Genomic DNA, 72,089 nt, shown 5'->3' with positions numbered 1-72,089 from the left:
CCAGCTCACACACAGTCAGAAATGGTGTTCCATGGGTCATCGTCTCTTTCTGAATCCTGCCACAGATATAGAAAGGACCGAGATAGATTTGATGGAAAGATAGAGGATAGAGGTCCACCTGTCAAACTCTCTGGTGGAGACATTGCGAGACAACTACAGGACGTGCATGTCCACCTTGGCAAGGTGCAATCAGTTGCTGGGAAAAGGACACGCGGACAGCAAACCATCGTACAAGACGAGTCCCCTTGGAAGAAGAGGAGTATATTCTTTGAGCTACCATACTGGAAAAATAATGGACTGCGTCACAATCTTGATGTAATGCACATAGAGAAGAATGTGTACGACAACATAGTTTTCACCATAATGAATGAGAAAGGTAAATCTAAAGACCACCTTAAGGCAAGAAAAGACCTCCAATTGATGGGAATCAAGCATGATCTGTGGCCACAGGAAGATGAAAAGTACCCATCCGCCATCTTTACTATGACCAATCCACAAAAGGATGTCTTTTTAAGGACTATCAAGAATGTGGTCTTTCCAAATGGGTACTCTAGCAACATTTCCCGCTGTGTTGACCTAAGACAGCGTAAGATGTTGGGCTTGAAAAGCCACGACTGCCACATTCTGATGGAGCATCTACTAGCAATTGCGTTAAGGAATGCTTTGCCTGCCCTACTGTCCTCTGTCTTGGCGAATTTATCATCCTTTTTTCGCAAAATATGCAGTAAATCCATTGACCCTCAACAACTTCCCCTCCTTCAGGATCATGTTTATATTATGTGTTACATGGAGATGATTTTCCATCCTTCTTTCTTCACCGTCATAGTTTACTTGACCGTACATTTGGTCGAGGAAGTGCAACTTGGTGGCCCAGTTCAATATCAGTGGATGTACCCAATTGAAAGGTACCTATATTGTCTCAAGCAGTACGTGCGTAATAGATCACACCCGGAGGGCTCAATCGTAGAGGGATACTTATCGGAGGAGATTCTCATATTCTGTTCAAGATACTTCGATAATGTCGAGATTAGGATCAATCGACCAATGTGTTGACGATCGACCGTGTGAACCTAGTGAGTGTGAAAGTGCAGCCATGGGTAAGAAAGGCGGTGGGGGCTGCTTCGTTTTACGCTCTCACACCAACTGAGAAATTTCAAGCTCATCGTCACGTCTTGGTCAATTCTCCGACTATGGAAAAGTTCATAGAGTAAGTAAAGTTGATATTATGGATTACGAAAAATGACATAATCTTGATGGAGATTCTGACATAAAACTGCTATGATCTATCCAGTGATTTCAGAGCCATCACAAAGAGGCAGCTGCGAAGCAGGACAAAGTCTAAGTCTCACATAGACAGCGTTGTGCACAGAGAATTTCCCGAGTTGTTCAAGTGTGAGGTGAAACCTGTTATGATCAATCTTGTTATCTACGGTATCCTATTTGTTCTATCCCAAATTGATGAAACATATGATTGTTACCTACCAGGTTCCCTTGGGAAGCATCAGGCATTCGAGCGAACTACAGTGGCTTGCATGTGGCCCCAATGTTCAAGCTAGCCGCTTTACAACTTACAACGTAAATGGATTTATGTTTAGGACCCTGTCAATAGAAGAAGGGCTGAAAACTCAGAATAGCGGGGTTCACGTCACTTTCGACACTAGAATTTATGCAAGCAAGCGCGACAGTAATGTTGCAGTTGGTGGTGTCTCGTATTATGGGAAACTAGTGGACATCATTGAGTTGAATTACAGTGGTCAATTCATAGTCGTTTTGTTTAGATATATCTGGGCAAACACCACATCTGGTAGAGGCATAAAATAAGATGTTATGGGCCACACACTTGTCAATTTCTCTAATCCAATACATGTTGGTGATCGAGAGGATGATGAACTGTACATTCTTGCATCAGAGGCTCACCTTGTATACTATGTAGAAGATGAGGTTGATAAGGAATGGAGTATAGTAGTCCTTGTGAAGCCAAGAGATTTATTCGACATGGGTGATATACATGAACACTGTGAGGTGGAACTTTCCCCCCAACCAAGTTTATCTGAGTTGGCTGAGTGTGACGTGGAAGGTTTGTCACTGATAAGGGAGGGCTATTTAGAAGAACACACCAATGATGTCTTCGATACTCACGAAGAGGCTGTTGATTCTTAGATGTGTTTGGCAATGAAGAAGACTAGAAATTGATTTGACTAAGTGTTATTGAGATTATGCGAATTATATATGACTCTAGAATTTGCTGGTTTATAATGATTCTGGTGTAGAACATTTGTTTATTATTATTATTATTATTATTATTATTATTATTATTATTATTATTATTATTAGCAGCTTTATTCTTTGAGTTTCTTTGCTAAGTGTGGTATTCCGATATTAGGTTTAATTGATATTTATACACTAGTACTGGTACATATCTTGCAATTGTAGGTAGATGGTGCACTTGTACACTATTCTACTAGAATTTGTTGTTGTACTAGCAGTGAATGTCACAATTCCATTTTTTAATAATGGTTTTAAGTTGCTCACTTGTTTCATGATGGGACTTATCAGGGAAATTGGAAGAGAGGGACTTATTTCTTTGCGGCACTAGCATCTGGTTTTCCAAGGCAATGGTTCAGGCATCTCCGTTCTCCTCACTAGAACACGCAACATCATTTGCAAGGGACTTATGGTTCAACAAGTCACCTACTCAATCATGGCTGAATGTGTTCTCTGTACATCCGCACATAGATCAGGCAGCTAAGTTTGTGCCTGGGCCCATTATGTTGGTACGCTCTGATAAGTCAGAAAATTGCTTGGTCCTTTTACTTTTTCAAACTACAACACTAATTTGAGTGATGTTATTATCCTATAAACAAAGGACACTACCAAAGTTCTTTATTTGTTTGAGTCTCTTAACACTGCAGGAATTGGAGCAATTCAAAAGAAAGTACCGCAGGAAATTCGGCTTTGTGTTCATAACAAGTACAAACAAGAAGCTGTCGCACCAAATACTGGAGGAGGTGAGGTAAGATAAACTATTTTCTACACATGCCTCAATTACATTAGTGTCTAATCTTATTGTTCATCAAAAAGCCCAACATCATACTTTATCGATATAGTTTAATATGGACTAGTTCTTTGTAGCTGGCCAGCTGGTCCTACCTAGCTAGTGATATATAGCTCTGTTATTTGCTTTTGTTATATAACTTACAATAGCATCAGTACCCATCATGCATCTTTTTATTAACAAAAAAATTATAAAGGTAAAAATATTACAATAGGACCATAATCCTAATTTTCATGCAACGGATTTATATCACTCCTCTTGAAGCAGGTTCTGACTTCTGAGTGTTTTTTTTAGCAAGTCACTACAGATATTTTGGGGATGAGTAATAATTCAGAGTCTTAATTTAACTTTTTTTTTAATTTTTAGATGGGTAAAAATTTAAATATATAAATTTATTCAGATGCATTAAAAGAATAAAATATTTTGATCATATTTGAAACTTTAGATTTTGTATCAAATACTCACTACTAGAAATCGGGCTTTTTCGGACAAAAATTTTAAACGAAATTTATTCCGTCCGAATGACTTTTTCATTTCGGACAAATTTGAGACAAATGTTGAACAATTTTTAGTGGAGATATTGAAATAATATATTCTGTCCTAAATTTGTCTAAATTTTGTCCCAAATTTTGGCGCCAAATTTTTTTTAGATGGCGCCAAAAATTTCATACAGATTAGCAACACATTTTGGACAAAAACTATAATTCGTCCGTATTCCATCTGAATATGCGCAATAACTTCAGACGGATTTGGGACGCATTTTGAAAAATGTTAATTCTATCCCAAATTTGTCTATAATTAGTCTTAAATGCTTTTACTATAACTAACCCTTCGAAGTAGACAAAATTTTTTCCCACAAATTTGAGACAAAAATAGCATCATTTGTAAATTCCGTTTGAAAGTTCATCAATTTTCAAATAGATTTCAAATATTTATTAAAAACTTTTAAAATTTAGTATAAAAATATTATTTATATTTTAAATTAGTCTATGATTTGTCCCAAATATTTTTACTATTCTAAAATAAAGTTTTTTTTCCTAAAATAACCTTAATTATATATAACTTATAAAAAGGTACCGTTTTTGTTTGCACCTTTCAACTCCAAAACCTCTTGTTCAAAATATGCAATAATCATCATACCAATTAACATCTTATTTATTATTATACATATTTTTTAAAATTGGATTAATAGGTACGTTAGCGCTTATTTATGCAGGCTTTTTTTATATAAATAAGTAAATAAAAAAATTAATTCTCATAATACGCATGCAGAGAAAGCTTTACAAAAATGCGCAGGCCATTGTTCGCAAAGCACCCGCGAAATGGATTTAGTGTCATCATCTCAGGAGAGGCGCACACGAATTGGAACTTCTGGTGGGGGAAGTCATTTTGTGCTGGCGCCAACGAATGGGTACTTTTGGTGGGGTTACCATGAAATTTAATTGGTTTATTTTTAAAATATATTTTTAAATATTTTAAAAAATAAAAAAATCATTTAATTTTTTATTAAGTTAATAATTTATTTTTATATAATATCAAATATGAAGTAAATTACAATCTTAAAATAATTAATTGAATCATTATAGATCAACCATTAAAATATAAGACTAGTAAATTATTATTCACCGTAACTCTTTTAATTCAGGTAGTACGTACTCAGTACTAAATAAAAAAATTTTAACAAATATATTTATTCAATCCTAAATTTTAGAACTAAATTGACTATATTAGTTTTCTTTTTCTATCATTGTATATTATGTTTGACTTTTTTATATACTCTATATTCTTTTTTTTTATTCTTTTATTTTTATTATACTTAATATTAAATTTCTGATACAAATTTTTATAAACCATCTTATATTTAATTTTGATTTTTTTAGTTACCTCATATTATTTTTAATTTATTCTTTTAATTATTTACGTTATAATAATTCAAATTTTAATTTTTTAACAAATTTAAGATAAAGTGTATCAAAGAATTACATATATAAAAATTTTAAAAATAAATTAGAAGAGTGCTAGGGGTCAGCAGATTTTGTGATTTGTAACCATCAATTAGTCATCAGTAGTGTTTTTAATGGTGTAAGATTACATCTAATGGTGGATAATCACTCATTTTTCCTTTAATGATTAAATGCTGGCCAAATTTTAATAAAAGTGCTAGTTCCTAGACTTTCTCAATAAATTATATCCAATCTTCTAAAAAAAATAGTAAAAATAAAATATAATAAAAAAATCACGTAAAATAAAAAAGTCATATACTTTTTCATAAGATTGTAGTATATTAAAAATTTAAAAAAATACAAATAAATACATTTCTTAGTGGACTTTTTCATACTATTCATTTTGATCTTCATCCTCATTGTTCTCGTCGTCGTCCTCGTCTTTGTTCTCATCCTCATCCATATCTTCGTCTTCATCCCCAAGTGGCTCATCATCATCATCATCATCATCATCATCATCATCTTCTTCTTCTTCTTCTTCTTCTTCTTCATATCTTGTACTATTGGTATCCAGTAAATCAACAGTAATGTCAATATCATTTGAGATATGATTGTTAGATTGATTTGTGCCATCTTCTTGATATGCAAAATCCTCCGTTGTTTCAATCTCAATCTCACCTCTTGCTTTAGTCTTGAATACAAACCACCATTCTGCTTTTTCCTTGGTGTTGCTCATTGGATGAGGTGCAAAATATACTTGAATTGCTTTATGTGCAATGATAAACGGATCATATTTACCATATCGTCGATTCTTTCGAATCTGTATGATTCCATACTCTTTGTTTACCTTTGTTCCTTTGCCAATTGTGGGATCAAACCATTCACATTTAAATAGTACAACTCTCTTTAGTGGTAGCCCAGTATACTCAACTTGAATAATTTCATTAAGCTGGCCATAGAAATCATTTTCATATTCACCATAACCTGTGCCTTTGACACATATTCCATAATTCTGAGTTGACTTTCCACTTGAGTGAGATCTTGTGTGAAACTTGAAGCCATTGACTTTGTAGATAGGCCAACATTTAACAATTCTTAAAGGACCCTATGCCAAGGAATGAATATTCGAATCTGTCACATTATTTAAAGGATCATGAACCTGTATTAAATAAGAACCAATAAGTTAGAATATAATATGTCATCTACCAAAAATTGTGTGTACAATAAGACTATCATATCATGTTGACTTACATAATTTTTAAACCATTTTGCAAACTCCGCTTCAATAAATTGATCAACTTGTTCATCACTTAAAGTTATATGATCTTGGCGTATGAAATCCACTATAGTACATAAATTTCAAATAAATTAAAATTATTAATATAAGAAAATATTATTAATAGTAAGAATATATATATAGAAAGATAAATACTCACCCAATATATGGCTTAATTTCATCACAGTTTATTAGTATATGATTCATGGCTGCACTGAATTCTTTGTCATCTAAATAACGAGTTTTGCATTCACCAGCAAAACAACCAGGCAAATTAAAAATAGACAAATTTTGCTCAACTGAATCATCACCTTCATCATTTTGCTTTGCGTCGATGCTAGTTTGGTTAAAATAGTACTCACAAAAGTAAGAAATCTCCTCAATTAGGTATGATTCAACGATAGATCCTTCAACATGTGCTTTGTTCTTGACCTTTTTCTTAAGATGATGGAGAAACCTATCATGAAAAAATTCATAACAAAAATCAAATAACAAATAGTTGACCTAATAAAACAGTAAAAAGAAATTTGAGAGTAAATATAGAGGTGTAAATAAGGTACCTCTCAAAAGGATACATCCATCTATATTGCACAGGACCACCAAGCAATGCTTCAAATGGCAAATGAATAGGTAGATGTTCCATTGAGTCAAAAAATCCAGGAGGAAAAATACGTTCTAGCTTGCATAGCACAATTGGAATATTTTCTTCTAGCTTATTTAGAACATCTTCTCGTAACGATGTTGAGCACAAATCTCGAAAGAATTGACTTAACTCTGTTATTGGCTTCCATATCTGCTCTGGCAATGAACTAAAAGCAATTGGCAGTAAACGTTCCATAAATATATGACAATCATGACTTTTCATTCCATATAACTTGCCCTCCTTCATGTCAACACATCTCCCTAAATTTGAAACATACCCATCAGGCATCCTTAACTCTTTCACCCATTCACATATTGCCCTCTTTTGCTGGAGGGTAAATGTGTAGTTTGCTTTGGGTTTTATAATTTTACCTCCACTTTGTTCTGGCAGTTCTAAATTTTTTCGCTTGCAGTATAATGACAGATCCATTCTAGCCTTTACATTATCTTTAGTCTTCTCTTTGATGTCCATGACAGTATTGAATATATTATCAAATACGTTCTTCTCAATATGCATTACATCAAGGTTATGACGGATTAAATTATGACGCCAATAAGGCAAATCCCAAAATATGCTTCTTTTGGTCCAATTATGCGTACTTCCATATCCTTCTATCTCAAGTTGCTCAACATCACTTATCTTATCATAATTCTGAACTATATACCATATTTGATCTCCAGTCAATCTTGGAGGAGGTTCTGATCTCTCAATTCTATTCTTATAGAATGCATCCTTGTTTCTTCTAAACATGTGATTATTTGGCAAGAATTGTCTGTGGCAGTCAAACCATGATGGATTTCCCCCATTTTTTAATTGGAATGCCTTGGTTCGTTCCATACAGTATGGGCATGCTAGCCTGCCTGCTGTCATCCATCCAGACAACATTCCATATGCAGGAAAATCATTAATAGTCCACAACAATGCAGCTCGCATTACAAAATTTGACTTGGAATGAATATCATAAGTTAAAACGCCATCTTTCCATAGTAGTTTTAGCTCATCAATCAAGGGCTGCAGGTATACATCAATCCTGGTTTTGGGATTACGAGGACCAGGGATAATCATGGATAAAAACATGTAAGGAGTTTTCATGCACATAGAAGGAGGCAAGTTATACGGAGTGACAATTATTGGCCAACATGAATATTGTTTACCGGATTGACCAAAAGGGGTGAATCCATCAGCACATAATCCTAGTTTGACATTGCGTGGTTCTTGAGAAAATTGTGGATGTTTTCTATCAAAATACTTCCATGCTTTTGAATTCGATGGATGCTCAAGAACTCCTTTAAACTCGTGATCAAAATGCCATCGCATGTGAGATGTTGTGTTCATTGAAGCATAAAGTCTTCTTAAACGAGGTATAAGTGGTAAATAGTGCATTCGTTTCAAAGGAACTTGTTTACCCTTTTTACCTATCTTGTACCTTGGAGAATGACAAAATTTACATTCCTTTCGTAGTATATCATCCTCCTTGTAATACAGCATACAACCATTAATGCAACAATCAATTTTATTGCTTTCCATGCCAAGTTTTGATACTAGCTTCTTTGCTTCATAAAAATTGGAGACAAGTAAGTTATCCTTCGGCATCACTTCTTTCATAGCTTTCACGAAATCATCAAAGATTTGTTGAGATACATTCCCTTTAGCTTTTATACTCAACATTTTAACTGCCATTGATAATTCTGAATGATCAATACATCCCTCAAATAATGGGCGCTGAGCAGACTATAATAAATCATAAAATTTTTTAGCTTCTGCATTCGGAGGCTCCTCCATGTTTTCTTCAAATTGACTCATAAATTCTGGTCCAGCAGCATCAACCACCATAGATTCATACGAATTTCTTATTGGCACATTAGCATGCGGAGAAGAACATGTACCTTCTTGATTATTATCTTGATCTAAATTCAAATGCAAAGGACTCTCTCCATGTGAATCCCAACACCAGTATCTTGGCATGAAACCATATTTATATAAATCTAATGAAACCTCATCCGGAGTTAAGAAAATCTTATTTTTATGTTTGTTGCAAGGACATCTAAGTACACTGCCTTCAAGTACAAATTGAGGTTGTTTTGTAACTGTATCAATAAAATTTCGAACGCCATTGACAAATTCCTGTCGTAATCCTCCTCGATTTGGCAAATTTCTATTGTACATCCACTTTCGATGTTCTGAAATTTCCATATCTACATATAAAGTATATTAAAAATTAGATTAATTAAATTATATTTTTATGAGATAACCAACTATGAGTATAATTAATTTAATGTTACAAAATTATAATATTATATTTTGATAAATAATAAATCATCTAAAAAATATGTACCACACTTCACCGATAATTCATATTACTATTAAAAAATTAGTATATCATACTATTAAAATGAACTATTTCACTATAATTTTTTAGGAAAAAAACTTAAATGTATGTGTTGAAATTTATAATATGAAAAAATGATAATAATAAATAAAATATATACTAATTTTAAAAACACAAGATAAAAATTACACAAAGTCAAATAAAATAATAATATTATTCTATAAAAAAATATATATCGATAATAATGATAAAAAAATTTATATCAACAATGAATAATAAAAATTCATGTAAAAAATTATAAAAATATACTTCAGTGAACATAAAAAAATTTTAAAAATTTTAAAAATTTTAAAAAATAAAAAAATATAAAAATAATCTTGCAAAGATCTTATCCATTTTTATTAAAATTGAATCAGATCGACCGCTTCGACAAAAAAATCAGTCAAATCCAAAAAAACCGGTCAAATTCGATAAAGTCGGTCTGACCGCACCGTATGAAGTTTAAAATTTCTCAAAATGTGTGAATTGGGGTTCGAACCCTTGTCATTTACAATAAAAATATCTTTTTATGCCACTAAGCTGATTTAACTCTCATTAATGTATATGCAAATTATAATATATATATATATATATATATATATATATCAGATAGTTTACTTCTACTTAATTTATTTTAATTTTAATTATAAACTCATTCATTCTTAAATTAATTATGTTTTTATTTAATAATAATTATAAACTCACTTATTTTTTTTAATAATGATATAATATCTATTAATATCATTTTTGAGACAATTACTTGTAGTATATAATAGATATAAACTAATAAATAAATTATTAAAATTTAAAAATAATAGTTATTTTAATATAAAAATAAAATACAAATATTTATAATAGAATAAAATTAACAAAATATTTATTATTTCTGTTCTATATTGTTTTAAATTAGCTAAATATTTTTAAAATATTAGTAAAAATATGTATTTTAAAAAAAAATTTTTTATTACATTACTTTTTCAAATTGTTCAATCATAAAATTTCAAAGAGATCTACTGGAACCTTACTAAATCATACGGTATTATAAATCTCATCGTTTTGAATATGACTGTTCATTGTTTCAAGTTTTTAACGTTATCTAATTTAAAACTTAAAAAGTATTCCATTCTTATGGCTGTGTTTGTTTATAGAGACAGGACATGATATGATACTGAGACAGAGACAATAGGATGGAGATACTAAAAATTATTCTTTGTGTATTATATTTGGATACGATGTACAAGACACTAATGTAATGTCCAGTATTATGTTTGGATACACATGGACAAGACTAAAATATTATAGTGAATGACTAAAATAGCCATGTAATTCCAAATTTTCTACATCAAATACAAACTAATTTAATAGAGAATGAGAGGACATAGGAGTACAGACAGAACTTGAAAAAAATGTTTGAAGAAGCCAAAAATTTTAATAAAAAAATATATAATAATATTTATATTAAAATAAAATTTATAAATATAATTATTTTATTTTTAAATTTAATATTTATATGTAGCAATACATATGGTTAAGATTAACAAAAAAATAAATCTGAGTTTGATTAATAAAAAAATTTGTTTAGGTTAATAAGCCAAACTAATTTTAAATAAAAAATCAGTATTAAAAAAGAATTCGTTTTTACATGAAAAAAAAATAGTTTTTACACATAAAAATCTATTAAATATTTAGAAAACCAATTTTTTTTTATCTAAAAACTGATTTTTCTTTAAATTATATAAAATCAATTATAACTTATAAATTATTTTTTAGCATTTTAAAAGATCAATTTTACCTTTGATAATATTTTCAAAAGTTTTAAGATTAATTATTTTTGTCATTATTTTTATTACAAATCAAATAATATAATACAAAGTTAAAATGGTATTGAAGTAAGAACGATAAGAAGGAAGGAATTATGAAGTCCAATAAAAAATTCTACAAAAAGGAGAGAATACCTGAAAGAAAGAGAAAGAAAGAACGCAGAGATAAAGAAAGACCAGGAAGAAGATATTACCTCTCTGAACATAACGCAATAAGAAAAATAAGAAGGGGTAATAGTGGAATAATAAAAAATATCTATAGACACAAAGGAAAACAAAATTTATAAAAAAGTCTATGCCTATCCTTCTAAATCCTGTGTCCATCACTGTCCTTCGTAGAAGAATGGACACAAAAGTATAAAAAACTGTCTCGGATAGATATTAAAAAAATTTTTATTCTTTATTCTTTTTTTTATAAAAAGACACAAATAACTTTTTATCTTAAAAATTATTAATTCAACTAAACAAGATAAAGTAAATAAAGAACTAATCGGTAAATAATAAATTATTAATAATAAAAAATTATAATAATAAACATTAAATCACATAATGATAGATATTAAAAAAAATTTTACCTATGTACGGATTGTTAGATGGATCAAAAATTTGCGATTTAAGACAATTTGTCTTATTGGAACGATGGGGTGAGTACTTATAAAGATACTCCAACACAGAATATATTTAAAAAGTATATGTGTGTGGAATGAGTAATATAATTGAGGAGTCTTTAACACCTCTTTATATAATTTGAGACAATTATCTTATCTTATTTTATCTTATCTATCTTATCCATTAATATAAAATTTATATTTAATTAATATGATCTTCTAAATATTTAGTTTTTAAGATTATTATGTAACAAAAATTTAAAAACATAATTTAATTCAAATACTTTAAAATTAATATTAGATATAATTTTTTAAAATATCTATCTTTTAAAAATCAATATTCCATAACTTATTTTTGGATATTTTCGTTATAATCTTTTTTTTAATTTAAAAATAAAAATTAGATATAATATTAATTTTAAATATTTTCGTTATAATCTTATCTTTTTTAAAATTGATAGTAAAAAGTAGATATAATATTAATTTTAAAATTTATTATATGTAGTTATTTTAAAGCCACTTATTTACCTGCGCCAAAAATCCAAAATTTTTAATCAAGACCGCCATTTGGTTTCCAGGGATTTCAGATTTAGAGTGCCTTCTCCCTTCTCATATCACAGCTAGGGTCACTTTCTTCTGCGTACTCTGCCTCCTACTTGTGGCCGCCGGTGATCTTCCGGGACGAACGCTAGGCAAGCCTCGGACCTCACACCTCAGGCAACCTCCACGCTCGTGCGTCGCGCTCAAGGCTACAACCCCAGTCGCTCACACTGCTTTGCTCATACCGTTCTGCCTCCTGCATGTGGCCACCTCTTCCAGTCTCAGCGCGCCAGTAAGGGAAGGCTTCCGTGCAGGTAGTTAAAGCCTGGGATCTGGATAGCGAAGAGAAGAGTTTTGCCCGGCAAGCGAATCATAGAAAAAGCACTTCCCTAATTCTTGACGTGAGAAAGGAATAGAATCTGGTAAGTAGAGGTGAGTGGGGTGTCTTCCATAGAGGAGGAATGCTCCACCGATCTATACATGCTTTTATTTTATTTTATTTTGTTTCGTATCTTATGGTGAATGAATGTGTTTTTTTGAAGTTTTGCTTTCAAAAATTGTAAATGTCTATTTTATTTTATTTATGATTTGTTATTAATTTATTATGATACTTCAATGAAACTATAATTGCTATGACCAGACTGAATCATAAGTTTTGTATTTCCGAAGCTTCAAATTGATGGTTTTATTAAGAGCTTTTGTCACAAATGGCTTTCCTGCTATCAATGTATCCTGTTTTGAATGAATGTGTTTTTTTGAAGTTTTGCTTTCAGTAAAGAGAAACCAGCTCCCTGGATTCTTTTGAAGTTTTGCTTTCAAAAATTGTAAATGTCTATTTTATTTTATTTATGATTTGTTATTAATTTATTATGATACTTCAATGAAACTATAATTGCTATGACCAGATTGAATCATAAGTTTTGTATTTCCGAAGCTTCAAATTGATGGTTTTATTAAGAGCTTTTGTCACAAATGGCTTTCCTGCTATCAATGTATCCTGTTTTGAATGAATGTGTTTTTTTGAAGTTTTGCTTTCAGTAAAGAGAAACCAGCTCCCTGGATTCTTTTGAAGTTTTGCTTTCAAAAATTGTAAATGTCTATTTTATTTTATTTATGATTTGTTATTAATTTATTATGATACTTCAATGAAACTATAATTGCTATGACCAGACTGAATCATAAGTTTTGTATTTCCGAAGCTTCAAATTGATGGTTTTATTAAGAGCTTTTGTCACAAATGGCTTTCCTGCTATCAATGTATCCTGTTTTCAACTGTGTTAACTGCTTTTATGATACTTATGTAGATAAACCTGTAAGAAAAATGTAGTACCTTACATATGAATTCTTCATTCTTTTGCACGCTTATCTATTGTCAACTGTTGATTTTCTGTGGTATGAGTCCTAAAAATATAATTGTCCCTCAATAATTGTTACATATGAATTCTTCATTCTTTTGCACGCTTATCTTCTTTTTTTAGTCTGATACTGTAAGTGTAAAAATTTTTGAACTTGAATTGAAATTGGCAAGTGGCACAAATAATTTTATTTATGCCAAAAGGTCTTGAAATGTATTGAAATGGAGAGCAAGTTAGAGATAATTTATGCCAAAAATATTATATGCCAAAAAGAATGTTTAAGAATCCATTGAGATGAAGTTTGAAATGGAGAGAGTGGCAGAGTACAAATGATAAATATTTTCTGTAAAAGTTTAGGAAGAATTTATCTTTTTAGTTGTGTTTATCTTTTTCTTTTATAAGAAAAAACAACATATTAGGAACACATAGAAGAACTATAAATTATTAAGTTGTTGAATAAAAAATATTCTTTAAATTTATTAATAATAAAAAGAGTTTTGTTATTAAATCATATTAAATTCACAAATTATGAGTTGTTCGTACAATAATTTTATACTTTATTCATCCGGTTTTGAATCTATAGTCTTTTATAAATATGAGACTTTCTTTTCTTGATTGCATTCATCATATTATTCTTAGTTTATCTATGTATATAAGTAATAAATATTGATAAGAATTATCTAATATAGTTGTGAGCAATAATAGTTCCTTATTGCATTATTTCATATTATTCTTTGGCTTCAATATGGAATTTGCACTTGTACAATGGAGTAGTTATGAGCAGTAGTGGAATATAAGTATAATATATATATAGAAAAAAAGGACCTTAATTTTAACAATATTTAAACCTATATAAAGTCAATTAGTTGCATTTTATTCAAATTGTTTCTTCTAGGCGCTTCTCAAAAGTTGTGAATCTTTCGTGAATTGTTTAAGTTTGTTAACTTTTTTATTGTGTCTTTTGTATGGCTTCTTTTAAGAAAGTGGGAGTCAGTAACAAGCTACACGCACACATATTTTAGTGAAGACTACGGCATAATCATGCATTCTTATGAAGAAAGGAGTAAAAAGGTATTTATGACTGGAAGTTTGATGTTAAAACACCCAGTGTTGTATTATGTGATTATTTGACGTAATTGACTTTAGTTTTTGACTATGAATTATAATTGTCATTGATATTATTGTGATTATAGTTTATTGGTTGGATTTAGTTTGATTATGTCTGTGTTGCAATTATGACTATGAACTTGTTAAAATACTCATGTGTACATATATATTAGTAGTTTAGTACTAAAGCATAGTAGCACTTTATTTTACATCCTCATTGATTATTTTGGCAGCTAAGTATTATTTTACATTGTTATTTTTTTAATTATTTCGATGATGTACATGTTACTGAAATTTAAATGCAATGTCTTAGTAATTTTATAAATCTTTGTTGTTTTAGATGTCAGGTTCTAAAAAAAATAAAAAACACTTGTCAATTAAAGTACAAAAGTCTGGTAATAAGGAGGTGATTAGTGCACACAAAACTAAGCTTTCACACCCTAAACCTACAAAATCACGAGCTCCAGTTCCTTCACATGTATCTAAAAAGCCTTCAGCATTACCACCCTCTTCTTCGCAGCCACCACAAAAATTCAAGAGAAATTTACTATCTTCCCATGCCGATCATACACCATCACCATCACAATCACCAGCTGAATCACCATATTGTTCACCTATCCAACCTCAGTCATTTGATAATGCTCCTAATAATGAACGAAATTTACATCATGCTCACTCATCGGATGAAAATCATCAAGATGAATCTCTTGCTCAAGAAGGTGAACTTGTCACTCAAGAAGGGCTCTTGAAAATAGAGCCTTTTGGCAATGAGTAAGTACAACAATCAGTTTTCTATTTTAATGTTCTCTCTATATTGTTTTTATTATGAATACATGTGTAATTACTCATTATTTGAACTTCTTATAGGTTTAATCCATGTACTGCTGTTCGTCATGTAACAAATGCCATTAAAAGCAAATTTTCAGAATTCTGCCCTTCTTGGAGACATGCTAGTGAGCAAATGCGAGATTTGTGGTTTATTGAATTTAAGGTAAGTATTCATTATCATTTTTTTTGTTATTTTGATATTATACATAGTGGGTAATTCAATGTATATGTTTTCTTTTCTAGAAAAATTGTATGTGGGAACCTCAACACAATGCAAGAATTCGTCAAATTTTTGAGATTAAAGGGAGTGATCGATTAAGATCATTGATGAATCAGGAGAGACGCAATTATTCAAAAGACCCTAACCATGTACCAAAATATATTCCTGAACCCGTTTGGCGTCAACTATTACATTATTTTGCTACAGATTCAAAATTTAAGAACTGGTCAGCAGCAAATACTGTGAATCGAGCATCAAATGCTGGAAGTTCTATGCATACTGGTGGTTCCATATCTATGGGTGAACATGCACGCAGAATGGTAAGATAAAAATAGTTTATTTATAGTCTTATTCTTATTATTTTTGCAATGTTCTCTTATTCTTTTTTTTTTTCTATCGATTAAAACTGTTATATTATAGGAGAAAGCTACGGGAGTAAAACCTTCTCTAGAAGAAGTTTATACTAAATGCCACACCAAAAAAGACAAAAGTTGGATTGATGAAAGATCTGAGAAAGTCATTGTATGTGATGCTAATTTGTTCTTCTTTTTGTTTTTTTCAACTGCTAATTTTCACTATATGTTAGTATTTGTTCATGGCATATTTAGTTGCGATTAACATGAATTGATTTTGTAGGGTGAATTCAAAAAGCGAAAGACAGAACTTTCTCAAGTAGCTTTATCCTTGGATAATGAGGGAGATGTTGAGGCATCTAAGGAAGGCCTAGATATACCAGATGATTATACTGTTTGGAACGAAGTTGTGACAAAGGGAAAAAAGAAAGCTGCTTTTGGTTTAGGTTCTTTTGGTTTAGATCTCTCTTCAAAGTTGGATTCCAGAAATTGTTCAGAGACATCCAAAGATAATCTAAATATTGAGCAAGAACTTCACATGTGGAAAGAAAAAGCAAAGGAGCAAGAAATGATCAATGAAGAGCAAAAGGTTAAGTTGAAAGATGCTGAGCACAAGTTAAAAGATCAAGGACGTCAACTAAAAGTTCAACAGAAAAGAATTGGTTCTACTGAAAAGACAATTCATGCTTTGTATAAAAAGTTGAATCTCCCACTTCCTTCAACCTTGTCTGATCCTACGGAAGATGAGCTTGGGACAGGCTCTAGTGATGATAACATGAGTGATTGATATTTGGAGTATATGTTTCTTCTGATTTAGATTAAGGAATTTTAGGTGAATTAGTTAGTACATTTTATTTTATTCATGATATTTGACCTTTTTAAAGGCTTTCTTTGTTTTAGTTTAAGTATTTTTTTTCTTATTTTAGTTTGATTACATTTATGGACAAAAGTATTTTAATAATAAATATTTTTTTAACTCTTTTATGGTAATTAACTTTTTCATGATTTTATTATGTGTTTATAATTTGGATGATGTAATATGAAAAAAATAATTATGATGGTCTTAATATAGAAAGCAAATCGAATACAATTTATTTTCTAAAATATTTATCTATTAAATAGCAAATTATTTTGTATGAAAATTATTTGAAATATTATATTAAATTTGTAGAAAATTTGTGCGAAAATAATTAGTTGTTTTGTATGAAATTTGTTTCAAATACTTAAATTCTTTTAAATTAAATTTGTCTGAAATTTAATTGAAAAGAAATATTTGATTTGTCTAAAATTTGTTCGAAAAAAATTTGCTATATTTGACTAAATTCGTTAGAAATTTGTCTGAAATAAAGTATATTTTTTGTTTGAAATTTGTCTGAAATACGTTGTTTTTATGTTAGCTAATCTGTCTGAAATTCGTCTAAAATACATCATAATAGTTAGAAATCTAGCAGATAAATGCCTATTCGAAATCTGTCACAAAATCGTCTGAAAAAATTTCGGACGAAATTTCAGACAAAATTTAAATTAGCAACAAGGCTTTTTGGGACAAAAAAAATCCGTCCCAATTTTGTTTGAAAGAAAAAATTTGTCTATAATTTGTTCGAAATTTATTTCAATTTCGTCTCAAAATTCGTCCGAAAAAGCCCTATTTCTAGTAGTGACTTAGAACAATTGTTAACCCTTTTCAACTTATTGTAATAAATATCATGAATTCTGAACCATTATTGTTAGTTAGACAATAGCTCAATACTGCTTATGTATGTATTGTTGGACATTGCACAGACACGCTATGAGAATCCTCTTTCTGTTGAACTTGATATTACGTCTCGGGAGGAATTCATTATTATAGAGAGAAAGCTTGCACGACTTTTGGAATGTAAGCCAAACAATAAACTGACAGTGTTGCTTAAGCATGGTTTTTTTTTTTTTAGTATTGGTAACACATTGGATTTACTTGCCTTTGATGTAACTTTCAGGTTTATCTCAAGAGAATGTTCGAGAGACTCCAGAAGAAACAGGGGAGGTAGTTCAAGACTCGATGCAGGAGGACGACGTTGCGAAAGACGATAGTTCCGAGGAGGTTGTTTCTACTGTAAACAATGCTCCAAAGCTTACTTTTGACCTCAATAAAACACCAGCAGAGAATGGGGTCTTTTGAGTCTTGTTGTATGTACTTGTTAGTTTGATCTTGTTAGATACATCTGATTTTTTACAGTCTATGAGTTGATTTGGTTATTGAAAAATTGGCATGTAATTGGTATACTCGACTTGGATGATTTGTCTTTTTAATTGGTGTGAGCTTAATGAGGTAGCAAGGAACACGTTCGAGATTAAAATTATGTTGACTTCATATATCCTACTTAATCTTTTATGACTTGAAATTGTTTTGAGACAAGATTCAATTGACAGCCAAGATTATTCTTTCATTAATTTTTTACTAGATAGTGCAGCTGAATGCATATTGCTGACTACTAGGCTTATGTCATTTTAGCAAAGTAATGAGCACATATATTTATCGTTGACTATAATTTTGTTCAAAACAGGGCTTATACTTTGTTTTTGGTTTTGTCATGTCTTAAAATTTTGAAAATAAAAGTTATTTCATCATTTTATTTTATTAACGTGCCTGTTCAGCCACTTTTTTTTATTGCTTTTAAGAAATTAATTTTATTTTTTAAATTGATTTGATAAGTATTTTTTTAGTTTAATATTAATGTGATTTTATTTATATATGAAGTCATTTTTATGTTTTTATAGTACATTCATTATATCATAAATTTAATAATTAATGTAAATTTTAAAAAATTGAATAAATTTATATTTATTTTGATTACATTCAAGAGTGAATTATATGTATTCCTATAACCAAGAAATAGACTTAACTTCTTCTATAATAAGTAAATTTTTCAATAATTTAATGTATAAAAAAGGTCTCATCTTTTTATTTATCCTAAAAATTAAAAATTGAAATTAGTATTCATAGTTTTGATTAATAGAATTAAAATAAATTATAAAAATAAATCTTGAATAAAAAAAAATCACCTTGTTTAAAACTATTTTGCAAATGGAGTCATTTTTATAATCTTACGATTGAGGGTGAGCAATTTTTTTAAATTTCTTTGAGTACGTGACTGAGTATGTAGTTTTAAATTATAAAAATAGGGGTAAAATATGAAAAAAAAGAATTGGATACTGATGAGCGGATAATTTATACGCTTTTTGACATTGTTTTTAGTATGTTTTTAGTAGGATCTAGTTACTTTTAGGGATGTTTTCATTAGTTTTTATGTTAAATTCACATTTCTGGACTTTACTATGAGTTTGTCTGTTTTTCTGTGATTTCAGGTATTTTCTGGCTAAAATTGAGGGACTTGAGCAGAAATCAGATTTAGAGGTTGAAGAAGGACTGCTGATGCTGTTGGATTCTGACCTCCCTGCACTCAAAGTGGATTTTCTGGCGCTACAGAACTCGAAATGGCGCGCTTCCAATTGCGTTGGAAAGTAGACATCCAGAGCTTTCCAGCAATATATAATAGTCCATACTTTGGCCAAGAATAGACGACGCAAATTGGCGTTCAACGCCAGCTCTCTGCCCAAATCTGGCGTCCAGCGCCAGAAAAGGAGCCAAAACCAGAGTTGAACGCCCAAACTGGCACAAAAGCTGGCGTTCAACTACAGAAAGGACCTCTACACATGCAACACTCAAGCTCAGACCAAGCACACACCAAGTGGGCCCCGGAAGTGGATTTATGCATCAATTACTTACTTCTGTAAACCCTAGTAGCTAGTTTATTATAAATAGGACATTTTACTAGTCTTTTTGACCATCTTTGGATTATATTTTGATCTATTGATCACGTATGGGAGGCTGGCCACTCGGCCATGCCTACCCTCTATTCACTTATGTACTTTCATACGGTAGAGTTTCTGCACTCCATAGATTAAGGTGTGGAGCTCTGCTGTTCCTCAAAGATTAATGCAAAGTACTACTGTTTTCTATTCAATTCATCTTACTTCGCTTCTAAGATATTCATTCGCACTTCAACCTGAATGTGATGAACGTGACAATCATCATCATTCCCTATGAACGCGTGCCTGACAACCACTTCCGTTCTACCTTAGACTGAATGAGTATCTCTTAGATCTCCTAACCAGAATCTTCGTGGCGTAAGCTAGAATCATGGCGGCATTCAAGAGAATCTGGAAGGTCTAAACCTTGTCTGTGGTATTCCGAGTAGGATTCAATGAATGAATGACTGTGATGAGCTCCAAACTCGCGATTGCGGGGCGTTAGTGACAGACGCAAAAGGATAGTAAATCCTATTCCAGCATGATCGAGAACCGACAGATGAATAGCCGTGCCGTGACAGGGTGCGTTGACCATTTTCACTGAGAGGATAAGATGAAGCCATTGACAAGGGTGATGCCTCCAGACGATTAGCCGTGCCGTGACAGGGCATTGGATCATTTTCCTGAGAGATGACCGAAAGTAGCCATTGACAGTGGTGATGTATCACATAAAGCCAGCCATGGAAAGGAGTAAGACTGATTGGATGAAGATAGCAGGAAAGCAGAGGTCCAGAGGAACGAAAGCATCTCCATTCGCTTATCTGAAATTCTCACCAATGAATTACATAAGTATTTCTATCCTTACTTTATGTTTTATTTACATAATATATTGTAGCCCATATAAGTCAACTTAACTAAGATTTGCAAGGTGACAATAGCTTGCTTCATACCAACAATCTCCGTGGGATTCGACCCTTACTCACGTAAGGTATTACTTGGACGACCCAGTGCACTTGCTGGTTAGTTACACGGAGTTGTGAACCATGGTCTTGGCATCATGTTTTTGGTGCCATTTCCAGGGAAAGAAAGAGCAATGAATTTTATATAATTAAAGTGTAATCACGATTCCGCGTACCAAGTTTTTGGCGCCGTTGCCGGGGATTGTTCGAGTATGGACAACTGACGGTTCATCCTGTTGCTCAGATTAGGTAATTTTCTTTTTGTTTTATTTTCAAAAAATTTTCAAAAATATTTCAAAATTTTCTCATCTGTTTTCGAAAAAAAAATGTTTTCAAAAATTTTATTCAAAATTTTTAAGAATGAATTCTAGTGTTTCATGAAGCATGTGAAGCCTGGCTGGCTGTAAAGCCATGTCTAAATTTATTTGGACTGAGGCAGCAATTTGTTATCAAGAGCAAGCTAGTTGTTGCTAATCCACCTGCTGCTGTTCCTGATTCACCTGCTGAAGCTTGGTTGGCCATTGGCCATGTCTAGTGTTTTGGACCGGAGCTTTCATTGAAAGCTTGGCTGGCTAGTGAGCCATGTCTAATTCCTGGACTGAAGCTTTAGACTAAGAATGCAAGATTACTGGAATTCATGTTAAAAATTTTGGAATCCTTATTTTTTCTTTTTCATATAATTTTTGAAAAAATCCAAAAAAATTAGAAAATCATAAAAATCAAAAACATTTTTTGTGTTTCTTGTTTGAGTCATGAGTCATGTCATAAGTTTGGTGTCATTTGCATGTGCATCTTGCATTTTTCGAAAATTTCATGCATTCATGGTGTTCTTCATGATCTTCAAGTTGTTCTTGGTAAGTCTTCTTGTTTGATCTTGATGATTTTTTGTTTTGTGTCTTTTATTGTTTTTCATATGCATTCTTGAATTCTTAGTGCCTAAGCATTAAAGAATTCTAAGTTTGGTGTCTTGCATGTTTTCTTTGCATTAAAAAAAAATTTTCAAAAATGTGTTCTTGATATTCATCATGATCTTCATAGTGTTCTTGGTGTTCATCTTGACATTCATAGCATTCTTGCATTCATCACATGTTTTAATCTAAAAATTTCATGCATTGCATATTTTTAGTGTTTTTCTCTCTCATCATAAAAATTCAAAAATAAAAAAAATATCTTTCCCTCTTTCTCTCTCATAAATTCGAAAATTAGATTTGACTTTTTTCAAAAATTTTTAAAATCAAGTTGTTTTTATGAGTCAAATCAAATTTTCATTTTAAAAATCTTATCTTTTTCAAAATCTTTTTCAAAAATCAAATCTTTTTCAAATTTCTTAGTTATTTTCGAAAATTCCAAAAAAATATTTTTCAAAAATCTTTTTCTTATTTTTATCAAATAATTTTCGAAAATAACAATAACAATTAATGTTTTGATTCAAAAATTTCAAGTTTGTTACTTGCTTGTTAAGAAAGATTCAAACTTTGAGTTTAGAATCATATCTTGTGATTTCTTGTGAATCAAGTCATTAATTGTGATTTTAAAAAATCAAATCTTTTTCAAAACTAATTTCAATCATATCTTTTCAAAATATCTTCTTATCTTATCTTTTTCAAAAATTTGATTTCAAAATATCTTTTCTAACTTCCTAACTTCTTATCTTTTCAAAATTTGTTTCATCTAACTAACTAACTTTTTGTTTGTTTCTTAACTTTTTCAAAACTACCTAACTAACTCTCTCTCTCTCTAATTTTCGAAAATATCTTCCCTCTTTTTCAAAAATTTCTTTTTTTATTAACTAATTATTTTTTATTTTTGATTTTAAAATTTTTCAAAAAAAAATATTAACCTTTTTCAAAAACTATTTTCGAAAATCACTAACTCTTTTTCAAAAATTATTTTTGAAAATTCTCCCTCTCCCATCTTATTCTATTTATTTATTCATCTACTAACATCTCATCTCACATCTCTATCCTCCTCACAGTTGTGTTTCTTCCATTACATTACATTCTTTGTCTCCCTCTTTTCTCCCACTCACAAAGGGATCCCTATACTGTGGTATAAAGGATCTCTATTATTATTATTTTTCTGTGCCTTCTTCTTTGTCATATGAGCAGGAGCAAGGACAAGAACATTCTTGCTGAAGCAGATCTAGAACCTGAAAGGACTCTGAAGAGAAAATTAAGAAAAGCTAAATTACAACAATCCAGAGATAACCTGTCAGAAATTTTCGAACAGGAAGAGGAAATGGCAGCCGAAAATAATAATAATGCAAGGAGGATGCTTGGTGACTTTACTGCACATAATTCCAATTTACATGGAAGAAGCATCTCCATTCCTGCCATTGGAGCAAACAACTTTGAGCTGAAACCTCAATTAGTTTCTCTGATGCAGCAGAACTGCAAGTTTCATGGACTTCCATCTGAAGATCCTTTTCAGTTCTTAACTGAATTCTTGCAGATATGTAATACTGTTAAGACTAATGGAGTAGATCCTGAAGTCTACAGGCTCATGCTTTTCCCTTTTGCTGTAAGAGACAGAGCTAGAATATGGTTGGACTCTCAACCTAAAGATAGCCTGAACTCTTGGGATAAGCTGGTCACGGCTTTCTTAGCCAAGTTCTTTCCTCCTCAAAAGCTGAGCAAGCTTAGAGTGGATGTTCAGACTTTCAAACAGAAAGAAGGTGAATCCCTCTATGAAGCTTGGGAAAGATACAAACAGTTGACCAAAAAGTGTCCTTCTGACATGCTTTCAGAATGGACCATCCTGGATATATTCTATGATGGTTTATCTGAGTTATCAAAGATGTCATTGGATACTTCTGCAGGTGGATCCATTCACCTAAAGAAAACGCCTGCAGAAGCTCAAGAACTCATTGACATGGTTGCTAATAACCAGTTCATGTACACTTCTGAGAGGAATCCTGTGAGTAATGGGACGCCTCTGAAGAAGGGAGTTCTTGAAGTTGATACTCTGAATGCCATATTGGCTCAGAATAAAATATTGACTCAGCAAGTCAATATGATCTCTCAGAGTCTGAATGGAATGCAAGCTGCATCCAACAGTACTAAAGAGGATTCTTATGAAGAAGAAGCTTATGATCCTGAGAACCCTGCAATAGCAGAGGTGAATTACTTAGGTGAACCTTATGGAAACACCTATAACTCATCATGGAGAAACCATCCAAATTTCTCATGGAAGGATCAAAAGCCTTAACAAGGCTTTAATAATGGTGGAAGAAGCAGGTTTAACAATAATAAACCTTTTCCATTATCCACTCAGCAACAGACAGAGAACTCTGAACAAAATACTTCTAATTTGGCAAACTTAGTCTCTGATCTGTCCAAGGCCACTGTGAGTTTCATGAATGAAACAAGGTCCTCCATTAGAAATTTGGAAGCACAAGTGGGCCAGCTGAGTAAGAGGATCACTGAAATCCCTCCTAGTACTCTCCCAAGCAATACAGAAGAGAACCCAAAAGGAGAGTGCAAGGCCATTGACATAAGTACCATGGCCGAACCCAAAGAGGGAGAGGAGGACGTGAATCCCAAGGAGGAAGACCTCCTGGGACGTCCAGTGATCAATAAGGAGCTTCCCTCTGAGGACCAAAGGACTCTGAGACTCATCTAGAGACCATAGAGATTCCATTGAACCTCCTTATGCCCTTCATGAGCTCTGATGAGTATTCCTCTTCTGAAGAGAATGAGGATGTTACTGAAGAGCAAACTGCCAAGTTTCTTGGTGCAATCATGAAACTGAATGCCAAATTATTTGGTATTGAAACTTGGGAAGATGAACCTCTCTTGTTCACCAATGAACTAAGTGATCTGGATCAACTGACATTGCCTCAGAAGAGACAGGATCCTGGAAAGTTCATAATACCTTGTACCATAGGCACCATGATCTTTAAGGCTCTGTGTGACCTTGGTTCAGGAATAAACCTCATGCCCCTCTCTGTAATAGAGAAACTGGGAATCTATGGGGTGCAAGCTGCTAAAATCTCATTAGAGATGGCAGACAATTCAAGAAAACAGGCTTATGGACAAGTAGAGGACGTGTTAGTAAAGGTTGAAGGCCTTTACATCCCTGCTGATTTCATAGTCCTGGATACTGGAAAGGAAGAGGATGAATCCATCATCCTAGGAAGACCTTTCCTGGCCACAGCAAGAGCTGTGATTGATGTTGACGGAGGTGAAATAGTCCTTCAATGGAATGAGGACTCCCTTGTGTTCAAAACTCAAGGATCTCCCTCCTCAACCATGGAGAGGAAGCAGAAAAAGCTTCTCTCAAAGCAGAGTCAACCAGAGCCCTCACAGTCAAACTCTAAGTTTGGTGTTGGGAGGCCACAACCAAACTCTAAGTTTGGTGTTGAACTCCCATATCCAAACTCTAAGTTTGGTGTTGGAGAGTCTCAACAAAACTCTGCATATCTGTGAGGCTCCATGAGAGCCCACTGTCAAGCTATTGACATTAAAGAAGCGCTTGTTGGGAGACAACCCAATTTTTATTTATCTAACTATATTTTTCTTAGTTATATGTCTTTATAGGTTCATGATCATGTGGAGTCACAAAATAAACAAAAAAATCAAAAACGGAATCAAAAACAGCAGAAGAAAAATCACACCCTAGAGGAGCATCTGTCTGGCGTTCAGCGCCAGAACAGAGCATGGTTCTGGCGCTGAACGCCCAAAATGGGTAGCTTCTGGGCGCTGAACGCCAAAACAGGCATGGTTCTGGCGTTCAACGCCAGAAATGGCACACAAATGGGCGTTGAACGCCCAAAATGGCCACCAACCTGGCGCTGAACGCCCAGAGTTGTGTGCAAAGGCATTTTTACATGCCTAATGGGTGCAGGGATGTAAATCCTTGAACACTCAGGATATGTGGACCCCATAGGATCCACTCAGGATCTGTGGACCCCACAGGATCCCCACCTACCTCCATTCACTTCTTCTCACCACTCTCTTTCACACAACCCCATAAACACTCTTCCCCAAAAACCCTTCACCAATCACCTCAAACTCTCTTCCCCATCACCTCTTCACCACTCACATCCATCCACTCTTCCCCATAAACCTACCTCATAAACTCCACCTACCTTCAAAAATTCAAAACCAATTTCCCACCCCTCTACACCCTTCTTGGCCGAAACACTTCCCACTCTCCCTCTCATCCATTTCTTCATCTTCTTCATCTATTCTTTCTTTTATTGCTCGAGGGCGAGCAAAATTCTAAGTTTGGTGTGGTAAAAGCATAAGCTTTTTGTTTTTCCATTACCATTGATGGCACCTAAGACCGGAGAATCCTCTAGAAAGGGGAAAGGGAAGATAAAAGCTTCCACCTCCGAGTCATGGGAGATGGAAAGGTTCATCTCCAAAGCCCATCAAGACCACTTCTATGATGATGTGGCCAAGAAGAAGGTGATCCCTGAGGTCCCTTTCAAACTAAAAAGAAATGAGTATCCGGAGATCCGACATGAAATTCAAAGAAGAGGTTGGAAAGTTCTAACAAATCCCATCCAACAAGTCGGCATCCTAATGGTTCAAGAGTTCTATGCCAATGCATGGATCACCAAGAACCATGATCAAAGTAAGAACCCGGATCCAAAGAACTATGTTACAATGGTTCGGGGGAAATACTTAGATTTTAGTCCGGAGAATGTGAGGTTGGCGTTTAACTTGCCCATGATGCAAGGAGATGAACGCCCCTACACTAGAAGGGTCAACTTTAATCAAAGGTTGGACCAAGTCCTTATGGACATATGTGTAGAAGGAGCTCAATGGAAGGTTGACTCCAAAGGCAAGCCGGTTCCGATTGGACCTCAAGCCTGTAGCTAGAGGATGGTTGGAGTTTATTCAATGCTCAATCATTCCCACTAGCAACCGGTCTGAAGTTACTATAGACCAGGCCATCATGATCCATAGCATCATGATTGGATAAGAGGTGGAAGTTCATGAGATTATACCTCAAGAACTCTACAAGGTGGCTGACAAGTCCTCCACTATGGCAAGGTTAGCCTTTCTTCACCTCATCTGCCACCTATGCAATTCGGCTGGGATTAACATAGAGGGAGATATCCTCATTAAAGAGGACAAGCTCATCACTAAGAAGAAGATGGAGCAAGCAAGAGAGCCCATTCATGGAGCTCAAGAGGCGTATGAAGCTCATCACCATGAGATCCCGGAAATGCCTCAAATGCACTTTCCTCCACAAAACTATTGGGAGCAAATCAACACCTCCCTAGGAGAATTGAGTTCCAATATGGGACAACTAAGGGTGGAACATTAAGAGCACTCCATCATGCTTCATGAAATAAGAGAAGATCAAAAAGCAATGAGGGAGGAGCAACAAAGACAAGGAAGAGACATAGAAGAGCTCAAGGACATCATTGGTTCCTCAAGAAGGAAACGCCACCATCACTAAGGTGGATTCATTCCTTGTTCTTATTTCTTCTGTTTTTCGTTTTCCATGTTATGTTCTTATCTATGTTTGTGTCTTCATTACATGATCATTAGTAGTTAGTAACTTTGTCTTAAAGTTATGAATGTCCTATGAATCCATCACCTCTCTTAAATGAAAAATGTTTTAATTCAAAAGAACAAGAAGTACATGAGTTTCGAATTTATCCTTGAACTTAGCTTAATTATATTGATGTGGTGACAATGCTTCCTGTTTTCTGAATGTATGCTTGAACAGTGCATATGTCTTTTGAAGTTGTTGTTTAAGAATGTTAAATATGTTGGCTCTTGAAAGAATGATGACTAGGAGACATGTTATTTGATAATCTGAAAAATCATAAAAATGATTCTTGAAGCAAGAAAAAGCAGCAAAGAGCAAAGCTTGCAGAAAAAAAAAAGAAAAAAATAGGCAAAAAAAAATAAAGAAAAAGAAAAAGCAAGCAGAAAAAGCCAAGGCTCTTAAAACCAAGAGGCAAGAGCAAAAAGCCAATAACCCTTAAAACCAAAAGGCAAGGGCAAATAAAAAGGATCCCAAGGCTTTGAGCATCAGTGGATAGGAGGGCCTAAAGGAATAAAATCCTGGTCTAAGCGGCTAAACCAAGCTGTCCCTAACCATGTGCTTGTGGCGTGTAGGTGTCAAGTGAAAACTTGAGACTGAACGGTTAAAGTCAAGGTCCAAAGCAAAAAAAGAGTGTGCTTAAGAACCCTGGACACCTCTAATTGGGGACTTTAGCAAAGCTGAGTCACAATCTGAAAAGGTTCACCCAATTATGTGTCTGTGGCATTTATGTATCCGATGGTAATACTGGAAAACAAAGTGCTTAGGGCCACGGCCAAGACTCATAAAGAAGCTGTGTTCAAGAATCATCATACTGAACTAGGAGAATCAATAACACTATTCGAAATCTGAAGTTCCTATAGATGCCAATCACTCTGAACTTCAATGGATAAAGTAAGATGCCAAAACTATTCAAGAGGCAAAAAGCTATAAGTCCCGCTCATTTGATTAAAGCTATGTTTCATTGATAGTTTGGAATTTATAGTATATTCTCTTCTTTTTATCCTAATTGATTTTCAGTTGCTTGGGGACAAGCAACAATTTAAGTTTGGTGTTGTGATGAGCGGATAATTTATACGCTTTTTGACATTATTTTTAGTATGTTTTTAGTAGGATCTAGTTACTTTTAGGGATGTTTTCATTAGTTTTTATGTTAAATTCACATTTCTGGACTTTACTATGAGTTTGTGTGTTTTTCTGTAATTTCAGGTATTTTCTGGCTGAAATTGAGGGACTTGAGCAGAAATCAGATTTAGAGGTTGAAGAAGGACTGCTGATGCTGTTGGATTCTGACCTCCCTGCACTCAAAGTGGATTTTCTGGAGCTACAGAACTCAAAATGGCGCGCTTCCAATTGAGTTGGAAAGTAGACATCCAGAGCTTTCCAGAAATATATAATAGTCCATACTTTGGCCAAGAATAGACGACGCAAACTGGAGTTCAATGCTAGCTCTCTGCCCAAATCTGGCGTCCAGCGCCAGAAAAGGAGCCAAAACCAGAGTTGAACGCCCAAACTGGCACAAAAGCTGGCGTTCAACTCCAGAAAGGACCTCTACACGTGCAACACTCAAGCTAGTTTATTATAAATAGGACATTTTACTAGTCTTTTTGACCATCTTTGGATTATATTTTGATCTATTGATCACGTATGGGAGGCTGGCCACTCGGCCATGCCTACCCTCTATTCACTTATGTACTTTCATACGGTAGAGTTTCTGCACTCCATAGATTAAGGTGTGGAGCTCTGCTGTTCCTCAAAGATTAATGCAAAGTACTACTGTTTTCTATTCAATTCATCTTACTTCGCTTCTAAGATATTCATTCGCACTTCAACCTGAATGTGATGAACGTGACAATCATCATCATTCCCTATGAACGCGTGCCTGACAACCACTTCCGTTCTACCTTAGACTGAATGAGTATCTCTTAGATCTCCTAACCAGAATCTTCGTGGCGTAAGCTAGAATCATGGCGGCATTCAAGAGAATCTGGAAGGTCTAAACCTTGTCTGTGGTATTCCGAGTAGGATTCAATGAATGAATGACTGTGACGAGCTCCAAACTCGCGATTGCGGGGCGTTAGTGACAGACGCAAAAGGATAGTAAATCCTATTCCAGCATGATCGAGAATCGACAGATGAATAGCCGTGCCGTGACAGGGTGCGTTGACCATTTTCACTGAGAGGATAAGATGAAGCCATTGACAAGGGTGATGCCTCCAGACGATTAGCCGTGCCGTGACAGGGCATTGGATCATTTTCCCGAGAGATGACCGAAAGTAGCCATTGACAGTGGTGATGTATCACATAAAGCCAGCCATGGAAAGGAGTAAGACTGATTGGATGAAGATAGCAGGAAAGCAGAGGTCCAGAGGAACGAAAGCATCTCCATTTGCTTATCTGAAATTCTCACCAATGAATTACATAAGTATTTCTATCCTTACTTTATGTTTTATTTACATAATATATTGTAGCCCATATGAGTCAACTTAACTGAGATTTGCAAGGTGACCATAGCTTGCTTCATACCAACAATCTCCGTGGGATTCGACTCTTACTCACGTAAGGTATTACTTGGACGACCCAGTGCACTTGCTGGTTAGTTACACGGAGTTGTGAACCATGGTCTTGGCATCATGTTTTTGGCGCCATTTTCAGGGAAAGAAAGAGCAATGAATTTTACATAATTAAAGTGTAATCACGATTTCGCGTACCAGATACCAAACCTTCTGTCTTCTCATTATATATTGTTATAGATACATAATTAAAATTCAAGTACTATAATAAGTAAATTCAAGTAATATAATAAAAGTTAGTGTTTCTTTTTCTTTTTGGTAGTACTCTTAACATATGTAATTTTAATATCATTTCTTTTATACACATGTTAAGTTCTGAAATAAAATGAATCAGTTTTAAATTCTATCATGGGGTAAAGCTTTTATTTTTTTATTAAAAAAATAAAAGAAATTGAGAGTGAGCAGTTTGATTTTAATACCTTTCACGATTAAAAGTGGAGGAGTTACGTAACTCTTTCCGCTTTATATATTATTATTATTATTATTATTATTATTATTATTATTATTATTATTATTATTATTATTATTATTATTATTCACATTCTTTTAACACCCAATTAAATTTATGGTTTATTGAATAATTCTATAATATTGTTAGCAATAAAATATTTCATACTTTTATTATTAGGATGACGCATATAAACATGATAAATTGTTTATTATTTTTTTTTTTTTTGCTTATTTACACTGCTGAGTGAAGCCCTTTATTGTTACCACCATCAGGAGAGAAAAGAACTCAGTCTTTTAATATTCAAAACACATAAACCCCGCCACTAACCTAGTCCTAATTTCTTTCACCACTAAAGCCTCCCACGAGACGCACCTCCATCCGTTGCTGTTGGACCGAATCTCTTCCTCCAAGCAGTCTTCAGATTTCATCAAGTTGAGGTAGCCATCGACGTCGCAGAACCAGAATTCATCAGCATCGTCCCGCCGTGTCCACCCATCAAGCAGCTACGTCGTGAGAAGCATCAGCGACGATAACCTTCCCCCCATTTGCCGATAAGCACTAATAATTGACTTTGTGTGGTTGCTAATTTGCCCATTGAGAATCGCAGGTTACTTAACCCTTATTTATGTAATTAGTTTTGTGTCTCCATGATCAAGTTCTGCCCTTATGTTACTGGGATTTTATTAAAAAAGTACTAATTAAAAAAATCATTTTTAATGAGGTATTGTTGCCATACTGCACTTGTTTAACATATCTGGTTTTCCTTTAGTTTGGTTTAACTTTGCTTTGCCACATTTAGTGGTGTTTTTTGTTCCTAGCATTTTACTAGCTATTTGATTATCATTAGCAAGAAGGTTATATTATTATAATATCCATAATTGTTGTGTGCTGATAGAAATTGTATTTATTGTAATTTATGAGTATATTTATGATCTTTTTTACTGTTGGGAATTGTTGTTTCTCTTTTCCCTGTTTCCCCCCTAACTCTTTAGTCAATTCATAGCTTTAACTGTGATGGCTGTAACTGTGCTGGAAAATTTGTCTATGGTTTTTCATTTTCCAGAATTTTGAATTTACACGGTCTTTATCCTATTTATTTTAGTTGGTTTTGTGATAGCTTTAACTATGAGAAGGGCAAAAAAAAGTAAACACCATTCTCCTTTTTCTCAAAACATTTACAAAGTCAATCCATGTCAAAATTTCCTCTTTAATGTAGGTAGAAAAAAGAAAATTATAAACTAATATGATATGTGAATATAGGACAAGGAAAGGAGTTTATTTATACATTCGTATCTCAAGTAATCAAATAACGCACGAGTTTAAGAAATTGATACTGAGTAGTTTACATAATTGAAAGAATAAGCACGCATTTTTTTAGTTGAGTTCAGATTAAGATTTCACGATGAATTAAAGAATTCAATGATCATGATTCCTTCAATGTACTAAAATTTGTTTATTTCCATAGCTAGTGATTGACTTGTTGACAATGCTAGAACATTATTATATGAAGGGTTAGAGACTGAACATATATTGATCATTCTCAAATGTAAACAAGGTACGTGCTTAATTTGAGGAATGTATTACTCCTACTATGTATAGCGTTGTTTACGAGACAATGATAAAGTTGGGGGGAGTACACTGATCATTCTCATTATTGTTTGCTTGTTTTAGGTTTCAAAAGATACCTAAATTCTATTGATTTAGCCTTCGAAAGATAATTAATACTCTGGCAGAACATGAAAATGGGGATATATTAACTTGCATATATATATTTTTTTACATCATTCCTTGGGTTTTTATTTAAATTTTGGTAATGCCTGTATAGTGTTTATGCAACAAAGTTGTAACTCATGCCTTTACATGTGCATTCGAATGTGAAAGGCATATATAGTTGCTTATGGTAATTTTATCAAGTTCTATATGTTTTATATATGTCCTAGCATATATAGTTGCTTATTTGAACCCCAATTTATTATTACTTTATATTGAGCCTGTTTGTTCAAAAAAATATAATTGACAAAGCTATTGAAAAGGCATGTTGCTCCTAATTAAAAATTGTAAGCCTATTGCTATTTCTTTTACGAGCTATAATTTGAGATATTTTTGCTTTGTGTCTAAATATTTGCTTATATTTAATGCTATTGAATTTTTGTTTATCTTTTACATTTTGATAATAGTATTAAGTGATACACTTGGTGGTACCAAGTTTATTAAGATGCCCAGGATAGGTTGTTACACGAAGAAATCAAAGTTAGACTCAGTATGTCAGCAAACTCAAACAGTATCTGCTACAGCTTCATCCTTTCCCCAAGTGGATGGCCTAATTCCCCCCTCTGGTGGTACTGGTGTCGCCTCGACCTCATCTTTACGCCCCTTTCGACCACCCCCGTACCGAACTACCGCCTGCTCCACAGAATTGCACGAATGGTGCTGAACACTCGGAACTGCCTGATGAAGACTTAGACCCAGAGGCTCTGAAGCGCAAGAGACGCAAGACCACCGAATTTTGGGTTGTTAAAACAATTGGTATACAAGAATTTATCCCATGTATTTTTTTTATGAGTAATTTTTTTATGATTTCATCGCATCTTAGCCACAGTAGTTACTCACACAGAATAACTATGATAAACAGAGTCTGATGGGACAATCAAGCAACTTCATTTAAGTGTGAGAGAGGCTATGAAGCCACCTAACAGTAGAAAGATCGTACTCAGGTTCAACGATAGACTGCAACTAGTTTGAAATGAAGTTGGTATACTAATCATAGCATTGTCGGAATGCTAGGATTTGACTATACCAAATTTCCAATCTACGAGAAGGACTGGAGAAAGGTTCGCTCTAGGGACAAGATATATAATGAATGTGTAAAGGTAAATCGTTATATTTTTGTACAGTCCCGGAATCTTAATTCGACGCCTACTAACAATTTAATTCTACTCTTGCAGGAATTGTTCCATTTTGAAGAAGATAGTGGAGGAATTATCAAGCGTACAATATTAAAAATGCTAGGAAGGGCTTGGAAGGACATGAGGAACCATTTATATGATCACTTTTACAAATCAGATCTGACTTTTGAACAAAATATTAAAGGCCGTCCAAAGGGAATTACTGCGGATTATTGGAGATGGTTCCTTGATTATCGCAACAGTGAAGAAACAAAGGTAATTTATTTTTATTTCATACTTTCAAAATTCTATTTATGTCACGTTGAGTTAGTTAGAAATAGTGTCTAGTAGCTCTTACTTTTGATGGCATAATAGGAGAAGTGTAGAAAAAATGCTGAGAATCGATCGAAGCAGTTATACACTCATACTGGCGGATCAAAAAGCTTGGCAAGGCTCGGAGAAGAAGAGGTAATTTAGGATTCACTTACTTTTTGAACCTTCTCTGCGTATACCTATTCACTATTTAAGCTATATTGTTGTAGTCAGAACGACAAGGGCGTCCAGTTAGTAGGGGGAGTTGTTTGTCTTAACGCACAAACGATCTAATGGATCCTATCTCCATGATGCAGCTCGGGCTATTGGTGTAAGTAATGAGTTGAGAATTGCTATGTTATTTCTCATAGGTTTTGTTTGTTAAAATTGTGTTTAAAGTTTGTTCGGTTAGCAATTAGCTAATAAATGCTTATGTTCGCTTATCTAACTGTGTAGGAAAGAATTGTGGAGATTGAGCAACATGATGAATCATCTAGACTGTTGTCTCAGAATGATTCACTTGCTCAAGCTCTTGGAAAGGATCACCCAGGTAGAGTGCATGGCATGGGAATTGGACCGACTACTAGTCAAGTGTTCGGTATGAATTCACCTCAGTCGAGCATTGGAACTCAAAGGGAGGAGACCCAAAGGGTGTTGCTTGAACTACAAGCAGAGCTGGCGGCTGAGAAATTAAAAAGGAAGGCAATGGAGGATGAAGTAGCAGCCGAGAAGACGAAAAGACAGGCAATGAAGAGTGCTCTGATGTGTCTACTTCAAGGGCAAGATAGGAAGCTGCCACCAGACGTGGCTGCATGGATGAATTCATTGGAGGGACAGAGTAGAACTAAGGATTTGAAATTTATTCTTTAAGCTAAATATACACTTTTTTATTATTGATTATGCAACTCTTAGTAAGGAATACACTTTATTGATATTTGGATTAATGAATAATTTTATCAGTTTTGCCAATATTCGTTCACCCATTAATTTATTCTTTCAGTTACAAAATAATTAAGTTTTCTAATATCAGAAAAAATTCAAAAAATAACAAAAAAATAATACAGTAATTAAAAGAGCGTTGATTGCCAGTGCAAAATACAGTAATTTTGCGGCCATTTAGACGGAACAATAGCGGCGGTTATCAAATGGCCGAAAATAAATTTAAATTTTTGGAGCATCAGATAGCGGCGGTTTGGAACCGCCGCAAAATACATTTTTTAAAACACAACGGTCAAAAGAACAGCAGCGGTTCAAAACCGCCAGAAAATGCGGTCGAATTTCCTGTTGGCCAAATAGCGGCAGTTTGAAACCACCGCTAAATCAATCGTTGCCATTCATGTGGTTTCGCTGCAGTTGTGCCAGCGGTTCAAAGAAACCGCCGCAAAATCAAATATACACGCCCTATATTGCAACGGTTTTTGAACCGCTGGTAACTCGTTTTGCGGCGGTTAAAAAGCGCAACTAATCCTTATATAAACCGCTGCTAAGCTGCGGTTCTCCTGTAGTGTCATCAGTTTTTTTAGTATGAATTGGTTGAGAAAATGTTGGGAATTTTTCTTCTTGTGAACATTGAAGTTGTAGAGTGTGCATATGTAGCTTGAAGTTGCAGTGTTAAACTGTTAGGGTTATGCGAGATATGATGAAAATTGGGGGAAAATAGTATCGTTTCTGAATAGAGGGGGTCAGGGACCATTTTGTCCCACATTAGAGTTGTCAGGGGCTATTTTGTCCTCCGTTAGAGTTGACGGAACAAAGGACCTAAATGACTGACGGAGTTAATTGTTAGGGACCAATTAAGTAATTAATTTTAGTTGGAGACTAAAGTGTCTGGTGTGAAATTTTTTAGGGACCAAAATAGATAAATACTCTTAATTTTACAACTTCTATAAAATGTGTATCCCACTATCTTAATTTAAGAGTGATTAATTCCTTACTTTATCACTTTACTAATTTTTTTTTTTACTTTAAAGAATCTTGATTCAAAATAATTGAATGTTTGGATATTTCGTATAAAAATATCTTTTTATTTATTATGTTAAAATAATTTTTTAAGTAAAAATGATCTTTTAAAAAAATATATTTTCTAGTATTTTTATTTTTATAATTACAAATTTGCTAAACACTTTAAAAATTAAAAATATATATTTATTAAAATTTTTAAATAATTTAATGACACCCAAATAAACTAATAAAATATGTAATGGGACAAATTAGTTAAGTTACCATAACCCAGAAAAAATTTATATTAAAGAATTAGTTTTATATAATATATCTAAATTATTGCAATATTAATATTTTAAAAATATTTTTAATGTACCCTACTTAAATAAATAAAAATATTAGTAAATAAATAAGATATAATACTTATGATTGATAAAATCTAGATAGAAATTGCATATATGGATGGCAATAGATTTCTATAGAGACAGGGACATACCCCCATCCCCCTCTCGTATCCGTGACGAGTAAGAAAGTTCATATCCATCAGATATCCAAGTATCTGCAAGAATTCGTAAATTTTAAAAAATAAATTTTAAATAATTCTAAATTATGATACAAAGTCATTTACATTAATTTAAAAAAACACATCCATTAGATTTGATTATTTTTAGTGAATAATCTTTTCAACAATTTCATTTAAATCTACTTCAAATCAAAGAATATATACAATAAGAATAATTTTTATCAATGAGAATAATTTTCATTAGCTATAATAAGACAATTTTCATAAGATCTATATATACTTAATTTCTCCAACAAAAAGCTTACAACAATAACTATTAGGGATTAAAATTGATTTACTTGCAATGGACTGATGGAGGCTGTGGACGGCAGCTGAGAAGGAGATGTCTGCGACGGCAACAGCAGGCGGCGTGAAGGCACAGTCGGAGTCTCAGCAAACAGGAGGTGGTGACGTGTGCTCTGGAGGCGATGATGATGCAACGACGATGAAGCTACGACAATGACGCAACAACGATGATGCTGGAGACGATGACGAGTCTTCTGGAGGCAGCAAACTACAGAGAATGACGAATCTGCTGGAGCCAACGACAAGTAGAGGCGGCAACAAATCTAATAGAGTCGGCGATGACTTTACTAAGTGATGATTCGCGACTATGACGACGATGCCAAGGCTGAAGATGGTGGTGATCGGTGAATATGAGATAGGGAATGAACATGTGAGAGACTAAGCGTTTGAAGGTGAGGGGAGGAAAGGAGGCAGAGAGAGACGGTGAAAAAAATTAGGGTTTCTTATAATATATAAAGCTGAGTTTGGCTCTGAGAATAGGACAAGATAAGATACTGAGAACAAGACACAAAAAACAGAGACACAAAATTGGTGTTATTGTATTTTGTTTGGTGATAAATTAGAATAAATTATGAAAGTCCGATTTATTCTCATTTTTTTTCATTCAAAAAATTTGGAAAGAAAAAGATAATAATAAAAAATATAATTACGAAAACTTAACGAGAATAATGAAAGAAAAAATAAAAAATAAGTTGTGTCTCTTGTTAATATCTCTATGTTTTTTCTATTAGGATAGACACAAAATATATTAATTTAGTGTCTTTGGACACAATGTCTCTATCCATGTCTTATTTGTCAAATACGATTTTATGTCTTTATATCTCTGTCTCAGTGTTTCGTGTCAATAAACAAATACAGCCTAAGGGATATTTATGTCATTTTACACAAATAGGTATTATACGAATATCTGTGGGATATGGTCTTATTCCCTTGCCCTCGCTCCATTTAATTGACGGATCCCTGTCTTCTATCCTTATGGGTAGAAAATCTCTCCATATCTATTCTCCAGCGGATAAATTTCTACGGATATCTGTTCTGTTGAAAAAAATTGTCATCTCTAATTGCAGAGACGGAAAATATTATAAAAAATAATGGAGAATTACAAAACTGATAAGAAGTACATTTTAAAATTAATGATCATTAAGAGTTAATATCAAGTAAACTCAATTTACTTATTAGTCATCCTACAATCAGAATTTAAATTATTATTAATATCAAATTGACTTACAAATGTACTTTTTAATTAATATGAACAACAAAATTTTTGGTAAATTAATTTAGAGATCGAATCATCGTTTAAGGACAAATGCTTCATTATATATGCAACAATTAGCTAGAATTAACTCAGCTAACTACTAACCTTTCTTAATCCTAACTCACTCTACTAACAGAATTCTAACTATAGTAAGTTATCAGGTCTCTAGCTAACTCTTCACTAACTGGCTACTATAAATATCTGATGCTGAGCTGGCACATAATAAACTAACAATGATCTTCAATTCTTCATGGTTTGTGAGTGAGCTATCATAACACATAACATCATTCTCTCAGTAGAGAAAGGAGTAAAAGCCGCCATGACGAAAATCGCTCTAGGGACCACCCGAGAGGCTACCCAACCCGATTGCATTCGGGCCCTCGTTGTCGAGTTCATAGCCACCTTCCTCTTTGTCTTCACCGGCGTTGCTTCCGCCATGGCCGCCGGTATCTTCTCATTTCATTTCACCACCAATAGAATATATAATAAATTTGTTATTATTTAAACTTAGCTTTTAGAATTTGATTTGATTTGGTAATCTTGAAATTATATTTAAGATTCACTTTTAAAATGGTAACTTGAATATATAGAAAAGCTTAGTGATGGAGATGGACTATTGCGTTTGGTTGCTGTGGCCGTGGCAAGTGCATTTGTGGTGGCTGTGATGATTTCATCCGGTCATATCTCCGGCGGGCACCTCAACCCTGCCGTGACCCTTGGGCTGCTGGTCGGCGGGCACATCACGGTGGTCCGATCGGTCCTTTATTGGATAGATCAGTTGGTAGCATCTGCAGCAGCTTCTTACCTTCTTTGCTACCTTTCCCGGGGACTGGTAATGATCCCAACTTCAATTTCTTCACTGTCATTCCTCTGTTCTCAAAAGTGTCTTTTTCAATTAGTAAACCTTTTTTCAATTTTCATGCTTTTTTGCCTAACTAACTCTTTTTACTTACTAGAAAATAAAGATTCCAAGGTTTTTTTTTTTTTTTTCGGATTACAAGTTAATTTGTATAGAATATAGATTATATATTGCTAATTGATGAGTGAGTTTTCTTTTGTATTCTCAGTAGCGTGTATATATATATATATAAAAAGTTTATAGAAGACCGTTAATGAAAGTCTGTTATATGAACACAAAATTAATCATTCTGGAAAAGAAAATAAAGGTGACAAAAAAGTAAAAGTATTCTATATACACAAAATTTAAAAAATCAGTCATGTCTTTTGTATATTTATATATATGAATTTACATATATCAATCATTAAAATAATTAAACCTAACATAATATTAAAATAATTAAACCTAACATAAATCATAATAAAATAATTAACCTTATTTATAATAGTATAATAATTTTTGTTATAACCTGTCAAATACATATTTCTATTAAGAGTGACAACAGATTAGGTAGGTTAGGTTAGGCTTCACTTTCTATAAGCTTTTTTCAAGTAATAACTAATAAGTCTGGTTTATTATATTAATGAGTCTTACTTCGCCTGAAATTTATTAAAAAGCCTAATAATTTTTTTTCAAAAATAAAAAGTTAAATATATTATTTAAAAAATTATTTTTTAATAAAAAGTATTTATATATGATATGCCGAATTTAATGTTTACAAAAATTTTAAGTTTTTAAAGTATTTAAATTATATAAAAGTATTATAATAAAATATAATAAATTTAAAATAGTCAATAACTTTGTTAATGATAAAAAGTTTTTTATATATTTATTTATATTTTAACAAGTTTAGATAGGCTAATAAGACTAATTAGTGAGTTTAAACTTAACCTATTAATATATTTAAAGTTTTATAGTAATTTAATTTTAGATTTATTTTGTAACAGATCATATCAGACTAAATACAAACTACTAGTCCGATTGCCTTATTCTATTTCGAATTTCTATACACAATAAATATTTTTTTATACATATAATATGCTTGAATAAAAAATAGCCAAGTAGACATAAGGGATCATTTTTTTTTTTTTTTGAATTTCACATTGTTAATTATAATATATCTTAGGATCCAGATAAGCAATATATGTTTAACCTACATTATTATAACAACAATTTATAAAAAATGATAGAGATATAAAAGAACATGGAAAGATGTAATTATCATAGGACCACACATGATTATGATTAAAGAACATCAAAGTGTTAATTAATAATTACTGAATGAAATTTTGCATGTGCAGGCAATTCCAGTTCATACTCTAGCAAGTGGAGTTGGGTACAGTCAAGGGGTGATTTGGGAGATAGTGTTGACTTTCTCATTGTTGTTTACTGTCTATGGAAATATGGTGGATCACAAGAAGGGAGTTCCTACTGGACAGGGGCCCACAATAGTCGGGTTTGTTGTTGGGGCCAATATCCTCGCTGGTGGAGCTTTTTCTGCGGCCTCAATGAACCCAGCAAGATCTTTTGGGCCTGCATTGGTCATGGGTAACTGGACCGATCATTGGATTTATTGGGTTGGGCCTCTTATTGGTGGAGGCCTTGCAGGCTTCATCTACGAGCATTTTCTCATTGACCGTACGCATACTTTACTCCCTCTTGACGAAGAAAACTAATCACGATTTTGGATTTCAACTTGTTTTTATTAGCTCCCTATCATATCTATGGGGTATTTTATTTCTTCATCCTCAACTAATTTTTTTTTTTTTAGTGTAATTTGTGAATTAAATGTTGGGAATGCCCTCTTTATGTAGAATTATTAGTTCATTAATGATATGAACCCGAATAAAATTAGAGTTGCTATGTATTAGTAACATAAAAGAATATATAATATAAAATATTACCGGCTCCATTCTTTTGAAAAGGAAGGATAATAATATGGTGCATTATATCTTTCAATAAAAAGTGAAGATTGTTTCTTTTATTAATAGAAAAGAATTACTAAAAAAATCATATACATACACATATTCTTTATAAATTTAATGAATTTTTTTCACTCAATTTTATTCTTTAACAAAGAAATTAGCGTGTCAAGTAGACATTCTTTGCTATTAGTGAATAGTATTGTTAAGGATGTATATTTTACAGAAATATCATTCTAACTCATTATTAATGATTAATTATTATCTTCCAAATTCAATGTGTTGATCTATATATGCTTGTAAGACCATATAGTTTATATAGTTTATTAGTTACAGAAAGTTAGTTAGCCCTCACAACGAATTGGTGAAGACCACAGCAACTCTCACCGCATAATAAGCTGCATCATCCTCCACTAACAAATAGATGGGGGACTCTCAAGTCGCGTTGACACATAAAAGGAGTAAAAGGATTTCAAAGTTACAGAATTGAAAGTCGAACCTGACTTCTCATGTTACAATGCAAAAGGATTTGCCACTAGGCTAAACTGTTTTACTTTATATTTCTACAATCTGATATTCCTGCTGTAATGAATTTTCACCTGTTTCTATGTGTGAAATCTGTCATTTGGTTAAAATGCATCAACAACCTTTTACTACCTCCAAATCTAATTATAATGCACTTTTAGTGTTTGTGTATGTTGATATTTGGGGTCCTCCTCTTATTTACTCTAGAAAATTTACTTGCTTATATTTATTAACTAACAGATCTTAAGTTTTTATTGCTTTTCAGAATTTTAAGCTCTTTATTAAAAAATAAACAGGTCACTTTATTAAAGTATCTATTATATATTTTTAATTTTACAATCAAAATGTGCCACATGTCATTCTCTCATTGTAATTGAAATTAAATTTTTCTCTTTAAAATTAAGGAATTCTTTCCTCCTCTATATTAATTTTATAACCAAAATGTGTCACATGTCACTCCCTCATTGCAATTGAAATTAAATATTTCTCTCCAAAATTAAAGAGTTTTTCCTCCTCCATATTAATTTTATAACCAAATTGTGCCACATGTCACTCCCTCATTACAATTGAAATCAAATCTTTCCCTCCAAAATTAAAGAGTTCTCCCATTCTCTCTCTTCCTTTCTCTATCTCTCTTATTCCTTCAACCACTCTATCTATTTTATATATCATTATTAATATAAATGACTAATTTATGTGCAACATGACATTCTTTAATTGCATTAAAATTAAAATTAAAATATCAAAATTGAAATTGAAATATACCTATATTGTGTATCATATATTACTATCTAATTAATAATCAAACGTGTCACACGACACTCTCTTATTAAAATTGAGCGAAAATATTTTTTTCCAAAATCGATAAACTCCCTTCCTAAATTCTCTCATCTACCTCTCCCCATTTTTCTATTTCTCTCGACCATTTTTACTCTATATATAATTTATAGTTTATATTAGTAATTTTGTCAAATCAAAATATGTAATCCGATATTTTTTATTACAATTAAAATAAAATTTTTTCTTCCAAAATTAACAAACTATCATTCTCACTCTCATTCTTCATCTTTATCTTTCTCTCTCTTTTTTTTCATTCTCTATTTTTTCCACCTTTCTATTCTACAAAAAACAAAATTAACAAAATAATATAATTTAAATAATAATAATAATAATAATAATAATAATAATAATAATAATAATAATAATAATTATTATTATTATTATTATATACATATTTTTTTAGTTTTAAATATTCACCACTTATCTTTCTAATCTATATTTTCATTTCTCTTCTTTCAAATATTTATTACATATAATTTGGAGAGAATACTAATGTTATAATTAAAAGTTAGAATCAAAATTAAATTGTTTTAAAAAAATTAATTTTGAATTAATTTTATAACTATCAATATAATTTTTTTATGCTAATATCTAATTATATTTTTATATACATAGAGAAAAAATATTATTTTTAAATAACAAGTATAAAAATTAATTATTTCTATTTGTGCAACAGACTTAATACCTAATTAAATATAAAAGTATACACGTTAAATTATTTCAAATTTTAGAAAACGAATATTAAAATTAATTGTTGATAAAAATTAGACATTTTTATATAAAAATAATAACTAAAAATGTTATTATTTGATTTTTTATCTATAGATACCTTGGTCTTCTTAGTCAGAGACTTTTGTCAACCTATGACTTTTTTTTGCAAAAATAGTTTGATTTTATAAATCTTTTGTACTATACATAATCTATACTGTCAGAACAAAGTGGACTGTAATTTTAAAAAATGTATATTTTCGTAATGTTATTACGGGTAAAAATACTAGTTATAGTCTAATAATAAAAAAGAATTTTTCTCTAATAATTGTGTTTTTTTTTATATTCCCATGAAATTCATCATTGCCTTTCATGCCATATACATATGAATAGCAGAAAACTGTGGAACGCAAACATAGGCGTATCACTGAAGTTGGTCTTAGTTTACTTGTTGTAATGACCCAATTTTTAGTCCGTTATGACCAAGACTAGCAGCCAAACGCTATTATTTAGCTGATTTTAGAGACTTTAGACCATATATTAAGTGTATATAAATGAGCCTATAGCGCTAATTGAGAATCGTATATCTAGTCGCACATATTGGAATAATTGTAAGTCAAGCAGTTAATACAAGAAACGGAAAAATATACCAAAGCAAAATCATATCATACATGAAACGCCCACAGGCTTAATTCATTACAAGACCCAAGTTCATACTTAGTTACTTATTATAATATGTACATACTTTATTTTAATGCTTACACGTCCTGGCTCACAAGAGCCACCCTAGTTTGAGACTCGATCTACTTGTTAAATAAATACAAAAGAGCTAGCTCTCTAAAAAGACTATCAAGAGTGAGGGCAAGGACCACTACTAGTAAGACTACTACCATTACTACTACTACTGCTGATACTGGATATCTGAAAGCTGACACAATATGCTGAAGCAAGGAATCACTCTGACGTGCCCGGGATGTTGCTGCTACTCGCATCTTCTGTGGAGTCCTCCTCCCCTATCTCAAAAGAACTAGAGTATAGATCTGCCATCATCTGATCGATCCACGCCTCTGAGCTATACTCTATTGAAGGTGCGGAACTAGAACTTTCGGGAATCCCTAGACCATCGAATCCTGGCTCAGCTACAGGAAATAGTGGTGGAGCGTCGGGCATAGGTATATCAGGAACCACTTGATCCTCTTCGGGGTTGAACCATGGTGGATACTTGGATATATCAACGATCAGGGACTCTGATATTGGCTCTTCCATGTTCAGAGGGTAAGGCGGAAAAGGATACTGACCTCTGCTGGGGTGAAGTTCAGATAGCAGTGTATCATAGGGCATGTTAGGGTCAAACTCTTGGCTGAGCAGAGGGTGAGAGAGAGGATGGTCAGGAAGATAGTAGGTGCATGTATGCGGACAATCCTAAAACACCGCGCTCCCTGTTGCGGGATCCACATAGTTGCCGTATGTCGGATACTCAAAGAAGCTCACATCGGTCCCCATCTGCGGAATGGGAAAAAGGGGGTGAGAACCTAAGGTTCCCAATAGGGTACTATACAAAAAACCTAAGGGGGTCCACAGCCTAAGACTTGGTTTGGTAAAACTTTTTGAAGAGGTGCTTGTGCTTTTTAAAAGCTCAAGCTCCTTATTTTGTGTTTGATAAATCAAAAAGACCATGTGCTTGTTCTTGTAGCTTTTAAAAGATCGGGATACTTTTGAAAGCACCTAAGATAGAGCTTTTTTAAAGTTAGCTTGTGCTTTTCAAAATTTAAAATTCTAATATAACCTCATATGTTAACTAATTTTCAAATTTAATGCTTGCATTTATGTCTATTATAGTATTTTTAAATTTTAAAAGCTATTTTACCAAACACAATTGTTGTTGCTTGTGTTTATTGAAAGCTATTTTTAATTTAATTTACCAAACATAAATGCTACAACTTTTAAAAAGCCATCTTTTAAAAATTAGCTTTTATAAGCTACTTTTGAAAAGTAAAAACTTTACCGAACTAAGCCTAAGTCTAATCGTTTATAAGGTTACAACAGTAATCAATCATACAAACAAATGCAATCACAAGTATATAAATCAGTATAACAATCACATATACAAGTAAGTAGACACATGCAAAGAAATACAGTAACCGAGTATGATGCATGTCTTAACTCACAGCATTTTCAGAATTTCAAAACAAGCACAAATTTACCACAAAGTGGCTCATATAAGCACCGAAAACAAGTACAAACATACTCTAACTAATTCCAACCATTACCTCTTATGTAATTCAGTTATTAAACCTTTTTCGCACTAGAAAACATGCACACAAGGGCAGAAACATAGCTGATGGTGGTGAGTTTTATTTTTTTGGCCTAAAGTGTCCCAAAATGTTGAAATTCAACCACTTTGAGCTCGAAACTCCCTAACTCCTTAGGCGTACTCCATGGGTGCTCCAAGAGGAGTTCTCTATACATGGAAGAGAGTAAAAATTCATCATGGCTACTATTTTAAAAAATAGAAAAGAAAAGGAGAAAGAACAAGAGTTTACCTAGCAAATTTCGGTATAAACGCAAGTATTAGCGAAAACGGACAAGTGTTTGTGCTTGTATGATTTGAGTCCTTGAAGAACACTTGAAGAATAGTGTATAAATAGTGAGATAGGGGGTTGAGAATGCAGGTTAGGTGCAGAAGTTCCTCTGTTTCTCCTCTCTCACTCACGATTTTTATCTCTCTCTTTAATGGTAAAATGTTATTGAATTTTTGCCTTGTAATTTTCTTAAATAATATCTAAAGTCTAACCTAATTAAATGTGGTAAAAGAGGGCTGAAAAAATTAGAGAGGATATAAGAGAAAAGGGGCGTGATTTCGAAGAAACACATTCAGCGTCATAATGATGTGTTTATCTGCAGTTAACCGCGGTTAATTACTCGTGGTTAAAAACATAGCAGAGAGGGGTGAGAGGTTGAGATAACCTCGGCCCAAAGGCTGAGAGAGGGGAGCCAAGTTACTTGGGTAGCAAACAAGAGGATCCAGAGCCTTTAGGAGTCGTTTGCGGAATACTAGGCAGAAACTCGGTTCGGATAACTTTTACCGGGCGGTAAAATAATTAGTGGATAATATTTATTCTTAAAGAGGTAAATCATAAAGGGATGGCTAATATAAATCTAGAGATACATTTACTTGGATGAAAATTACTTTTACCACTGGTTCTGAGATTTTTGGTTACTAGAGTTTTTCTCGGCGCGCACAAAATCGTCACTAAAAGTGTTTTTTCGGCTAAAAAATTTTTGGTGTGGTAACTAAGTCAATGGTAAGATAGTATTTAATATCCATAGTCAAATTTGACTTAAAAGGATTAATTACCCTTATAAAGCCTAGTTTGACCTCATAAATCTCTTTTTCTATTTAATTTTCGTTTCTTTTTTTAATCCTTGGGCCTGCCTCATTATTTCTTATTGGGCCGTGGTTTGGAATTTTGAAAGATAATTTTAAAAAAAAAACAACCATAAAAGTCTATTTACCAAAATTTGGTTGTTACACTTGCCACAGCCTCTACCTGTGCATTTTTGGGATGATTCTTTTATCACTGCCGTTTACATCATTAATCATCTTTCTACACCAGTTTTACAAAACCAAACACCTTTTGAAATGTTGTTTCACGATAAACCAGATTATAGTATGTTCAAAGTCTTCGGGTGTGCATGTTTTTCTCTCTTAAGATCCTATAACAAACATAAACTAGACTATAAATTTGATATTTGCTTATTCTTAGGTTATGATACTCAGCATAAAAGTTATAAGTGTTTGTCTAAGGAAGAACGTGTGTATATCTCTCATCATGTTCTTTTATATGAATATAAATTTTCATATCATTCTATGTTTTAATCTTTCACTAATACTCATATTACTAACCTTAATTCTAGTGATACTACTACTATTGCTACTATGCTTATTTTACAAACAGGATCTTTTTCTTCTACCAGTTCTCCTAATTCCTTAACACCCGAACCCGGTCCTTCCACTTCAAGTCACACTACCTCTTACACCTACAACATCTTCTATAACATCTACACCTTATCCTCCTATATCCAACTCTCTTTCATACTAATGCTCCCTCAAACTCCACAACTACTCCTCATGCCTCCTCTTCTCTAATTCCTATTAGAGGCATTGAAATTGTACTTTTGTTACAAAAACCTCCCACCACTACTGAGCCTACTAACCTCCTTGTATTGAAAAAAGGCAATGAAATTTGAATTTGATGCTCTCATAAAAAGTAAAATTTGGACTACTATCTGACCTCCTTCTCATGTTACCATTGTAGGTTGTAAGTGGGTTGTTGCGATCAAATGCAACTCCAAATAAGACATTGTTCAATATAAAGCGAGACTAGTCGTCAAAGGGCTCCACCAAACCGAAGGAGTGGATTTCGATCAGGTTTATAGTCCTGTTATAAGACCGAATACAATAAGAATTATCATTACTATTGCCTTAACATATGGCTAGTCTATGCATCAATATGATTTTGATAATGCTTTTTTAAATGGAGTTTTAGAAGAAAATATATATGTTGCAACCTCCTGACTTTACAACCACAAATCTAGATCATGTATCTAAATTACATAAGGTAATATATGGACTAAAACAGGCACCATGTGCCTGATTTCATACACTCACAGCAACCCTTAAATAGTTTGGGTTTGTTAATACTAAGTCTGATGTATCTATATTTGTGAAATGAACTTTCACATATGTTCTTTATCTCCTAACTTATGTAAATGATATTCTTGTAACAGGGAGTAACGAGTCTGGAATTGACAAATTTATTTCTTCCTTGAGTAATATTTTTTCCCTAAAGAATCTTGGTCGTTTTAACTACTTTCTTGATCTTGAAGTGACTTATACAGCTTCAGCTCACGTTCATTTAAGTCAAAAAAAGTATGCACTTCACTTACTTAAAAAGACATCTATGGACTCCTCCAAACCTATGCCAGCTCCAATATTTTCTTCTCAAAAATTAACCAAACAAGGGGTCTGAACCCTTTCAGGATCCAAAGCAATACCGATCAATGTTAGGAGCTCTCCAATACCTCATGATTACTCGTCTCGATTTAGCTTTCTCTGTAAATAGACTCTCTCAATATATGCATTGTCCAACACTAGAGCATTAGAACTCAGTTAAACAAATCTTGCATTACATCTAAGGTATGGTAAGTCATGGTTTAATCTTTACAAAATATACTGATTTTTGTTTATTGGCCTTTGCAGATGTTGATTAGGGAGCAGATTTATATGTTCAAAAATCTGTGAGTGGTTATTGTGTTTATCTAGGCAACAACCTAGTGTCATGAAATTGTGGTAAACAAACAAAGATAAGTCATTCAAGTACTGAGGCAGGGTACAGGGCATTGGCACTCGTACTTGCTGAGCTTGTATCCATCTGTTAACTTTTAATGGAATTAAGACTACCTCAATCTATTCCACTTGTTAAGAGTAGTTAGTTTGATGGTTTCTAATTGGTACTCTTTAGACTAGAGATTTATTTTATTTTTTCTCTTTTTTGTGTGCTATATATATTTGGGGCCTGCTCATTGTAAAAGAATGACACACTATTAATCAATAATGATATTAGTCTTCTCTACAAGTCTAGGGTTCCATTTCTGTCTGTTCTAGTTCTACATAATCAAGTCTAGTGCATGATCTTCCTCTGATCATACCAAATCTCAATATAAAGTTGTGTTTATGATAAATAGAGTTCCTACTAATGTTCTTCATAACATATCATTCTATGAAACATTATGCAATAAACCTCCTGATTACTCTATTTTTAAAATTTTTTGTTGTGGCTATTATCCTTATTTGTGACCTTTTGACAAAATTAAATTTGATTATAAGTCAGAACTATGCCTTTTTTTGGGATATGATTCACAGTTGGAAGGATACAAGTGCATGAATAAAAAAGGTAGAGTTTACATGTCTAGGCATGTTCAGTTTGATGAAAAATTATTCCCTTATTCACATGTTTGAAATAAAGGTAAATTCTAATATGGCTCCAAGTAATCCTCCTCCTGTCTTTACTTTTGATGTTCCTACTATTGTGAATAGTTCTATTCATATTTTTGATAATGATTCTCCTCTTGCTGCTCCTACACAAGATACTAATCCATCTTCAGATATTTCTATTTTTGAAACTGTTAATAATGCTTTGCCTACTAATTCTGTCACAAATACTACTGCTAATACTCACAGTATGACTACTAGATTGAAATCAAAACTGCTTAACACAACTGCTCTTAGCACCAAAATTCAAACCACATAAGACCTTGTTCACAATATCCCAAAAAATATTCATCAAGCTCTTTAGTGTCCTTACTAGAAACAAGCGATGGATATTGATTAGAGAGCCTTACTGAGATGTCACACATGGGACTTAGCTGTCCCTCCTCCCAATTCTACTATAGTTGGATCTTGTTGGGTTTTCCTAATCAAAAGAAATCCCCCAGGACAATATCCTTCAATTTAAAGCTCGTTTAGTAACACAAGGGTACCATCAAAAAGAAGGAATTGATTATGGACATGTTTTCAGTTTATAATTCGTCCTAGTATAGTCAGAATTGTTATTAGTATTACTTTGTCTCTTAGTTGGCCACTGAGGCAGTTTGACTTTGACAATGCTTTCCTTAATGGAAAGCTAGAAGAACAAGTTTACATGTCTCGGCCTCAGGGTTACTCCAATGGATTTGTGTACAAATTACACAAGGGCAATTATGGCCTCAAACAGGCGCCACGAACCTGGTTCAATACTTTAAATCATACCTTAATGCAGATTGGGTTTAAGCACACTACATCTGATCACTCACTATTTGTTAAACAAAATAATAATTCTGTTATCTTTCTCCTTATTTATGTTGATGACATTATTGTAATAGGCAATAATAGTGTTAAAATTAACAAATTAATTACAGATCTTAACAATATTTTTCCTCTTAAAGACTTGGATCGTTTTCACTATTTTCTGGGACTTGAAGCTCATTATGTTTCTAATACATATCTGTTGTTAAATCAACGTAAATATGCTGTTGATGTTCTAAGTCGTGCTAACATGTCTGATTGTCATGCTATGCTTACACCAATGGTATCTAATCTAAAATTGAGTGCTCATGAGTCTGACCATTTTGAAAATCCAAAACTATATAGATCTATTGTAGGTGCACTTTAATATCTTATAATAATTAAACCTGATCTAGCATATTCTGTGACTAAGGTGTCCCAATTCATGCATGATCCAAGATTGCATCACTAGAAGGCAGTCAAATGGATACTTAGATACTTGAAGGAACCTTAGATCATGGAGTTATTTTTCATTAAAGCTCTAACTTTAGTTTAATGGCCTTTTCTGATGCAGATTGGGCAGGTGATATTGATGATAAGTGGTCCATCACAGGTTACTGCATCTACTTCGGAGACAATCTTGTTTCTTGGAAGAGCAATAAGCAATCCAAGATTAGTAGAAGCAGCACTGAAGCAGAATACCGCTCGCTGGCTACTGCTCAAAGTGAGCTTGTGTCTATCGAATAATTACTAAAGGAACTACACATTATTTAATCCATAGCTCCTACTATCTTTTGTGACAATCAGAGTACTTGCCTCCTTGCTGCCAATCCTATTTTACACAGTAGATGCAAGCATCTAGAAATCGATTTGCATTGCATTAGAGATATGGTCAATAGCAAAGAATTTTATGTTGTTCACATACCTGCATTAGATCAAGTAGTTGATGTTTTGACCAAACCTCTATCTTTACACTTACTCAGCAAGTTCAAAGACAAACTTAGGGTGATTTCAAAATCCCACCTAAGTTTGAGGGGGTGTTAAGAGTAGTTAGTTTAATAGTTTTTAATTGGTACTCTTTGGACTAGAGATTTATTCTGTTTTTCCTTTTTCTGTGTGTTATATATATTTGGAACTTGCTCATTGTAAAGAGATGACACACTATTAATCAATAATGATATCAGCTTTTTTTACAAGTCTAGAATTTTATTTCTCTTTATTCTGGTTCTGCATAATCAAGTCTAGTGCATGATCTTTTTCTGATCATACCAAAGCTCAATATAAAACCTTCACCACCAACGATCTATTGTGATAAACAAAATGCGTGCTTGCTTGCATCCAACCCAATCCTTCACACTCGGTGTAAACACTTAGAAATTGATTTACACTTGCTAGAGAAGCCGTCAATCACAAATAATTGTTTGTTGTTAGCATTTCAGCTATTGACCAAGTAGCAGATATTCTCAACAAAGTTCTGCCCACTATCCTTTTTCAAAAAATTTGAGGCAAACTTCGGATGTGTGTAACCCTTAAGTTTAAGGGAGGATGTAAAGGATAGTTAGGACTTTTGGTCTATATAATAACTCTAACTACCATTGTACTGCAGTTAGAATTAACTTTACCCTTTTTTAAATGAATTTGGATTCTCTAAATTTTGAATTTCACTTTAGAGGATAAAGTGTGATCTCTCACTATTTATTTCATAGGTGGGACCAAGAAAAAATATGAGAGAAATATTATTAAAGGGTGAGACATCATACTTTATCCTTTAAAATGAAAATTCAAAATTTAGATCTAAATTCATTTTAAATATTTTTTTCAATATACGTATTCAATTTATTCTATCTAAAAACTCTCATTAAGATCCAATGTGTTTATCTATTTTTGCTTGTTCATCAAGAACCCACATTTACATTGTTTTTGAACTCGTACACACACCATTTTGTAATATAGAATATGGTGTAGTTAGTAAACATAAAAAATAAAAAAGAAGATTAGATGGTAATTTGATGAAAAGTGAGAAGTTCGATCGGATAAATTAAGATATAATTAATTAGTGTTTAATTTGTTGGACATCTAAAAAAAAAATTAAAGTGAGTGTAATGCAAGTGTGTATATATAAAACAAACAAAATCATATGGTAAACTACAATAATGTAGGTTTTTTTAAGAGAAAAAAATGCAAGTATTAGCACATGTATGACGAGCCAAGTTAGTTGTCAATGCAAGTGGGAGAAATGAAGGTGGGAGATATTTTTATTTTATTAATTTTTTAGTATATATAATCATTTTATGTTAGTCAAGTATAACTGATCACCATACTAGTTGACCTGTTAATTAAGTACTTGCGTGTTGAACCCTTCAATTTATCCGTGCCAATGTGTCATAACATGATATAAATTATTATTTAGTTATAGGCTTAATTTTTTATGGTACTGCTCCATGTACAAGTAGCGTATAGTCACTGATGATAATTAAGTCCTAAATTGAACGCCATTTTTGTAGAAAATTGCAAACTCTCTTTATGAAATTGCAAGATACCTTCATTTTATTTTATTTTTTTTATTTGTGCGTTTCTCAATTTCTTCGTCATATTCCCTTCTTTAATTTTTATATCGTAGTATTTTTTCTCTCTCAATAATTACACATATTAAAATCTGTTATTCGAAAGTATTTTCTATGTTATTAAAATGTAATATTCGTATTAATACTGGAGAGTAACGATCGGTGTACGTTATTAGAGATTAAAAACATATCATGTATAACTAGAACAGTATTTTTGAATATAATTCTCTATTATTAGCAAAGACTTTAGGATTGGAAGATCGAATGGCAAGGAGAATCGTGAATAAAGATACTAGCTAGGACTACTAATGAATAGAATACAATAAGATTTAGATTCTATCTTAATTCTATTTGTAAATTTAAATTTTTTTTAATTTAATTTTATTATATTCGTAGTTTAAAAATTTTTTAATTCTAATTTTATTTATATTCTAAGATTTCACCCGGAACTCAATTTATGGCAAATCAACTTTTTTAATCAAATATAATATTTAATTATTTTATAATTTATAAACGTAGTAGTAAAATAGAAAATATAAAATAAATTCATATTAAAATTAAAAGCAAAAAAATTAAAATAAAATATTTATTAAAATTATAAAAATAAAAAAATATGGGTTCAATCTTTATTAATTATATATATATATATATATATATATATATAATACTTTTTAATTATAATTATAATATTTTGAAAATATGAATTGATCAGGTTAAGTTAAATCTAAATCTGCACCTAATCTTATTCACATATCAGTATATTCTATTTTTTGTGCAAATCGAATTGTCAATTCTATCCAAATGAATTGAATTAAATTAAATAACCCCAGACAAAATTAGTATTGCGCCATCCAGCTTAATACTAGCAAAAAAATGCCTTTTAAACATAACTATTAAAATAAGGTATTACGTATATATTTACGTATATTTATATATTTTGAATATTAAAATATTTTATGTATATTAAAGTTAATAACTAAAGTCATCACTATTTATTTGTATATATTATTTAACTAAATAATCAATTACAAGAATAATCAAACTTATTATATTAAGATATTTAAATATACAATAAATAAACAATCAAATTTATTTATAATAATATTATTGAGTTTAAAGAACTAAAATATTTTATGATGATGACTAAATATTATTGGATAAAACCAATTGTTTTTGTGATTTATTTTGTTTAGTGTGCAGAAAATAAATTAAATTAAAATTGGCTCAAGAAGCAAAATATTAAGTTCACATACACACACTCTATAATCTAAGAAGATATTTGCTATACTCATCACTTCATTCATCAGAAACAAAAGCAAATATCTAGCCTCAAGAATGAAATCATATTTGGCCTAAGATCATCACAAGCCCAAACCAGTGGTCCATATCCAAATCCATTCTTCCAATTTAGTTTCTAACTAAGTGATTTAATTCTCATTTCATTTGAATAATTCATCATACCATCGAAAGCCAAATCCTCTCTTCTCTCTCTTCTTTTTTCTTTTACATCACATCACTTAGAAACAAGAAGAAAAAATGAAAAAATTCTGAAACTAGGGCAATTGAAGAACAAAAAGTGAGTTTTCAATTTCAAACAAGAAGAGAAGGTCAAATGGGCTATAGCAAAATGAAAGATCACACCAAAAGAGCAAATCACAAAAGGAAGTTTCTACAATTGTGATTCATCAAGGATTGTTGAAGAAATTCTCTGTGTCACAAGCACCATTTTGAAAACTATGAAGAAAGTGAAGTCAATGGTGCTCTGCTGCTTGATCAAAAATCAAACTTGGAGTCAAAGCAAGAATGCACGGCTCAGATTCAAGAGGCAAAGAAGAAAAAGGTTGAAAGAGAATATTGAAGGTATGGTTGTATGTTTGATTTGGTCACTACTACTACCTTCTCTCTCCTCTATGAACGTCGCTGCTACATCTGATTTTGGGAGAAGAAAAAACCAACAAATGCTAAAGCAAGTTTAAAATTCTGAAAGCTTTATTCCTCTATTAAAGGGATGAACAACCAAAGATTGGAGCAAAGAGTGAGAGCACAACGTTTGGGTTCCCATAGCTCACTGAACTGTTTATTCTTCTCGTTCATGGTTTTCATTGAGTATCTCTTTTTCTCAGTTTAGTCTTTCTGTGTTTCAATGGTAAAAGACAAATTCGTGAGGCTTGTATGTAAAAGCCATTGAGTGAAAAAAAAGCAGAGAGTTGGACTTAGAGAAAAAGTCTAAGTTTATTTCAGAAATTCTTTGTAAGTTTTTCTATTTTGTTGTCATGATCCTGAGAGAATTCCTTTGCAAGTTGGGTTAGCACTTTGATATTGAAAATTAGGGTGAGTTCCTAGTCAAGTTCACTTTGGGTTAGAAACTGGACTTGTCCCAGATAAGATTGGGTATATCCTAGGAAGAATTGGTGTATGTAATTCTGTTAAAAGATAGAAAAATTTTGTTACTATTGTGATGGATACCAAATGTAGGCTACATTGCACTGAGTAGCTAAACCAAGATACATCTGTGTGTCATTTTCTATTCTCTTCTCTGTTTCTGGTTCTGCTGTATAGGAGACAAAAATAAAGTATCTCCTTATTCCTCTACTCAGCAATATTTCACTATAATACATCTTGCAAGCGACTATGTTCTGGCTCCTACCGCGTCAGGAGACAAAACCAAAATTTCTCTTGTTTTCAACTCACAGCATATCTACAGAACTCAAGATTAAAAGCAAAATTAAAAGAAGGCCAAGATTTAACCCCCTTCTCTTAGCCACTGATAAGCATCAATTGGTATCAGAGTTTGGTCTCAAAGAGATCAAGCTTCGCAGCTTGGAAGAAATATCCAGATGGCAAGCAACATGGGATCCAACACAGTGGCTTATAATCTGACAGAAGGACAATCCAACAACAGACCTCCATTCTTCAATGGAAAAAATTACAACTATTGAAAAGAGAGAATGAAGAAGACAAGAAGAAGGTGGAACCCAATGCCAAGGCTGTCAACATGCTGAACTGTGCAATTAGCTTCGAGAAATACCAAAAGGTTTCAAGATGCAAAACAAGAAAGGAAATCTGGGATAAGCTCCAAGTCACATATGAGGGCACCACACAAGTAAAAGAGACAATGATTGACATCCTGAGTAAAGAGTATGAAATATTTTCTATGAAGGAAGGAGAATTAATTGATGACATATTTGAGAGATTATCTATCATCATTAATAGTTTGGATGCTATAAGGATTACTCATTCTGAACAAGTGCTGGTGAGGAAGGTTTTAAGAAGCTTAACAAAAGAGTAGGAAACTAAGGCTATTGTTATCTCTGAAAGCAGTAACCTAAGTCAAATGACCTATGATGAGCTGAGAGAAAAGTTACTAGCATATGAAATCACTCAGATAAAAAAATGATACAAAAAAGAAAAGAGTGGCTCTTAAATCTTGTACTGAATCATTGGATGATGAATCTAGTTATTGTTTATCAGATGACGAGTTTGTATTTTTTGCTAGAAAACTTAGAAGAAAGATGCGACTCAAAAGAAGAAGCAGAGGAAGCATCTCAAAGGAACTAAAGAAGGACTTAAGCAAGGTCATTTGCCACAACTACAGAGAAGCTGGAAACCACAACTATGACTGTCCAAAGCTGAAGAAAGAAGATAAGTCTCGAAAGGACAAGAAAAATGAACTTATGACTTCTTGGAAAGATCTGGAGAATGATATTGAAGAAGATGCTGATTCGGATAATAACTATCAAGGCTGCTTGATGGCCAACCACAGCCACCATAATGAGGTAATCTTTCTTGAACCTTTTAATGAAAAACTCCATCTTATGATTGATTATCTCATTGAGAAAATAAGAAAATTTCTGAATCAATATCATGAACTTAAATCTGAAAATGACATCCTAAAGGCTAAAAATGTTGTTCTTAAAAAAAATTAAGAGAAGTCGAAACCTCTGTTGACCTGGTTGAAGAAAACAAATAGTTTAAATTTGAAATCAAATATTTTGATGAAAAGCATTCTGTTGTTGCCTATTGGAATTACATTGAATAAAATGAAAGGTTGCATAAATAGGTTAATAGTCTAAAACAAGACTTAGCTAAATTTGCTCAAAGTTCTAAGAATTTGGACAAATTATTAACTAGTTAAAGACCTCTTTTTGAAAAGGTTGGGTTGGGGTAATGTGAAAAATATGAATATGCTTTCAAAAATTCACACTTTGAAAATGAAGTCTCAAAATTCAAAGACAAAAGATTTCAAAATCCAAATCACCTTAGAAAATCAGCAAGCAACAAATTCTGTCATATATGTAATCGGGATGGTCGTTTTTCTATTCGATGTTTCATTTTTGAAAGAAAAAATTGGTGATAAATTTTACAAAGTAATTGGCAAATATAATGCACTTGGGTAACCAAGAAGGTTTAGCATTAAAGGATCCAAAATGATTTGGATACCTAAGGTCTCTTAAGAGCTTTGTGCAATTTTGCCTAGCATTCAAGAAGAAGAATGACATGTGGTACTTGGATAGTGGATGCTCTAGACACATGACCGGAAAGTCCACATTCTTCATCAAGCTTGATAAATACGATGGAGCCTTTGTGATTTCCGGTGACAATGGTAAAGGAAAAATAGTGGCCATAGGTAAGGTAGGTAAGAGTTTCTCTACTTTCATCAATAATGTCTTTTTAGTAGATGGATTGAAACACAATCTTCTAAGCATTAGCCAATTGTGTGATTTCGGTTATTTGGTTATTTTCAAAAAATTAGAATTCTTGATGTTTGTGAAAATTTTGGTGAAACTTTGTTTGTAGGTAAAAGATGCAATAATGTGTGTGGACTTACCTTGAAGGAACTAAAAGAACAAAATGTAGCTTGTTTCACTTCTATTGAATGATTTGAATATGAAAAATGGTTATGGCATAAGAAATTGGGGCATGCAAGCATGTTTCAAATTTCTAAACTTGTGAAAAGGAATTTGGTTAGAGGTCTTCCAAAAATAAAATTTGACAAAGACATCACTTGTGATGCTTGTCAATTGGATAAACAAACTAAAAATTCTTTTAAACCTAAGGACGACATCTCAACTAAAAGGCCATTGAAAATACTACATATTGATCTTTTTGGTTCTACTAGGACTCAAAGCCTAGGTGAAAAACATTATAGTTTAGTAGTAGTTGATGACTATACTAAGTTTGGATGGGTTCTTTTCTTGGCACATAAAAATAATGCTTTTCTTGCTTTTTCTACTTTATGAAAAAAGATTCAAAATGAAAAGGAATTGAAAATAGTTTCCATGAGAAGTGATCATGGAAAAGAGTTTGAAAATCAAGACTTTGAATCATTTTGTGATGAATTTGGTATTTTACATAATTTTTTATGTCCTAGAATACCTCAACAAAATGGGATTGTTGAAAGGAGAAATAGAAGCCTTCAAGAAATAGCTAGGGCAATGCTTTGTGAAAATAAAATTCTAAAATTCCTTTGGGCTATGATTGTGAACACATCTTGTTACATTTTGAACTGAACCATCATTCGAAAAGTTTTAAAGAAAATCCCATATGAGCTTTGGAAAGGAGTACCACCCAATCTTAAGTACTTTCATATTTTTGGATGCAAATGCTTTGTCTTAAACACTAAAGATAATCTTGAAAAATTTGATCCAAAGTCTTATAAAGGTGTCTTTGTTGGTTATTCAGTAAAGCATATAAAGTTTACCTCAAGGAACATAGAATAATAGAGGAGTCCATACACGTTACCTTTTGTGATTCTAACACCATTTCAAGTGTTATTGAGAAAAATGATGCAGAAATTGAAACTGAACTAGCTTTGAAAGGATTCATGATCAAGACAAAACAAAACCTTCTTTGGAAAAAGTTATTCCTGTTTCTGCAGAACAAAATGCAGGAGATAATTCTATTTTATCTCCTACTGAAGCAAAAAATTATGGAAATCAGAACACCACAGAACCAAATCATACTCAACCTGAAATCACTTTACCAAAACCCAAAGAATGAAAATTCATGAAGAACTATCCACATGAATTTATCATTGGAGATCCATCACAAGGAGTTGCCACAAGATCTTCAAATAGAAAGAGGGCCGAACATAATAATTTTGCTCTCATATCTCAAGTGGAACCTCAAAATATGAAGGAAGCACTTGATGTTCCCTCTTGGATAAAGGCAATGGAGGAAGAATTAGTCCAATTTGAGAAGAATGAGGTTTGAACTTTAGTACCTTATCCGAATGGTAAGAAGGTAACAAGTACTAAATGGATCTTTAGAAATAAATTGAGTGAGGATGGTAGTGTGGTTAGAAAAAGCTAGATTAGTAGCTCAAGAGTATGATCAAGAGGAGGGCATTGACTTTGATAAGTCATTTGCTCCGGTTGCAAGAATAAAAGCAATAAGATTATTGCTTGCATATGCAGCCCACAAAGGGTTCAAGCTTTTTCAAATGGATGTAAGTGTGCCTTTTTAAATGGTTTTATTGATAGAGAGGTATACATAGTTCAACCTCCCGGTTTTGAAAATAGAGATTTTACAAACCATGTTTTTAAACTTTCTAAAGTACCTTATGGTTTGAGACAAGCTCCTAGAGCTTGGTATGGAAGACTTAGCTCTTTCTTATTGAAAAATTGCTTTCAAAGGAGAACTACGGATACAACTCTTTTCATTAAAGAATCTAATGATCATTTCATACTTGTTCAAGTTTATGTGAATGACATTATGTTTGGATCGGAAAATGAAGCCTTGTGTGATGAATTTAGAAAATTAGTGACTAGTGAGTTTGATATAAGTATGATGGGAGAACTCACATTCTTTCTAAGACTCCAAATCAAACAAACTCCTAGTAAAATTTTTGTACACCAAGATAAATATGCCAAGGAGTTAGTAAAGAAATTTAGTTTAGACAACTCTAAACCAATGAGTACACTGATGCATCCTAATTCCAAACTTGAAAAGGATGAAAATGAAAAAGATGTTGATGAAACAAGGCATAAAGGTATGATAGGATCTCTCATGTATCTTACTTTCTCTAGACCAGACATTGTTCATAATGTGAAAATGCGTTCTAGATTTCAATCTCATTCAAAAGAATCACATCTTTCTACTGTGAAAAAGATCATTAGGTACATCAAAGGCAAGGCTGATTTTGGTCTATGATATCCTAAAACTGATCAATTTTGTGTAGTTGGATATTGTGATGCAGATTTTGCCAGAGACCGTGTAGATAGAAGAAGCACTTCAGGAATTTGTTACTTTCTTGGACAATCCTTGAATATGTGGTCAAGTAAGAAGCAAGCTACTATTGCTCTATCCACTGCTGAGGCAAAATATATATCAACTTCCTCTTGTTTTTCTCAATTAATTTAGCTTGATACACAATTTGCATATTACAAATTGCAAGTCAATAGTATTCCTTTGTTTTGTGACAACTTGAGTGCAATCAATATTTCTAAAAATCCTATTTTACACTTAAGAACAAAGCACATTGAAGTAACGTTTCATTCAATAAGTGCAAAAAAGTATAATTGACATTCAATTTTTGAAATTTGAGAATCAATTGACTGATATTTTTATGAGACCCCTCTGTGAAGATAGATTTTGTAAATTGAGAACTGCTTTAGGGATTGTTGATGCTGAGTTTTTGAACTAAATATGCTTAATTTGATCTCTGGTTATTTTTGTCTCTCAGGTCGTCAGGAGACAAACTGGGTAGATGATGATTTCCTCTAGGTTCCATGAAGATTTAAAAGTGTGTTGATGATCTTAATTAATCTGAAACTAAACCAAACCCATGGCGGTCCATTGTGTTTCCTTAAAACCACCACTGGGCCCAAGAGAAGGATATTTTGTTCTATGAAGTGGGCCTCATTGCTTGTTTGGGATCATCAACATCAAAAAGTATTAGCTTTTAATTTAGTAATTTTATTATTTTCTCTCAAGTCAAATAAGTTTCAGTTTCTTTTCAAAATCCTCATTTGACTTGTCATTTCAAAGCTACCTGCATTGTTTTTAAAATTCAAAATTTTTTAAATAACGTTCTCATTTATTCTCTTTTATGTTTTCAAAGAATTTTTGAGCATTTAAAGCAGTTATTGATTTGATAACTTCTCATCTTTTTCCATTACTCCACCACTTTCACTTTCTCTTTCTTCTCCACACTCCTTATTTCTTTCATCATGAGAAAGAAGGTTGCCATAAGAAGGGGAATGGACACCATCAGACCCCCATGAAATCTTCCTTTCAGACCACAAGCCCATACTCACATTCATATCCATTCACACTTATCCTCCTTTTTACTACTCTCAACTACCGGAGTCAATGGCAAGAACGAAGACCACAAATCCGAGGCCATCATCGGCTCCTCAACACGAAGGCTCCTCAAGGACTAAAGTGGCGAAAGGAAAAAGACCAATGACAGATGAGGAACCTCCATCCTCTCCTCCTCCTCGTTCAACTTCTCATCCTCCAGGACACTTGGCCCCTCTTCTCGACTATCAAAAGGTAACAAAAGACCTTTCTTCACTTCGTTAAGGAACCCATTTATCCTGATCCAGTTGTCTTCAAATCCTATTTTGGTAAATGACCTCACTCTCATTTTGATCTTCTACAGTTTACTTCTTGCATGGATTTTGAGTTTCACAAAGACATTGTCTCAAAAAGACCTCTGTGCTCTTCCTATGTTGCTGATTTAAAATCTTTGGCTGAAAAAAGAATTGACTTTGTTGAAACTTTTAGGACATTAGATTGGGAAAAATTGTTTGAAATTCGAAAATCTGTTTACCCTAATTTGGTCCGAGAATTTACGCTAATATGCACTATAGTAAGGCTTATGTTCACTCATATGTTAAAGGCTACTAACTCTTTTTGAACCATGAAAATATCAGTGAATTCCTTGCTTACAATGATGTATGAATAAATACCTACATTTCTGAAAAATGAGATAATGATCTTGCAGTTTCACACCAAGATGTTTTGGCTAACATATGTGTGAACATATCCCTTATGGATGGTATCACACAAAATCATAAAGTCTTAGGTCCCTTCAAAGCACAGCTTCACTATATTATCACTCACATTTTGCTGTCCTAAAGTGATTCTTACCAAAGGGTCACCCTCTGTGACACCCTGGTCCTATATGCTATATTCAACAAAATAAAGATTTTTTGCCTACTTAATGATGTGCCATATGTTTGACTGCATTAAAAGTGATAAGAATGTCTCTATTCCATATGAAATATTTTTAACTTATATTTTTGAATACTTTGGTGTTGATCTAAGTAATGAGATCATGAAAGACAAATTTTCATACCTCAAGGGTGGTAGTACAATAAAATAGACAAAGAGAAAAAGCACAAAGGCTACCAAGGACACAGTTCTTGAAGAAGATGAGGAAGAAAGTCTTCCTCCTCCATCCACTACCGGGACATCCTCATTTCATAAGTACCTTGTGAATGGTATTGTTAAGGATGTTTTACAAGAGTTTATCAACCTCATAAAACAGATAATTAACTTAAGCAAACAAGCTTGGCAATTGGCTCTTCTAAATAAGAATTTTTTTTGGAAATCTCAAAGCTGAGTTGAGGTGTTGCTTAAATATATAGACTCCTTGGATGATGAGCAAGCAATGACCGATCAAGATAAGGATCTGGCTGGAATCGAGGAAGAGGGATCTGATGCCTAGACCATATTTTCTGATGCTGTTGATGTTCTAAAGCTTTATTTTTTTTTATGGATTTTATCATGTTGAAATACTATCTTATTGCTTTTCTGGATTTGAACATTATTTAGTATGGATAACTGTAATAGTCCTTAGGACTTAAACTTTGACACTGACACTCTTATATGCTTTGCACCTGTGTTTTGCATATTAAACTTTTTGTGCAGGTTCATCCCTTCTTGATAACAAAAGGGGGAGAAAGAAAAATGAATTAAAACAGTGATGCGCTATAAATATGATATCATGAAGTTGTTGTTTCTATTTTGATTTCTCTTGATGATGGTTGAAGCTGCTGTTTATGATTTGATCTGTTTTATTTTTTTATTGAAAATCTCTAGCTCATCAATTTTGATCTGGTTGAGAATATTATTTATAACCTTTAGCATAGTATCTAAGTTTTAAATAAATGGCTTTTGATTAAATTTTTGGATTAGCTCTGATTTATGCTTGTCTCAAGGTTGGTTGATATATTAAATTCTTAGGAAATTGAAGATATGGTTGCATGTCTGATTTGGTCACTGCTTCTACCCTCTCTCTCCTCTGTGAACACCGCTACTACATCTGATTTTGGGAGAAGAAAAAACCAACATGTGCTGAAGCAAGTTTAAATCTCTAGAAGCTTTATTCCTCTATTAAATGGATGAATGGCCAAAGATTGGAGTAATGAGTGAGAGCACAATATTTGAATTTCTATAGCTCACTGAGCTGTTTATTCTTCTCCTTCATGGTTTTCATTGAGTATTTATTTTTCTCAATTTAGTCTTTCTGTGTTTCAATGGTAAAAGGCAAATTGCTGAAGTTTGTATGTAAAATATTGAGTGGAAAAAGACAGAGAGTTGGACTTAGAGAAAAAGTCTAATTTTATTTCAGAATTCTTTATAAGTTTTTCTATTTTGTTTTCATGATCTTGAAGGGATTTCCTTACAAGTTGGGTTAGCACTTTGCTGTTGAAAGTTAGGGTGATTTTCTAGTTAAATTCAGTTTGGGTTAGAAACTGAACTTGTCCCAAATAGGATTGGGTAGATCCTAGGGAAAATTGGTGTATGTAATTCTGTTGAAAGATAGTGAAATTCTGTCACTGTTGTGATGGATACTGGATGTAGGCTACATTGCATTGAGCAGCTGAACCAGGATACATCTATGTGTTATTTTTTATTCTCTTCTCTATTTTTGGTTATGTTGTATAGGAAACAAAAATAAAGTATCTCCTGATTCCTCTACTCAACAACATTTCACTATAATACATCTTGTAAGCAACTCTGTTCTGGCTCCTACTGCGTCTGGAGACAAAACTAAAATCTCTCTTGTTTTCAACTTACAGCATATCTACAGAACTCAAGGTTAAAAGCAAAATTAAAAGAAGGCCAAGATTCAACCCCCTTCTTTTAGCCACTGATAACCATCAAATATAATAAAAAAAATTATATTAAATATATGTTTTCTATACACTGTAATTGATCAATGATTAATTTTTAGTATATATAGCATGGCATGATTCTTTTAATATATCTCAACAGTAAAATAGTTAACAACCAAAATGATACGAATTTGTATCAAGAAATAGAGAAATAGTTAGAAATTTAGAAAAAATAGAATAGAAATTCTTAGGAGTAGAGCCAAAGAGAGAAAGTAGAGTTTTCAATTACATCATGCATTAGGGGTGTTCAAATCCAAATCGATCCAAATTAAACCGTTCATCCAATCCAATCCAAACCGAAAACTGACTAAAACCGCACTAATTCGGATTTGATTGGATTCTATTTTTTGTAAACCGCTTGATCGGATCAGATTTCGGATCTATTTTTTATAACCGATCCAATCCCATCCAAACCGCACAATGTATTATAATATTATTATTTTATTATTATATTTATAATTATACTTATAACATGTTCAATTTGTTATATATTTTTATATTATTCATGTATTATTATTATTATTTAATAAATATTTTATGTTCAAAATATTATTTATTTATTTATTTTAACTAATCTAGAATTTTATTTCCATTGTTATGTTATCGTTGATTTTTTAAGATATTGTTGAGATTTGTTATGTCAATGTTGATTATTTAAAATTTGATGTTGAGACTTGTTATATATATTTAATTTTTTTAATTTATAAAACCGCAAATCCAATCCAATCCAAACCGCTTAAAATTAGATCGGATCAGATCGGATTTTTAAAAAAAAAAACATCCAATCCAAACTGCACCGCAAGTAAAACTAGTGTTCGGATCGGATGAGTTTTTGACTCAAAACCGATCCAAACCGCCCCGCGAACACCCCTATCATGCATATTCATACTATTACATCATATTTTTATTTATAGTATAATTCTCTAATTGAGTTATATGCTCAATACTAATTTTATCATTATCCTACCCTTCAAATAACCTTGTCTTCAAGGTTGCGTTTAAAATATAAATCCTAAAAAAAATTGAAAAAATTAATTACAATTAATAAAAGAAAATGAGCAATTTTAAGATAATATTTTCTATACTATTGGTGGAAAAAAATTACCACCAAGATCCTATTTTTAAAAAAAATTAGATCTATTAACTGATCACAATAATACTTTTTAAAAGTTCGCCCAATACTTGGCCCATTCTTCAGGAGTTGAATTTGGGCTGAGCACCCATAAGGGAGGCCCAACCCGTGAAGAAGGAGCAATACCCTCCCCTCCCTTTCATTGCTGGTGCTGGAAAAGAGACGGAAGGAACCAGCTACCACAGCTCCAACCAGGGACGAACACATGGGGGAAGGGGTAAGTGGAGGCCTTGGCCCCCCAGCCCAACCTAAATAAAATATAATGATTTTTAAAATTTTTTAAATCCCTAAAGACATTCTCTTTCTTCATGTTTCTTGTTCCTTGACTCGTTGACTGTCCATATGTTTTTGAAGTCATAGCCCCACTGTCACTGAAGTCTTCAATCATATCAATTAAGGCAAATGTACTCATCTTACTTTTTACTTCTCCTATATAATTGTATAAAATTATTAATTAACAAAGCACATTTTTTATTATGAAATAATACAATTTCGTTTCTTTGTGCTCATATAGACAAATGGCTTACCCATCTTTAAGATTCATTCTCTCTTATTTTTTATTTTTTTTTTAGTGAAATTGATAGTGACTTAGTGAAAAAAAATATTGTTATTTATGTTTAATTAATAAAAAATACTTAGATTTTGTTTATTCATGTGAGTATATAATTATTTAAGTTTTTTTTTCAGGTAAAAAGAAACTAGAATATTTTATGATGAGAAAATAAAGTAAAATTGATACAATTTTTAAGAGAAAAGTTACTGATAATGTTGGAGTTCAAACAAGTCAACCATCTAATCTTATTTCACAAGAAGTTCAAGTAAGTGAGCTCTCTAATCTTACTCAAAATACACATCAACATGAAGCTAAAGTTTCAACATTAGAAAAAGATGTTGATATCTCTTTACTAGAAAGGGATCCAGGAAAGCGACGTCTAATTTGACAGTATAATGTCAATAAACGTGATAAGATTCCTAGAGCATACATAATATCTAGGCCATACCAACCAATAAATATTAGCTATCCAGTTTCTAGTAACAACAATCACCGTCGATATTATCAATCTTCTTGATTTAAGAAATTTTCAAATTAGTTAGAATATTTACCAAAAAAAGATGTTGCTTATTATTTGCCTTTCTACTTGTTTGGTAAACATTATGGTGCTTACAATGATGAAAAAAATACATTTTCAGAGTTAGGATTTAGTAATTGAAAGAAAGTAAACAATGGGATGAATTGTGAATTTATATGTCGCGAGAGTTCTATTCCTAATTCTCCTCATAATTTACGTGGAAAATCTTGTGATGATTTAATGGCTCAATCTAAGAATATAGACAAAGTTCTTGATAGGCATAGTGATGAAAGTATTGCAAATAACCGTTTAAGATTGAAGACATCTATTGATGCTATTCGATGGCTTGCATTTCAAGCATGTGCATTTAGAGGCGACGATGAAAGTACTGAATCTTTGAATAGGAGATTTTTATTGAGTTAATTAAGCTTTTAGCGTCCTGTAATCAGAATGTTAATAATGTTGTCCTTGAAAATGCTCAATATATATCTCCTGGTGCTCAAAAAGATATATTGCATATCTTTGCTAGAAAAGTGCGTGTGATAATTCGAGAAGAAATTGGTGATTCTAAATTTTGTATAATTATTGATGAAGCAAGAAATGAGTCAAAGCGAGAACAATATTTGTCTGTGGTTTTGAGATTTGTAGACAAGCACAGTTGTGTTCAAGAAAGATTTTTTGATTTTGTACATGTTTCTGATACGTATTCTTTGACATTGAAAACAAAAATTTCATCAGTTCTTTTTCGTCATAATCTTGATGTTCAAAATCTTAGGGGAAAGGGATATGATGGAGCTAGTAATATGCGTGGTGAATGGAATGGATTTCAAGTTCTATTTTAAAAGATTGCCCTTTTGCTTATGACATTCATTATCTTGCTCATCAATTACAATTAGCACTTGTTTCTGCAGCCAAAGAAGTTTGCTATGTTCATTAATTCTTTTCAAAACTTACACTAATTGTGACTGTTGTGACTGTTTCTCCTAAACGTCATGATCAGTTAAGGGTTGTTCAAGCAAATAATGTTGCAAACTTAATTGTCAATGATCAAATTGTGACAGGCAGTGGACTTAATCAAATTGGTACTTTGTAAAGAGTTAGAGATACTAGATGGGGTCTCATTGTTTGATGCTACTTGTGAAGTTCTTGAAAAAAATACTGAAGAAGGTAATTTCTCCACTCATGGTGATGCTAGTGCTGCTTATGATACTATCACATCCTTTGAATTTGTCTTTATTTTGCATTTGATGAGAAATATTTTGGAAGTTAGTAAGGATCTTTGTCAAACTTTGTAACAAAAAAATTAAGACATATTGAATGCTTTAACTCTGGTTTCTACTACTAAGACTTTGATCCAGAGAATGAGAAAATCAAGTTGGGAGACTTTCATAAAAGAAGTTATATTATGTTGTGAGAAACATGAAGTTGAAGTTCCTAATATGAATGCATTGCATATTCCTAGAAGAGGTTGAACTCGCAAAATTATTGACCAAATTTCAATGGAGCATCATTACCATGTTAATTTATTTCTGGCTATAATTAATACACAATTGCAAGAGCTTAATGGAAGATTCAATGATAATATGGTGGAATTTCTTACTTTAAGTTTAACTTTAGATCCCAGAGATAATTATAAGTTCTTCAGTGTCAACAAAGCATGTAAATTAGTAGAATGATTTTATCCAAGTGACATCAGTGACCAAGAGAAATTTCACATTAGAATGCAAGCTCAACATTATGAACTTGATGTTCCTAATCATGTTGAATTAACTAACTTGTGCACAATTTCGGAGTTATGTCAAGGATTAACAAAGACAGGAAAGTCTTTAACATATCCTTTGATTGATCGTTTGATTCGCTTGTTATTAACTCTCTCTGTTTCAACTGCTACAACTGAAAGATCTTTTCAGCTATGAATATTGTAAAGAATAGACTCAAAAACAAAATAGAAGATGAATTTCTTACTAATTATCTTTTGATTTACATTGAGAAGAAGATTGTTGAAAGATCTGACACAGATTCTCGATGAATTTTATGATATAAAGAATCGACGTGTATCACTTCGATAGTAAAAAGTACACATTTTTTTGTACTTTAAATATATATTCTTTATCGATATATTTTTGTAATGTATCTTACATTATAATTTATTTGCATATATCTTTTTTAATATTATATATGTTATTGGCCCCATGATAACATTTCTAGATTTGTCCCTGGCTCCAACCCTCCCGTTGCCGGCAGTTGTGGACTTGCATGGAGGAACCATCATGCAGCTCTCGTCCCACCTTCCCCATCTGCCTTCTCCCTTGTTTGCTGTGGTGTTCTCTCCGACACTTGCCAAAACTGCCGCTCGCCACTGCAAATCGTCGATGGTCATCCTCCGCCTCGATCCCAAGGGAAGAAAGCCACCTTGAGTGGCGGTGGCTTGGCCACTAATGGAGAGCTGCGCATGAACCAAACTCCACCGTTCATCACTGTTGCTCCTCCCTCCACCGTCGCTGATGTTGATTTGCCCTCTACCATCACAACTATCCGCCTTCCTATTGCGGAATTGCCGACCTCGGCGTTGCTCCTGGCTTTGTCATGATTGCAAAACCGCCTCCGATCTCGGTCACTGCCCTCAGTTATCTTCTCTGTCACCGCAAACGCGAACATCACTACTAAAGACCCGTGAGAAAAACGGGTTTGTTAGACTCATTGAAAGATGTTCTAATTTCTCTATTATTGTTGCAATCTGCTACTTTCTTCGTAATTGTTTCTGAGAGTAAGTGATTTTCTGGATTTAGAGTTAATTTTGATTGTAGTTCTGAAATTGGATACTAAAATCCTACTTGATCTGAAATTGCTGTTGATTCGTGTTGTTGTTGTTCTGGTTGCAATTCAAATTTGAAATTCGATTGCTCTTCATTGGCCAAAATGGTTGCTTCTTCTTCCCTTTCTGCATCGATGATATTTGACTTTAGACAAGAATTTTGTTGTTGTTGCTGGAATTGTGTTACTGCTTTGTAATTACAAATTGACAATGAGGATTGCTGAATTATTGCTGGAGCTGAATTTTTTGTTGATTTTGCTTCTTGTGGTTGAAATTATGATTGATCTACAAATTTCGTTGAGTCTGCTAGTTGAAAATTAAAATTGAAATCTAATTTTGCCTCCTATTGATGTTTTGAATTCAGTTCGAAAGCTGGATTTGTTGTTGCTGCATCCACTAAGTCTACATTCTCATAATCGGAATCTGCTTTCCAAAATTGTAGAGTTGAAGTTGGGCCTGGAGATGTAGATGTAACAGAATATGCTTCTTTCTCAATAATCTTGTTCACGGTTGCACAAATTCTGGCAAAAGTTTCCTTAATTTCTTCATGTTGGTTTGAATTTGATAATTTAAATTTAAGTTAGTTTGAAGCTGGTATCAAATTGAATGTGAAGAATCACCATGAGAATTTAGCATGGTGTTCAATCAAAACACCATTTGATACGAATTCGTATAAAAAAAAAAAATAAAGAATTAAGTAGAAATTAAGAGAGAATAAAATAAAAATTTTTAAAAATAAAATCAAAGAAAAAAAAAGTAAAACTTTTAATTATATCATATATGTCCATACTATTACATCATATTTGTATTTATAATATAATTCTTTAATTGACTTATAAACTCAATACTAATGCTATCACAAAATCATCACACCTTTGGTGACAAAATAATTAAATTTCTTATAAATACAAAAAATTAATTATTACCATAATTTTTACACACATATATATATATATATATATGTATATATATGTGTGTGTTTTGTTTTTGTTCTTTTCGAATCAAGGTCAGAAAGCATTATTATAAGGCTAATTTTCTGATGTCTATTTCTTTATTCGGATATTTTGTAAATTTATTTATTTTTTATAATAAATTTAAAATATTTAAAATTTATTAATTTTATACTTTTAAATTGAATATTAATTATTTAATTTTTTAATAATTAAATACTTTTTTTTAGGCATCATAACAACTATCTTATTATAAAAAGACGAAAATAAATAAAATAAAATAAAATCTTAACATGCGTTCCTAACTTCCTACGCATGAGAATGTACTAATATACTAATGTGCCATCTCAGCCTCCAATTAGAAACACCTCTAATAGCAAACTAGCAAAGTGAACTTATAAAAAATAATTAATCAAAGCTACAAAGTATTTCCAATTATTTCACTATTTGTAAAATTATAATTATACTTTATAGAGATGCATCCAGAAAATAAAGTTGAGAAAAAGCTGTCCAATCATGTTCATTTCTGCTGACATAAAAACGTTCTTCTTTTCCTTCAGTATGATAATAATTGTATAGATTCCTACGAAGCTACGACAACGAAGTGCTAAATTTATTAATTATTAACCTGTCAATTATTTTATATCGATAATGTTATTAGGAAAAAAAAATAATCCGAATTTATTTTATTTAATATTTATTATATTATTACATTCATTTTATTTTTTGGTTACTAACATTTTTGATTTTACATCTACCTAACTATTGCATTCACTTTAAGTTGCACTACCTCCAATTGAAAATAATGATATAATCTAAGAAAATTTGGTTTTTCATAAAAAGAAAAACAAATTAAAAATGCTAATAATATTACTCAAATTATAGTTTGGGTTTTCAGTTAAATTTTTTAATTTATATGTCCATTAAAGAAATTAATTATTTTTTAATTAAAAATAAAAAAATTATGTTTTAGTTTTCATTTCAAGTTTGATTTCGTTAATCAAAATGAAACTTAATTAAAAATCATATTGGCATGATTTAGTTAAAAAGAAGATACGAAGAGATACAGCTGTGATATATGGACATGTAGAATATTCATAAAACATATATAGGAACTTCCTTAGAAATTAAATATCATACACATAAAGTTAAACTAATTCAGATCTAACAATTAATAAATAACATGTTGGAACATGAATATATAACAATTAATAATAATTTTGTCAACGAATGAAACATGAATATGTAACGAGTGAAAGCAGCAATCACATATGGGAAGGCATAGCTAGGTAAGTGTGGTCCACCACTTGCAATATTTCTCTGAGAAAGGAAAGGAAGGACGCAATTATTAAATTGATGCTTTTGTTTTTGTTTTTGCATATATAATTGCCACTTTGCCTCAACACTTACTATCATCATTCATCATAAAACAAATTAACAATCACATATTCAGAACCAAGAAGGCATGGCCAACAAGATCGCTCTTGGAACCACCAGAGAGGCCACCCAGCCAGATTGCATTCAGGCCCTCGTGGTTGAGTTCATAACCACCTTCCTCTTTGTCTTCGTCGGCGTTGGTTCCGCCATGGCCGCTGGTAACATATCCTATTCTAGGAAAAAAAGAAAATCCTCTAATGAGTAGAATTGTAAAATAATACAGTAATTATTATTGAATTTGTGACTTGCGAGTCGTATTTAAAAATAATTAATCTTTTACTTTCTCACTTTATTCACATTTTCACTTTAGAAGAATATGGTTCTCTTTCTTAACATATTATATCAACTAACATAAATTTTAGATGTGTAAGTTTTAAATTGTAGAATTGTGTACTTTTTTAAAATTATAGATGTGTGAAGTTTTTGTTAACGATTGACTTTTGTTACTTTTTTTTTCGAATTTTAGTACATAGAGTAATTTATTGGCTAACAAATTTGTAATAATTGATGAGGTGAGACTAAAACTGACATATTTGTAACTGATTGTAGGCAAGCTGAGTGGAGATGCACTGGTGGGCTTGTTTGCCGTGGCCGTGGCACATGCACTTGTGGTGGCTGTCATGATTTCAGCCGGTCATATCTCCGGCGGCCACCTCAACCCTGCCGTGACCCTTGGGCTGCTGGTCGGCGGGCACATCACGGTGGTCCGATCGGTCCTTTATTGGATAGATCAGTTGGTGGCATCTGCAGCAGCTTCTTTCCTTCTTTACTACCTTTCCGGAGGACTGGTAATAATTATAATAATATTAATAATAATATTTCAGTATTTATGCACAGACCTTGGTTTCTACTTTCTATATCACCCTTTGTACTCTCTAGTTACTCTTAAGTTAACTATAAAAGTTTCGAGGGTTTAAGATATATCAAATTGTTAACTCTAAATTAAAAAATAAAAAATGCTATGTATGTAAAAAAAATTACTTACAAAATTAATTATTATATATTATTTTACACATTTTTAATATACTAATAGTATAATTAATTGAAATTTTTCTTCTAAAATAAAAAAAATTAATTCAGATTAAATAATTTAATTTTGATATATTAATTCTTATAATCATATCTATTTTTTTAAATGATCATTTATACCATCAATAAAAATAGTACTTATTTTTTATAATATATTATATAATTAGATTCACATATAAAACCATTTTATACTCCAGGCATATCAAAAGTAAATTCTATAGATTTTCTCTCATTCATTGTTCACTGAATTTTGCATGTGCAGGCAACTCCGGTTCACACTCTAGCAAGTGGAGTTGGGTACACTCAAGGGGTGATTTGGGAAATAGTGTTGACTTTCTCGTTGTTGTTTGCTGTCTATGCAACTATGGTGGACCCAAAGAAAGGAGCTCTCGCTGGACATGGGCCCACACTTGTTGGGTTCGTTGTTGGGGCCAACATTCTCGCTGGTGGGGCCTTCTCTGCGGCCTCAATGAACCCAGCAAGATCTTTTGGGCCTGCATTGGTCGCTGGTAACTGGACTGATCACTGGGTTTATTGGGTTGGGCCTCTCATTGGTGGAGGCCTTGCAGGTTTCATCTATGAGCATTT

At 32.5% G+C, this 72,089-nt stretch overlaps 6 protein-coding genes and 1 non-coding gene across 8 annotated transcripts in view; 5 read left to right on the top strand and 2 right to left on the bottom strand.

Annotated features, from left to right (window-relative positions):
• The first annotated feature begins 2,615 nt into the window (after window positions 1-2,615).
• LOC110268472 (uncharacterized) lies at window positions 2,616-18,274 on the top strand. Its single transcript, XM_088493228.1, has 3 exons — window positions 2,616-2,774; window positions 17,899-17,992; window positions 18,093-18,274. Exons 1-3 carry the CDS (start codon window positions 2,616-2,618, stop codon window positions 18,272-18,274), a joined length of 435 nt encoding a protein of 144 aa, XP_088349354.1.
• Window positions 5,393-8,960, bottom strand: LOC148581696 (uncharacterized). Its single transcript, XM_088501577.1, has 5 exons — window positions 6,835-8,960; window positions 6,435-6,731; window positions 6,250-6,307; window positions 5,560-6,103; window positions 5,393-5,469 (listed from the first exon to the last, which is right to left on the bottom strand). The coding sequence occupies exons 1-5, from the start codon at window positions 8,595-8,597 to the stop codon at window positions 5,393-5,395; spliced, it is 2,739 nt and encodes a 912-aa protein (XP_088357703.1). The 5' UTR covers window positions 8,598-8,960.
• LOC148581695 (uncharacterized) lies at window positions 15,793-17,095 on the top strand. 2 transcript variants are annotated; one of them, XM_088510305.1, is made up of 3 exons: window positions 15,796-16,083; window positions 16,184-16,285; window positions 16,400-16,903. In XM_088510305.1, exons 1-3 carry the CDS (start codon window positions 15,796-15,798, stop codon window positions 16,901-16,903), a joined length of 894 nt encoding a protein of 297 aa, XP_088366431.1. The 2 variants fall into 2 exon arrangements, with proteins under 2 accessions (XP_088366432.1, XP_088366431.1); XM_088510306.1 differs by lacking the exon at window positions 16,184-16,285 and having other exon boundaries at window positions 15,793-16,083; window positions 16,400-17,095.
• A 5,224-nt stretch (window positions 18,275-23,498) lies between the features above and the next one.
• On the bottom strand, window positions 23,499-23,606 carry LOC148581694 (small nucleolar RNA R71). The gene has a single exon (XR_015895568.1). It is a non-coding gene; the product is annotated as a small nucleolar RNA R71 (small nucleolar RNA).
• A 14,274-nt stretch (window positions 23,607-37,880) lies between these two features.
• Window positions 37,881-40,519, top strand: LOC107623081 (aquaporin TIP4-1). The gene is made up of 3 exons (XM_016325221.3): window positions 37,881-38,102; window positions 38,247-38,488; window positions 39,856-40,519. Exons 1-3 carry the CDS (start codon window positions 37,976-37,978, stop codon window positions 40,228-40,230), a joined length of 744 nt encoding a protein of 247 aa, XP_016180707.1. The 5' UTR covers window positions 37,881-37,975; the 3' UTR covers window positions 40,231-40,519.
• Window positions 40,520-54,934: 14,415 nt separating this feature from the next.
• LOC148581693 (uncharacterized) lies at window positions 54,935-56,772 on the top strand. Its single transcript, XM_088493225.1, has 4 exons — window positions 54,935-55,224; window positions 55,397-55,715; window positions 56,425-56,571; window positions 56,737-56,772. Exons 1-4 carry the CDS (start codon window positions 54,935-54,937, stop codon window positions 56,770-56,772), a joined length of 792 nt encoding a protein of 263 aa, XP_088349351.1.
• Window positions 56,773-70,306: 13,534 nt separating this feature from the next.
• The window catches only part of LOC107623082 (aquaporin TIP4-1-like), a 2,047-nt gene continuing 264 nt past the window's right edge, over window positions 70,307-72,089 (top strand). Inside the window, exons 1-3 of the mRNA XM_088510302.1 lie at window positions 70,307-70,630; window positions 71,022-71,260; window positions 71,764-72,089. The exon at window positions 71,764-72,089 is cut by the window's right edge and continues 264 nt beyond it. Of these exons, the coding sequence (XP_088366428.1) occupies window positions 70,501-70,630; window positions 71,022-71,260; window positions 71,764-72,089 (695 nt within the window). The 5' untranslated portion in view covers window positions 70,307-70,500. The remainder of the gene's footprint in view (window positions 70,631-71,021; window positions 71,261-71,763) is intronic.

This window comes from Arachis ipaensis, chromosome B10 (genome assembly GCF_059453495.1).
Source record: "Arachis ipaensis isolate K30076 ecotype BB chromosome B10, ASM5945349v1, whole genome shotgun sequence".
In the NCBI taxonomy this organism is placed as follows: Eukaryota; Viridiplantae; Streptophyta; class Magnoliopsida; order Fabales; family Fabaceae; genus Arachis; species Arachis ipaensis.
The sequence above is the reverse complement of the archived record's forward strand: the minus strand, read 5'-3'. Positions and strand labels throughout refer to the sequence as shown.

Coding starts and splice junctions, on each gene's coding strand:
- LOC148581693 (XM_088493225.1), top strand. CDS start 54,935: ATGCTGAACTGTGCAATTAGCTTCGAGAAATACCAAAAGGTTTCAAGA. Junction 55,225..55,396: donor TTAAGAAGCTTAACAAAAGA/GTAGGAAACTAA, acceptor TGATGAATCTAG/TTATTGTTTATCAGATGACG. Junction 56,572..56,736: donor AAATAGTGGCCATAGGTAAG/GTAGGTAAGAGT, acceptor CTTTGTTTGTAG/GTAAAAGATGCAATAATGTG.
- LOC110268472 (XM_088493228.1), top strand. CDS start 2,616: ATGGTTCAGGCATCTCCGTTCTCCTCACTAGAACACGCAACATCATTT. Junction 2,775..17,898: donor TGCCTGGGCCCATTATGTTG/GTACGCTCTGAT, acceptor GACATTGCACAG/ACACGCTATGAGAATCCTCT. Junction 17,993..18,092: donor GCTTGCACGACTTTTGGAAT/GTAAGCCAAACA, acceptor TGTAACTTTCAG/GTTTATCTCAAGAGAATGTT.
- LOC107623081 (XM_016325221.3), top strand. CDS start 37,976: ATGACGAAAATCGCTCTAGGGACCACCCGAGAGGCTACCCAACCCGAT. Junction 38,103..38,246: donor TGCTTCCGCCATGGCCGCCG/GTATCTTCTCAT, acceptor TTGAATATATAG/AAAAGCTTAGTGATGGAGAT. Junction 38,489..39,855: donor GCTACCTTTCCCGGGGACTG/GTAATGATCCCA, acceptor TTGCATGTGCAG/GCAATTCCAGTTCATACTCT.
- LOC148581696 (XM_088501577.1), bottom strand. CDS start 8,597: ATGGCAGTTAAAATGTTGAGTATAAAAGCTAAAGGGAATGTATCTCAA. Junction 6,308..6,434: donor GAAATTAAGCCATATATTGG/GTGAGTATTTAT, acceptor TATAACTTTAAG/TGATGAACAAGTTGATCAAT. Junction 5,470..5,559: donor TGATTTACTGGATACCAATA/GTACAAGATATG, acceptor TTGGGGATGAAG/ACGAAGATATGGATGAGGAT.
- LOC148581695 (XM_088510305.1), top strand. CDS start 15,796: ATGTGGGAACCTCAACACAATGCAAGAATTCGTCAAATTTTTGAGATT. Junction 16,084..16,183: donor GTGAACATGCACGCAGAATG/GTAAGATAAAAA, acceptor GTTATATTATAG/GAGAAAGCTACGGGAGTAAA. Junction 16,286..16,399: donor AAAGATCTGAGAAAGTCATT/GTATGTGATGCT, acceptor TTGATTTTGTAG/GGTGAATTCAAAAAGCGAAA.